The 72,089-nt window shown below is 47.0% G+C and overlaps 1 protein-coding gene and 3 pseudogenes across 1 annotated transcript; 2 read left to right on the forward strand and 2 right to left on the reverse strand.

Annotated features, from left to right (window-relative positions):
- Positions 1 to 15,171: 15,171 nt before the first annotated feature.
- ORNANAV1R3207 (vomeronasal 1 receptor ornAnaV1R3207) lies at positions 15,172 to 23,856 on the reverse strand. Its single transcript, XM_029057290.2, has 3 exons — positions 23,757 to 23,856; positions 21,488 to 21,589; positions 15,172 to 16,517 (listed from the first exon to the last, which is right to left on the reverse strand). Exon 3 carries the CDS (start codon positions 16,485 to 16,487, stop codon positions 15,498 to 15,500), a length of 990 nt encoding a protein of 329 aa, XP_028913123.1. The 5' UTR covers positions 16,488 to 16,517; positions 21,488 to 21,589; positions 23,757 to 23,856; the 3' UTR covers positions 15,172 to 15,497.
- ORNANAV1R-PS3697 (vomeronasal 1 receptor ornAnaV1R-ps3697 pseudogene) lies at positions 35,734 to 36,644 on the reverse strand (annotated as a pseudogene).
- LOC114808968 lies at positions 54,326 to 55,987 on the forward strand (annotated as a pseudogene).
- Positions 55,988 to 64,482: 8,495 nt separating this feature from the next.
- LOC114808972 lies at positions 64,483 to 65,261 on the forward strand (annotated as a pseudogene).
- Positions 65,262 to 72,089: the final 6,828 nt, after the last annotated feature.

The raw sequence follows: 72,089 nt of genomic DNA on the forward strand, positions 1-72,089 counted from the left end.
CAAACAAAAACTCTTCACTATTGGCTTTGAAGTTCTCCATCACCTTGTCCCCTCCTACCTCACCTCCCTTCTCTCCTTCTACTTCCCAGCCTGCACACTCAACTCCTCTGGTGCTAACCTCCTCACTATGCCTCAATGTTGCCTGTCTCATCACTGACCCTTGGCTCATGTCCTTCCTCTGGCCTCGCTCCTCAAATATGCCAGACAATGACGCTCCCCGCTTCAAAGCCCTGTTGAAGGTACATCTGCTCCAGGAGGCCTTCTCAGACCAAGCCACATTTTTTCACAGCTCCCAGTCCCTCCTGTGTCACCCTGACTCTCTCACCTCTCTCTCTGCCCCACAGCACTTATATATATATGCATATATCTACAACTCAATTTATTTGTATTGATGCCTGTTTACTTGTACTGATGACTGTCAAACCCCTCTAGACTGTGAGCCCACTGTGGGCAGGGATTGTCTCTCTTTATTTGCTGTATTCTACTGTCCAAGCACTTAGTACAGTGCAGTGCACACAGTAAGTACTCAATAAATGCGATTGAATGAATGAATAAGGGTTAGGGAGAAGGTATCTCATCCCCATTCTGCATATGAACAAACCGAGGTTCAGAGAGGTTAACTGACTTAAACATGGTCACACAGCATACTAGTGGCAGAGTTGGATTAGATTCTTGATTCTAAGGTCCATGCTTTATGCACTACTCCATGCTTTCTTTTCAGTAAGGGAGGCAGCATTGTGTTTTGATTGTTTCCTCCTGTGAATCTCCTGTTAGTTCAGGGGCTATGCCTCCTATACACCCCAAGCACTTGTATAGAAACATTTTCTCATTTGTGGGCTATACTACTGATACTCCCCCTTAGCACTTATGTACATTTTCTCAGTTGAACCTTCAGTTATCCATTTTAATTATTCAGTTTGTAAATGCTGGCAGTGTACACTTCTGGTGGGCAGAAAATGCTTCACTTGCATGTTTTGTACTTCCTGATCACTAGTATGGTTGATTAATTCTAGTGGGTGCTTAATAAATATTACTATTACTACTATTACTACTATTATTACTTCTACTGCTACTGTTAGATGAGGCAGCCACTTGGTAGGCTCAATAATGAGGCTATTTTTTTAATGATATTTATTAAGTGCTTACTATATGCCAGGCACTGTACTAACAACTGAGGTAATAGTAATGATAATTTTATTTGTTAAGCACTTACTATATGCCAAGCACTATTATAAGCACTGGGGTAGATGCAAGGTTATCAGGTTAGATGCAGTCCCTGTCCCACATTGGGCTCAAAGTCTTAATCCCCATTTTACAGATGAGATAATTGAGGCATGGAAAAGTTAAGTGACTTGCCCAAGGTCACACAACGACAATTAGCAGAGTTGGGATTGGGACCCAGGCCTTTCCGACTCCCAGGCCTGAACTCTGTCCACTAGGCCATGCTGCTTCTAGTGGATAGAAGCTAATCAGGTTGGAAAAAGTCCATGTCCCACACAGAGCTCACAATCTTAATCCCCATTTTAGAGAGGCAATTGAGGTTCAGAAAAGTGAAGTGAGTTGCCCAAGGTCACACAGCAGAAAAGTAGCAGAGCTAGGATTAGAACCCAGGTCTTTCTAACTCCCAGGCCCGTGCTCTATCCATTCAACAACACTGCTTCTAATGTCTCAGTATCACTCTTTATTCTGGGTGAGTTACCAGGAAGTGCTGTGTAGATTTGGAGGGAAGAAAAAAATATTTCTGCCAAAAAAAAAAATTCCATAAGAAAACTCCTTTGCCTTATGATGATGATGATGGCATTTGTTAAGCGCTTACTCTGTGCCAAGCACTGTTCTGCAAATTTCATCTGTTTGGGAACTCGCCTATCCTGCTCCTTCAGAACTGAACCCCATATTCAGAGTGTCTTATGGTCAGTTCAAATGACACTTTGTTCATCTCACTATGCCCCTTACAAGTGGTGACATTGGTTCTCACGTACCCTCAATCCTCTTCCTCTCTGTTCTGTACATCCAGGACCTGAGGTGTCAGGTACAGCCATGGGTACCCACCTAACCCTAACCCTCTCATCATATTCTACCCGGTGACTCCTCTGCTGCCTGCCTGCTATCACTCCTCGACTCTGCCAACCTTCTGCTCCACCATACCTCGCCCACTCACCAACTTGGTCACAGCCTCGATATCATCTCCTACTGCTGCACTATCTCCTCCCTCACCAACTCTGAAATCCCTCTCTCAGACCATAACCTTCTCACCTGCCTCCTCTCTCACACTCTCTCCCCCTGCAAATCTGTACTAGTCCCCCACAGGGACCTCCGCTTTCTTGATCCCATCCATCTCTCCAAAAGTATCTCTCCCCACCTTGCCCCCTGTCCTCTCTTCCCACTCTTGATGATCAGGTTACCCCTCTCAACTCCACCCTCTCTACTCATCTCAACTCTCTCGCTCCCCTTTCCCCCCGCCGCTCTTGCTCCACTAACCCACAGCCCTGGGTCACTGCCTCTGTCCGCCTCCTACGCTCCTATGCTCGAGCTGCTGAGCACTGCTGGCGAAGGTCCAAGCACCAAGCCAACTTTATCCATTTCAAATATATCCTTTCCTGCCTTAACCCTGCCCTCTCCTCAGCCAGGCAAAACTTCTTTTCTTCCCTCATTGACACCATGCCTGTCACCCCCGTCAATTGTTCCGGACCTTCAATTCTCTCCTTAGGCCCCCTGTTCCTCCCCCTCCCCCATCCCTCACCCCCAACCATCTGGCCACCTACGAAAATCAACACAATCAGGTCTGAGCTCCCCAAAGTCACCCCTACCGCTTCTGCCTTCCCCCCCGCCCAACCCTCTCCCATACTTTCCCATCTTTCCCTGCAGTATCCTCAGAGGAAATCTCCTTCTTCGCAAGTGCCACCCTCTCCACCTGTGCCTTGGACCCCATTCCCGCTCACCTTATAAAAACCATCGCCCCTTCCCCCCTCCCCTCCTTAACTTCTATTTTTAACCGCTCCCTCTCCAATGGCTTCTTCCCCTCTGTCTTCAAACATGCCCATGTCCCCCCATCCTAAAAAGACCCTCTCTCGACCCCAGTTCCTCTTCCAGTTATCGTCCTATCTCCCTACTACCCTTCCTTTCCAAGTTCCTAGAAGGAGTGGTCTACACTCGCTGCCTAGAATTCCTTAACTCCCATTCTCTCCTGCACCCCCTCCAATCTGGCCTCCGTCACGTCCACTGTATCGAGACTTCTCTCTCAAAGGTCACCCATAACCTTCTTCTTGCCAAATCCAATGGCTCCTACTCTATCCTAATCCTCCTTGACCTCTCAGCTGCCTCTGACACTGTTGACCATCCCCTTCTCCTCCACACTTTATCTCACCTTGGCTTCACGGACTCCGTCCTCTCCTAGTTCTCATCTTATCTTTCTGGCCGTTCATTCTTGGTCTCCTTCGCAGGCTCCTCCTCCCCCTCCCATCCTCTAACTGTTGGTCTACACTCACTCCCTTGGTGAACTCATTCGCTCTCATGGCTTCAACTATCATCTCTATGCAGATGACACAAAAATCTACATCTCTGCCCTGTCCTTTCCCCCTCCCTTCCGGCTCGTATCTCCTCCTGCCTTCAGGACGTCTCTACCTGGATGTCTGCCTGCCACCTAAAACTCAACATGTTCAAAACTGAGCTCCTTATCTTCCCTCCCAAGCCCTATCCTCTTCCTGACTTGCCTATCAGTGTGGATGGTACGACCATCCTTCCCGTCTCTCAAGCCCGCAACCTCGGTGTCATCTTTGTCTCGGCTCTCTCATTCACCCCACACATCCAATCCGTCACCGAGACCTGCCGCTCTCACCTTTATAATATCGCCAAGATCCGCCCTTTCCTCTCCCCCTAAACGGCTATTTTACTGGTACAGGGTATCATAATATCCCGGCTGGATTATTGTGTCAGCCTTCTCTCTCATCTCCCTTCCTCCTGTCTCTCCCCACTCCAGTCTATTCTTCATTCCTTTGCTTGGCTCATCATCCTGCAGAAACGCCCTGGGCATGTCACTCCCCTTCTTAAAAACCTCCAGTGGTTGCCTATCCACCTCTGCACGAAACAGAAACTTCTCACTCTAGGCTACAAGGCTCTCCTTGACCTTGCCCCCTCCTACCTCTTCTTCCTTCTCTCTTTCTACTGCCCACCCCGCACGCTCCGCTCCTCTGCCGCCCACCTCCTCACCGTCCCCCGTTCTTGCCTATCCCGCCGTCGACCCGCGGGCCACGTCCTCCCGCTGTCCTGGAATGGCCTCCCTCCTCATCTCCGCCAAACTAATTCTCTTCCCCTCTTCAAAGTCCTACTTAGAGTTCACCTCCTCCAAAAGGCCTTCCCAGACTGTTTCCCCTTTTCCCTCTGCTTCCTCTTCTGCCCCTCTACCCAACTTTCACCTCCCCTCAGCTAAGACCCCTTTTCCCCCCTTTCCCTCTGCTCCTCCCCTTCTTCCTTCCCTTCCCCTCAGCACTGTGCTCATCCACTCATTTGTATATATTTTTTATTATCTAACTTATTTTGTTAATGAGATGTACATCACCTTGATTCTATTTAGTGCTACTGTTTTTATCTGTCTCTCCCGATTAGACTGTAAGCCCGTCAATGGGCAGGGATTGTCTCTACCTGTTTCCGAATTGTACATTCCAAGAGCTTAGTACAGTGCTCTGCACATAGTAAGCACTCAATAAATACTAGTGAATGAATGAAGATTCTAGATCTTGTCTCCCTCTCCGTTCCTCCAAGCAAGACCCCGAGCTGGAGACACAACCCACCCACTCTTGTTATGCCAGTGTCAAACAATCTCCACCCATACACCAAACCCTGCACAGAGAATCCTGTCTCATTGTGAACAATCCCCATTCAGATGCCCACTGAAACCCAGTGATAAAGAGAATGGCTTCCTCATACTCACCTGTCCTCATCACTTGTTCTGGCTGGGAGGGCAGCTCACAGTCAGGCAGTCTTTGGCAGAACAAGGTTGAGGCAGCATTTATCAGCGAGGCACTTTTCTTGTCTCTCCTCTCTCTTGGGGACTGACTGAAGCGTGTTTCAATGAATGAATCACTAAGCATTAATCCACTCTGACACTCTGACACTCCAAAAGGGAACATCTCTTCCCAGAGTCTAGTCCCCTCCCAGCTGCTAACAATCTGGGACTAGAGGCTTCCAGAGCTTTTTCCCACAGTGTGATCGTGTTAATTGACACGTTAGAGTTGCTCTGGAGAGACAGAGCCTCATTGGTACCAAACTGCACAATTTTGGGAAATGTTACAGTTCCTTGTCAGCTCTGCCAGAAGCCATCTAGGTACACACCCACTTTCAGTTTGGAGCATGAGTTTGGGAGTTAGAGGTTAGGTTCTAATGCTGGCTTGGCCAAGTATCAGTTGTTTGATTTTGGGCAAGTCACAACTTCTCTGTGCCTCAGTTATCTCATCTGTAAAATGAATGACTGTAAGCTCCACGTGGGACAACCTCATTTCCTTGTATCTACTCTGGCACTTAGAATAGTGCTGGGCATATAGTAAGTGCTTAACAAATACCATAATCATTATTATTAACATTATGGCTGGGGATATTCCTGCAGTCCCTTGCTTTCCCAGCCTTATGTCCTTTAATATTCATTCATTCAATCGTATTTATTACTGTGTGCAGAGCTTGGAAAGTGCTTGGAAAGTACTTGGAAAGTACAATTGGCAGAAATCTAAACACCAGACAATCCTGTTCACTTTAAATTTAATCTTTCTTGCCTTAACTCTGTCCTCTCCTCTTCCAGGCAAAACTATTTCTCTTCCTTTATTGGCACTCACGCTCATCACCCTGTCAGCTGTTCCAGATATTTAACTTCCTCCTCAGGCCCCCGTTCCTCCCCCTTCCCCATCCCTCACCACCATTGATCTGGACAGGAAAATCAACACCCTAAGGCCTGAGCTCCCCAAAGTCACCCCTCCCTCTTCTCCATCCCCCCGACTCTTTACCCCCCTCCTCTCTTTCGCATACTTCCCAGCAGTATCTTCAGGGGAGATCTCCTCCCTCCTCTCAAGTGCTACCCCCTCCATGTGTGCTACTGACCTCATTCCCTCTCACCTTATAAAAACGCTCACCCCATCCCTCCTCCCCTCCTGAACTTCCATCTTCAACAGCTCACTCTACAACAGCTTCTTCCCCCACTTTCAAACATGAACACATCTCCTCCATCCCCCCCACAAGTCCCCCCTTGACCTTATACCCCCTCCAATTATCACCCCATTTCCCTCCTACCCTTCCTTTCCAAACTCCTAGAGCTAGTCATCTATACTCACTGCCTCAAATTCCTCTCCTCCAACTCTCTCCTGGACCCCCTCCAACCTGGCTTCTGCCCCCTCCTCTTCACCAAAACTGTCCTCTCAGAGGTTACCTATGACCTCCTTCTTGCCAAATCCAATGGCTTCTACTCTATCCTAATCCTCCTCGACCTCTCATCTGCCTTTGACACTGTCAACCACCCCATTCTCCTCAACATGTTATCCAAACTCGGTTTCAAGGACTCCATACTCTCCTGGTTTTCCTCAACTCTCTGGTCACCCATACTCGGTCTCCTTCGTGGGCTCTTCCCCCCCATCCCATCGACTAACTGAAGGGGTTCCTCAAGGGTCAGTTCTTGGTCCCCTTCTGTTCTCCATCTAGTCTCACTCCCTTGGTGAACTCATTCGCTACCACGGCTTCAACTATCATCTCTATGTAGATGATACCCAAATCTACAACTCCTCCCTTGTTCTCTCTCCCTCCCTCCAGGCTCATATCTCCTCTTGCCTTCACGACATCTCCAACTGGATGTCTATCCACCACCTAAAACTCAACATATCCAAGACTGACTCCTTATCTTCCCTCCCAGGTCCTGACCTCTCAACTTTCCTGTCACTCTGGATAGCACTACCATCCTTCCTGTCTCACAAGCCCGCAACCTTGACTCTGCTCTCTCATTCACTCCATACAGGAAATTCGTCACCCAAACCTGAAATCCATCACCCAAACCTGCCGGTCTCACCTTCATAGCATCATTAAGACCCGCCTTTCATCTCCATCCAAACTGCTACCTTGTTAGTACAATCATTCATCATATCCCAACTGGATTACTCTGCTCCCCAGATTATCTTTCTACGGAAACATTCTGGGCATGTCACCCCGCTCCTCAAAAATCTCCAGTGGTTGCCTATCAACCTTTGCATGAACCAAAAACTCCTATTTGCTTCAAAGCTCTCCACCCTCAAAGCCCTCGACTATCTCATCTCCCTTCTCTCCTTCTACAGCCCAGCCCGCACACTCTGCTCCTCTGCCAGTAACCTCCTCACTGTGTCTCCTTCTTGCCTGTCCTGCCGTCGACCCCTGGCCCACATCCTATCTCTGGCCTGGAATGCCCCCTCTCCTCACATCAGCCAAACTAGCTCTCTTCCCCCCTTCAAAGCCCTACTGAGAGCTCTCCTTCTCCAGGAGGTCTTCCCAAACTGAGCCCTTTTTCTCTGCTCCTCTTCCCCTCCCCACTGCCTCTACTCCCTCCCTCTGCTCTTCCTCCCTCCCCGCCCCACAGCACTTGTGTATATATGTACATATTATTCTATTTGTTATTAATGATGTGCATATGTAATAATTCTATTTATTTATATTGATGCTGTTGATGCCTGTCTACTTGTTTTATGTCACCCCCTCTTCTAGACTGTGAGCCCGTTGTTGGGTAGGGATTGTCTCTATTTGTTGCCAAATTGTACTTTCCAAGCGCTTAGTACAGTGCTATGCACACAGTAAGCGCTCAATAAATATGATGGAATGAATGAATTAGAGACAATCCCTTCCCAACAACGGGCTCAGAGTCTAGAAAGGGGGAGACGGAAATCAAGACAAGTAAAAAGGCAATAATTATTATATTATTGTAATTATTATATTGTTATACAATTTAATAATAATTGTGGTATTTGTTAAACACTTACTATGAGCCAGACACTTTACTAAGCATTGGGGTGGATACCAGCAGATCAGGTTGGACACAGTCCTTGTCCCACGAGGTGCTCACAGTTTCCTTCACCATTTTACAGATGAGGTAGCTGAGGCACAGAGAGGTGAAGTGACTTGTCCAAGGCCATACAGCACAGATGTGGCAGAGCTGGGTTTAGGACCCATGACCTTCTGATTCCCAGGCCTGTGCTCCATCCACTACACCACCCTACTTCCCCAAGCTGAGTTTTGAGTTTTATTGTCATGATAGGTTGCCCCCTCCCTCTCATATTCCCCTCCATTCCCATTGTGATTAAACAATTTTGCAGCAAAGTGTGATTGGGGCTGTCAGTGTAGGAACCTGTATCCCTCATCTTCATCACCCTCCCTCTGCCTTCCAGCCCTTTGGGTTTACAAGTAATGGGCCATGGTCCAAACATATTCTAAAATCACATGCCTATACTTCTTTCTCCGATAATAAGTTTTTTTTCAGCCCTGTACACATGCCATGATGCCAATCTGTCTTTAAGAACAGGGATCTTCATGTTTGGTAAATTCCCCACAGATGGCCCATGTTCGAGGTGTCATTACGGAGCAATTCCTAGCATGCTCGGGTGAGGATGGATTTGGTTTTGCCCCAGGATCCCCTCCATTTCAGCCCCACCCTGGCTCCACACGGCGGTGTGGGTCGTGTTTGGGGAGGGAGAGTCAGGCCTCCACGTTGCCCCCGTGGTCCAAAGGGGCTCCGCAGGGCACAGAGAGGGTGGCTTCCACCTGAGGCCGTCGCCCCTCCATCCCGGCCCCGCTCCCCCATCCCTTTTCGCCTGAGCCGCCGCCGTTCCGAAGCGGCTCCGCGGGGTGTAACCGGGGTCTCCGTGTCCGCAGGCTGCACCTCCCACCCCCTACCAGTCCCGAGGCCCGGCTCCGCCGTCTGACCGGCTCCAGAGGCCCGGGACGGGAGACTGCTTCTCAAACCCCTTCCCCCTCCACATCAAGTGTCGCAGCGTGTCCCGCAGCCCCGGAGTGCAGCCCGCAGCGGCTCCGTAAGGCTTCGCCTCTGCAGGAAACCTATCATAGCGTGGGGTTGACCTGAGCGCCCCGTGTTTCCCCAAAGCCTTGGCATTTTAGGGGTGCCCTGTGCCCCTCCCCCCGGCCCACCCTCCGCTCTAAGATGGCGGATCGGGCCCTGAGGCGGAGATCAACGGACCGTTGGAGGCGGGACTAAGGATGACCAACAGGGACCATGGAGGCCACCTTCCCGCTCAACCGCCAACGAGAAGCCACGGAACCCGACGGACAGCGTGGGGACTCATTCATTCATTCATTCATTCATTCATTCATTCATTCATTCATTCATTCATTCATTCGTATTTCCTGAGCGTTTACTGTGTTCAGAGCACTGTACTAAGCACTTGGAAAGTACAACTCGTCAACAAATACAGACAATCCCTACCCAACAACGGGCTCACAGTCTAGAAGGGGCGGGGTGGGGGTGGGGGAAGGGGAGAGACACAAAACAAAACAATTAGGCATCAATAGCATCAATATAAATAAATAGAATTGTAGATATATACACATCATCAATAAATGGAATAATAAATATGCACATATATACATGAGTTCTGTGTAGAGGGGGAGGGGGTAGAGCAGAAGGAGGGAGTAGGGGCGATGGGGAGGGGAGGAGGAGCAGAGGAAAGGAGGGCTTAGTCTGTGAAGGCCTCCAGGAGGAGGTGAGCTCTAAGTAAATGTTACAGATTTTTGTCAGAGAAACCACTCTGATCTCGCAATCACATGAGAGGGTTTCGTGACCTTGGTGTAAGAAATGAACAGACTCAAGAGAGTTCGCCAAGAGAGCAGGAAAGGGAAGAAAGTGGCTGCAGCCCGTTCACCCCAGTGGGGTACTATTGACGAGCAGCCACGAGCCGTCCCAAACCCGGTACCTTTATTTGCAAGCATTTCCGCATTCCACTCGACTGCAGCTCTTCCAGTGGGCACCCCAAATCCCAACAAACCTCCTTGCATTGGCAGGAACTCCACTCTCCATTCAAAACCAGTTCTTAGTAGTGGTAATGTAATTGACACATCATTACCCAAAATTTAACTGATTGATCTTCCACAGGAAGGAGATTACATGGAGACAGGATGTCTAGCATTCATTCATTCAATAGTATTTATTGATACTATAAATACAATACGACTTGTATTGACAGATACAAGTCGGTAACAGATAACGCAGCTAGCACAATATGGGAAGGAGACAGATCAGAGACAGGATTGTAAATCGTCCAGTGCAGTAAATAAATACATGGCGGTATTTGTTAAGCGCTCAGGTTCTCCCATGTGGGGCTCACAGATTTAATCCCCATTTTACAGATGAGGTAACTGAGGGCTTTGGAGGGGGAAGAGAGCAGGTTTGGCAGGTGTGAGAAGGGAGGGCATTCCAGGCCAGCAGTAGGACATGGGCCAGCGGTCGAGTTATCGCCCTATCTCCCTGCTACCCTTACTTTCCAAACTCCTAGAACGAGTCGTCTACACTCGCTGCCTTGAATTCCTCAACTCCAACTTTCTCCTGGACCCCCTCCAATCTGGCTTCCGTCCTCTCCACTCTACAGAGACTGCTCTCTCAAAGGTCACCCATGACCTCCTTCTTGCCAAAGCCAATGGGTCCTATTCTATCCTAATCCTCCTCGATCTCTCAGTTGCCTTTGACATTGTAGACCATCCCCTTCTTTTCCACACCTTATCTCACCTTGGCTTCACGGACTCCGTCCTCTCCTGGTTCTCCTATCTTTCTGGCTGTTCATTCTTGGTCTCCTTCACGGGCTCCTCCTCCCCCTGCCATCCTCTAACTGTATGGATTCCTCAAGGGTCAGTTCTTGGCCCTCTTCTGTTCTCCATCTACACTGACTCCCTTGGTGAACTCATTCGCTCCCACGGCTTCAACTATCATCTCTATGCAGATGTCACACAAATCTACATCTCCTCCTCTGTTCTCTCCCCCTCGCTTCAGGCTCTTATCTCCTCCTGCCTCCAGGATGTCTCCACCTGGATGTCTGCCTACCACCTAAAACTCAAAATGTCCAAAACTGAGCTCCTTATCTTTCCTCCCAAACCCTGTCCTCTTCTTCACTTCCCTGTCACTGTGGACAGTATGACCATCCTTCCTGTCTCTCAAGCCCACAACCTTGGTGTCATCCTTGACTCAGCTCTCTCGTTCACCCCACACATCCAATCCGTCACCAATGCCTGCTGGTCTCATCTTTACAATATCGCCAAGATCTGCCCATTCCTCTCCATCCAAACGGTAATCTTACTGGTACAAGATCTCATTATATCCCGGCTGGATTATTGTGTCACCCTTCTCTCGGATCTCCCTTCCTCCTGTCTCTCCACACTCCAGTCTATTCTTCATTCTGCTGCCCGGATCATCTTCCTGCAGAAACGCTCTGGGCATGTCACTCCCCTCCGTAAAAACCTCCAGTGGTTGCCGATCAACCTCCACACGAAACTCTGGGCTTCAAATCTCTCCCTCAACTTGCCCCCTCCTACCTCACCTCCTTTCTCTCTTTTTACTGCCCACCCCGCACCTTCTGCTCCTCTGCTGCTCACCTCCTCACCGTCCCCCGTTCATGCCTATCCCACCGTTGACCTCTGGCCCACATCCTACCGCTGCCTGGAATGCCCTCCCTCCTCACTTCCACCAAACTAACTCTCTTCCCCTCTTCAAAGCCCTACTGAGAGCTCACCTCCTCCAAGAGGCCTTCCCAGACTGAGCTACCCCTTTTCTCTCTGCTCCCTCTGCTCCCCCCGCTGCCCTCTGCTCCCTCCCCCTTCCCCCCTTCACCTCCCCTCAGCTAAGCCCCCTTTACCTCTGCTCCTCCCCCCTCCTTTCCCCTCCCCTCAGCACTGTGCTCATTTGAATATATTTTTATCACTCTATTTATTTTGTTAAGCAGGTGTACATCCCCTTGATTCTATTTGTCATGATTATGTTGTCTTGTTTTCGTCCGTCTGTCTCCCCCGATTAGACTGTAAACCCATTACTGGGCAGGGATTGTCTCTGTTGCCGAATTGTATATTCCAAGCGCTTAGTACAGTGCTCTGCACATAGTAAGCGCTCAATGAGTACTCTTGAATGAATGAATGAAAGGAGGAGTCACAGTGAGGAGGTTACTGGCAGAGAAGCAGAGTGTGAGGACTGGGCTGTAGAAGGAGAAAAGTGAGGTGAGTTAGGAGGGGGCTAGGTGGTAGAACGCTCTGAAGTCAATTGTGAGGAGTTTTGGGTTCATGTGAAGGTTGACAGGCAACCACTGGAGATTTTTGAGGAGGGGGCTGACATGTCCAGCACGTTTCTTTAGGAAGATAATCCGGGGAGCACAGTGAAGTATAAACTGAAGTGGGAAGAGAGTACGTTGGGAGGTCAGAAAGGATGCTGATGCAGTACTTCAGTTGGCATATAATGAGTGATTGTACTGACAAGGTAGCAGTTTGGATGGAGTGGAAAGGGAGGATCTTGGCAATGTTGTTAAAGTGAGACTGGCAGGTTTGGGTGACGGATTTCCTGTGTGAGGTGAATGAGAGAGCAGAGTCAAGAATGACACCACGGTTGAGGACTTGTGAGACGGGAAGGATGGTAGTGCTATCCACAGTGACAGGAAAGTCAGGGAGAGGACAGAGTTTAGGAGGGAAGATAAGGAGCTCAGTCTTGGACATGTTGAGTTTTAGGTGGTGGGCGGACATCCAGGTGGAGACATTCTGAAGGCAGGAGGAGATACGAGCCTGGATGGAGGAAGAGACAACAGGAGAGGAGATGTAGATGATAGCTGAAGCCGTGGGAGCTAATGAGTTCACTAAGGGAGTGTGTATAGATGGAGAACAGAAGAGGACTGAGGACTGACTCTTGAGGAACCCCTACAGCTAGCAGATAGGAGAGGGAGGGAGAGCCTGCAAAAGAGGATGAACAGGCAGAGAGATAAGAAAATCAGAAAAGGACAGAGTCTGTGAAGCCTAGGTTGGATATTGTATTAGAAGAAAGGGATTCTCTAATCTAATGAGGGTTCATTTCCATGGGAGCATCTTTGGGACGGTCAAGGAGAACTGATGTGGCAGTCAGCGATGTGATTATCCAAGGAAAGGATGTGTTGAAACCCTGCCCATGTAACAGGCTCACGCTCAGTATGCAGTCTGCTCGTTTCATGCATTGGATGCTCTATGGTGAACCTTCCAGGAGGGTGTGGAATTAAAGGTGCTTGATTTGAGCGAGTTCTGGCCTCTGTGGTCTCTATGCTACATCTCAGCGAGAGTTGTAGCAATGTACATAGATGTTGGGAGGCTAAGCATGGGCAGTGAATGAAGGGAGAAAATCAGGGTGACACAGAAGGTAAATGCAGAATAGGAAATGAGGGCTTTATCAGGGAATGCCTTTTGGAGGAGGTGTGTCTTCAATAAAGGTTTAAGGGGTTTGAGAGAGAGTAGTTGTCGGAGATTCATTCATTCATTCAATCTTATTTATTGAGCACTTACCGTGTGCAGAGCACTCTACTAAGTGCTTGGAAAGTACAATTCAGCAACAAATAGAGAAAATCCCTACCCACAAATGGGCCCACAGCCTAGAAGGGAATTTAGCATTTAAGAAAGTACAATATAACAATAAGCATGCACATTCCCTGCCCACAACGAGTTTATAGTCTGGAGTCAGAGACTGACATTAATATAAATAAATTGCAGATATGTGCATAAGTGCTGTAGGGCTGGAAGGGGGATGAATAAAGGGAGCTAGTCGTAGCATGAAGTGGGGGAGCATTCCAGGTGAGCGACAGGGTGTGGGCAAAAGGTTGGAGGTTAGATAGATGAGCTCGAGGTACAGTGAGTCAGTTAGCAGAGTGTGTGGGCTGAGCTGATGTAGGAGAATAGGGAGGTGAGGAAGGAGGGGACAAGGTGATTGGCTGCTTTAAAGCTGATGGTAGGGAGTCTTTGTGTGATGCAGGCATGGATGGGCAGCCACTCGAGGTTCTTGAGGAGTGGAGAAACATGGACTGAACGTTTTGCTAGAAAAATGATCTGGGCAGCAGAATGACGTATGGACTGGAGTGGGGAGAGACAAGGCTTGGAGGTCATTAAGCAGACTGATGCAGGATAGGAAAAGGGTTTGGATCAAGGTGGTAGCAGTTGCTTTCCCTCTTTTCGTCACCCACCCTTTTGGAGAATTCATCGTGGTCTAGATGCAGACTTTCTTCCTCTCCAAATTCTGTGGCTCGGTAGGTTAAAACACTGGGCTAGGTACTAGAAATCCCAAGTCTGACCTCTGGTGAGACATTTTCTTCCCCACCTTGCACATCTCCACTTTGACCCCTCTTCCCAGTCCTGTTCATCATCTGGTTCATACTGGGAACTGAAGTTCCTACAGTTCTTGTCTCTGCAGTCTGGGACATTGGTCTAGTCAAATCTGTCCATTGTCCTTGTTAATTTCCGTCCTTCTCTTTTTTCTTCTTTGCCTCCATCTTTTCCTGCCTTCACCTCTACCTCTCTCATCTTTTCCCTCCCACTCCCTCCTTCTGCCCCTCTTTGCCAAATATGGGCTTTCAAAGGATCATGAAATCTGGAGTGTGACCAACAACCCCGCTAGACTCTTAGCTCACTGAGAGCAGGGAATGTCTGCTTATTGTTATAATGTACTCTCCCAAGTGCTTAATAAAGTGGCCTGCATATCCAAGTGCTCAATAAATACGATTGATAGAATGAATGAATAAATGAATGAACGGTGTGTGTTTTGACCATCAGGGACACAGTCTTTGAGGTAAGCACCCTCTTAGGGGCCAGGCAAGGCAGGTTGACATCAAAGAAACTCCCATCCACCTCAGAAACAGGACAATCCCTGCTTCTTGCCACCTTTTGACTAATATGGATGAACAATGTGGCCAAGGGGAAAAAGCATGGAGCTGGAGGCCAAAAGGATCTGGGTTCTAATCCCAGATCCACCACTTGTCTGTGGTGTAACTTTAGGCAAGTCACTTAACTTCTATGTGCCTCAGTTATCTCATCTGTAAAATGGGAAATAAGACTGTGGGACATGTGGGACATGGACTGTGCCCAATCTGATTAGCTTGTATCTATCCCACTGCTTAGTACAGTGCCTGGCACATAATAAGTGCTTAACAAATAACCTAGATTATCTTCCCCCACCCCACTTCATTCTTCTTTCTCCCTCTCATTTTCTTTCAGTAAATTCTCTCAGTTTTTCATTTCAAATCTTTGGCCCATTTTATGACTCGGAGCGTCTTTTGGCTGATAAATCTGGCAATTTAAATCTGGCAATTCTCAGGTATGGAGCTATTCTTAAGGAACAGGATCAAACTCAAATCCCTTTACTGGCTGACCTAGCATTGGGATGTACTAATGAAATGCAGAGGTCGGTACACCACCAGTCCTCTAGGCTTGAGGACTGGCTCCTTCAGGGAGTTTAGTCTCTGACCACATGGGAGCTCTTTATCTTTCCACTTTGCAGATCCCTGACACTCTCACTTCGGGACACAAGGAAGAACTGTGGGAGAACAGGCAACTGCCTTGGGATCCTCTGAAAGATCCATGTTGAAAATAGGAGATTGCTTTTTCCATAATGTTCTTATTCTCCTATCACTGTGAATCACCAGGAATGGACTGATGGCTGAGAAGGTTGGTAACCAAACCACATGGCTCTTCACTAGCAGAGGAGAATTTTCTTTCCTGTTAAGTAAAATACTCAACATGATGGACTGTCGCCCATATAGGAGGACATAAAGAGCTACCAGGGCAATGACTCTCTTGGCTGCTCTGACCTCAGGCATCACTCTGGGGGAGTGGTTGGGTCCATGAAGGTTCTGGACTCGCTGGTGGTGTCTGTGCAGGACAAACACCATGTAGCCACTGGCCCCAATCATAAGGCCCACAAAGAACAGATCTCGGAGAGACAGCACAACCACAATTCCCAGGGCAGTTTCTGCATTTAGAGAAGCTAATGAACAATATTTAAGATCGTACCTGCCTGGACCTCTGGTGCTGTTTTGGGGACCTCTTATGTGGATCGGTGTGCTTACATCAATCAGGAAACCGAGGATCCACAGGAAAATACAGGAGGGTGGGATGTACTTAGGTAACTGAATTTTAAGTCTTGCCCACTGGGAAGTGCTGGGGCTTATAGTGACAGCTTGGAAGACACTCAGGAGACATATGGTGCAGATGGATAGATTCCGGGCTACACGGAACAGGTAAATGATAATTTTACACCCTAAGTCACCTAGAAAATTTTTCAGTCCCCAAGTTGACATAGTCTCTGGAATTCCATAAGTGAGAAGGATTATGGTGTTAGCCAAGACCAAGTGGGCATGGATCATGTCTGAAGAGCTGAGCTTGTGGTTGGCAGACACCGTGTGGATATAAAACAGGAGGCGGAATCCATTCACTGAGATCCCAATACCAACCTGCAGGAGAATTACAATCACCAAGGAGATCTCACTGGGGTCCATTAGCATGGATCCTCAGTCCAATTCAGAGGAAGTCTTCTGCAGAGTATAATGGGAAGAGAGAGAGAAAGAAAAGGTTGAGAAAAGAGAGCTCCCTAATTTTCATTGAGACATAACATATGCACATGAAAGCACATACATTTATCAAGTTATAAGTAGGAAAATATTAACATACTCTGTGTCTTGGCAGTTCTGAATACTCACTAGAAGGTAATGGAGCATATCAAAGTGCATCTCCGGTTGTTTGAGTAAGCATTTACTGTATGTCAAGTACTTGTATGCATTCGAGATAATCACAGCAGACATAGCTCCTGCTTCACTCTTTCTACTCACATATCCAATCTGTCACCAAATCCTGTCGGTCTCATCTTCACAACATCGCCAAGATCCGCCTTTTCCTCTCCATCCAAACTGCTACCAAGTTAGTACAGTCACTCATCCTATTCCGCCTAGATGACTGCATCAGCCTCCTTTCTGACCTCCCAACCTCTTGCCTCTCTCCGCTTGAGTGCATACTTCACTCCGTTGCCTGGATTATCTTTCTATAGGTAATCCTCCTCAAAAATCTCCAGTGGTCGGCCTATCCACTTTCACATCAAACAAACTCCTCACTATTGATGATTATGGTATTTATTAAGCATTTACTATGTGCCAAGCACTGTTCTAAGTGCTGGGGTAGATACGAGGTAAGTAGGTTGTCCCATGTGAGGCTCAAAGTCTTAATCCCCATTTTACAGATGAGGTAACTGAGGCACAGAGATGTTAAGTGACTTGCCCAAAGTCACACAGCTGATAAATGGTCAAGCATGGATTAGAACCCACAACCTCTGACTCCCAAGCCTGGGCTCTTTTCACTAAGCCACTCTGCTTCTCTGCTCGCTATTGGCTCTAAAGCTCCCCATCACCATGCCCCCTCCTATCTCATTTCCTTTCTTTCCTTCTACATCCCAGGCCACACACTCTGGTGCTAAACTCCTCCCTGTGCCTCTACCTTGCCTTTCTTGCCTCCAATCCCTGGCCCACATCCTTCCTCTGGCCTGGAACACTTTCCCTCCTCAAATCCAGCAAAAAATTACTTTCCCCTCCTTCAAAGCCCTATTGAAGGCACACCTCTTCCAGGAGGCCTTCCCACACTAAGCCTCACTTTTTCTCACCTCCCAGTCCCTTCTTCGACACCTTGACTCCCTCCCCTTCCCCCCGATCCACAGCACTTATGTATATATGTATATATCTATAATTCTATTTATATTGATGCCTGTTTACTCATAATGATGTCTGTCAACACCTCTAATCCGTGAGCCCGTTGTGGGGAGGGATTGATTGAGGAGAGGCAGCATGGCTCAGTGGAAAGAGCACGGGCTTTGGAGTCAGGGGTCATGAGTTCGAAACTCAGCTCTGCCACTTGTCAGCTGTGTGACTGTGGGCAACTCACTTAACTTTTCTGTGCCTCAGTTACCTCATCCGTAAAATGGGGATGAAAACTGTGAGCCTCACATGGGACAACCTGTGTCTACCCCAGCACTTAGAATGGTGCTCTGCACATAAAAGCGCTTAACAAATACCAAAATTATTATTATTATTGTCTCCCTTATTTGCTGTACTGTACTTTCTAAGCGCTTAGTACAGTGATCTGCACACAGAAAGCATGCAATAAATATTACTGAATGAATAAAGGTTAGGGAGAAAGTATTTTATCCCCATTCTGCATATGAACAAACTGAGGTTCAGAGAGGTTAACTGACTATCACAGAGGTTAACTGATTTAACAGTGGTCACAGAGCAGATCAGTGGCAGAATTGGATTAGATTACTGATTCCAAGGTCCTTACTATGTCCACCATTCCATGCTTTCTTCTCAGTAAGGGAGGCAGTATTGTATTGATTGTTTCCTCCAGTTTATCTCCTGATAGTTTGTGGGCTATGTTACCTAGACTCACCCTTAACACTTGTATTTATGCATTTTCTAATTTGTGGACTATGCTACTGATACTCCCCCTTAGCAGTTATGTATATATATTTTCTCACTTGAACCTTCAACGATTTATTTTTATTCCTCAGTTTGTAAACACTTTTATGGCTCCCTCTCCATTAGAGTGTAAGCTCCTGGTCAGCAGACAATGTGCCACTTGCATGTTCTGTACTTCCCAAGAACTACTACAGTGTATTAAACCTAGTGGGTGTTCAATAAATACTACTATTCATTCATTCAATAGTATTTATTGAGCGCTTACTATGTGCAGAGCACTGTACTAAGCGCTTGGAATGAACAAGTCGGCAACAGATAGAGACGGTCCCTGCCTTTTGACGGGCTTACAGTCTAATCGGGGGAGACGGACAGACGAGAACAATGGCGATAAATAGAGTCAAGGGGAAGAACATCTCGTAAAAACAATGGCAACTAAATAGAATCGAGGCGATGTACATTTCACTAACAAAATAAATAGGGTAATGAAAATACAGTTGAGCAGAAAAGTACAGTGCTGAGGGGATGGGAAGGGAGAGGGGGAGGAGCAGAGGGAAATGGGGGGGAAAGAGGGATAAGCTGCAGAGAAGCAGCGTGGCTCAGTGGAAAGAACACGGGCTTTGGAGGCAGAATTCATGGGTTCGAATCCCGGCTCGGCCACTTGTCAGCTGTGTGACTTTGGGCAAGTCACTTAACTTCTCTGGGCCTCAGTTACCTCATCTGTAAAATGGGGATTAAGACTGTGAGCCCCACGTGGGACAACCTGATTCCCCTGTGTCTACCCCAGCGCTTAGAACAGTGCTCGGCACATAGTAAGCGCTTAACAAATACCAACATTATTAGAGAGGTGAAGGGGGGGTGGTAGAGGGAGTAGAGGGAGAAGAGGAGCTCAGTCTGGCAAGGTATCTTGGTGGAGGTGAGTTTTAAGTAGGGTTCTGAAGAGGGGAAGAGAATCAGTTTGGCGGAGGTGAGGAGGGAGGGCGTTCCGGGACCGCGGGAGGACGCGTCCCGGGGGTCGACGGCGGGATAGGCGAGACTGAGGGACGGCGAGGAGGTGGGCGGCAGAGGAGCGGAGCGTGCGGGGTGGGCGGTAGAAAGAGAGAAGGGAGGAGAGGTAGGAAGGGGCAAGGTGATGGAGAGCCTTGAAGCCTAGAGTGAGGAGTTTTTGTTTGGAGCGGAGGTCGATAGGCAACCACTGGAGGTGTTTAAGAAGGGGAGTGACATGCCCAGATCGTTTCTGCAGGAAGATGAGCCGGGCAGCGGAGTGAAGAATAGACTGGAGCGGGGCGAGAGAGGAGGAAGGGAGATCAGAGAGAAGGCCGACACAGTAGTCTGGCCGGGATATAACGAGAGCCCGTAGCAGTAAGGTAGCCGTTTGGGTGGAGAGGAAAGGGCGGATCTCGGCGATATCGTAAAGGTGAAACCGGCAGGTCTCGGTAACGGATAGGATGTGTGGGGTGAACGAGAGAGACGAGTCAAGGAGGACACCGAGATCGCGGGCCCGAGAGACGGGAAGCACGGTCGTGCCACCCACGGTGACAGGGAAGTCTGGGAGAGGACCGGGCTTGGGAGGGAAGACGAGGAGCTCAGTCTTGCTCATGTTGAGTTTTAGGTGGCGGGCCGACAACCAGGTGGAGACATCCTGGAGGCAGGAGGAGATGCGAGCCTAAAGGGAGGGGGAGAGAACGGGGCGGAGATGTAGATCTGCGTGTCATCTGCGTAGAGATGGTAGTCAAAGCCGTGAGAGCGAATGAGTTCACCAAGGGAGTGAGTGTAAATGGAGAACAGAAGAGAGCCAAAAACTGACCCTTGAGGAACTCCAACAGTTACAGGATGGGAGGGGGAGGAGGCGCCAGCGAAGGAGACCGAGAATGACCGGCCAGAGAGGTAAGAGGAGAACTTACTACTATTATTACTTCTACTGCTACTGTTAGATGAGGCAGCCACTTGGTAGGCTCAATAATGAGGCTATTTTTTAATGATATTTGTTAAGTGCTTATATGCCAGGCATGGTACTTACAACTGGGGTAATAGTAATGATATTTGTATTTGTTAAGCACTTACTGTTTGCCAAGCACTGTTCTAAGCACTGCAGTAGATACAAGGTAATCAGGTTGGGTGCAGTCCCTGTCCCACATGGGGTACACAGTCTTAATCCACATTTTAAAGATGAGATAATTGAGGCATAGAGAAGTTAAGTGAATTGCTCGAGGTCACACAACAGGCAAGTAGCAGAGTTGGGATTGGAACCCAGGTCTTTCTTCCTCCCAGGCCTGTGCTCTATCCACTAGGCCATGCTGTTTCTAGTGGATACAAGCTATAATCAGGTTGGACACAGTCCATGTCCCATGCGGGGCTCACAACCTTAATTCCCATTTTAGAGAGGTAACTGAGGCACAGAAAAGTGAAGTGAGTTGCCCAAGGTCACATGGCAGACAAGTAGCAGAGCCAGGAATAGAACTCAGTTCTTTCTGACTCCCAGGCCCATGCTCTATCCATTAGACCACACTGCTTCTAATATCTTAGTGTCACTGTTTATTCTGGGTGAGTTACCAGGAAGTGCTGGGCAGACTTGGAGGGAAGAAAAAAATATTTCTGCCAAAAAAAATTCAGTAAGAAAACTCACTTGTCTTATGCAAATTTCATCTGTTTGGGAACACTTCCACCCTGCTCCTTCAGAACTGAACCCCATATTCGCAGTGTCTTATGGTCAGTTCAAATGACATTATGTACACTTTGTTAACTCACTATGCCCCTAACAGGTGGTGACATCGGTTCTCACATACCCGCAATCATCTTCCTATCTGTTTTGTACATCCAGGACCTGAGGTGCCTCTCACATCACATTCTAGCTTCTCCTCTCCATTCCTCCAAGCCAGCCTCCGAGCTGGGGACACAACCCACACACTCGTGTTATGCCAGTGTCAAACAATCTCCACCCACATACTAAACACTGCACAGAGATTCCTGTCTCACGGTGAATAATCCCCATTGAGATGCCCAACCCTGAAACCCAATGACAGAGTGAATGACTTCCTACTACTCACCTGTCCTCGTCACTTCTGCTGGCTGGGAGGGCCGCTCACAATCAGGCAGTCTTTGGCAGAACAAGGTTGAGGCAGCATTTATCAGCTGGACCTTTCTTGGCTCTAGGGGAGTAATTAGAGTGTGCTTCAACAAATGAATTTCTAAGCATTAATCCACTCTGACATTCCAAAAGGGAACATCTCTTCCCAGACTCCCCTCCTGGCTGCTAACGAGCTGGGACTAAATGCTTTCATAGCCTTTTACCACAACATGATCATGTTAATTGGCATGTAAGAGACGTCCTGGAGAGAAAGGGCATCATTGGTGCCAAACTGCACAACTTTTGTAAAGGTTCCATTTCCTTTTCAGCTCTGCCAGGAGCCATCTAGCTACACTTCCACTCTCAGCTTCACATTGACTGGAGACACTCCTATGGCCCAGTCCCTTGCCAGCACCTTTCCCAGCTATATGTCCCTTAATAAGAATTATGGTATTTGTTACGTGTGTCAGGCACACTGTAAATGCTAGGGTGGATACAAAGAAACTGGGTAGGACAGAGTCCCTGCCCGACAAGGGACTCAGATTATTTCCCCATTTTATAGATGAGCTAACTGAGGCACAGAGAAGTGAAGTGACTTGCCCAAGACCACGCAGCAGACAAGTGGCAGAGCAGGATTTAGAACCCATGACCTACTGATTCCCAGCCCTGTGCCCTGGAGAAGCAGAGTGGCTCAGTGGAAAGAGCACGGGCTTTGGAGTCAGGGCTCATGAGTTCGAATCCCAGCTCTGCCACTTGTCGGCTGTGTGACTGTGGGCAAGTCACTTAACTTCTCTGTGCCTCAGTTCCCTCATCTGTAAAATGGGGATTAAGACTGTGAGCCCCACGTGGGACAACCTGATTCCCCTATGTCTACCCCAGCGCTTAGAACAGTGCTCGGCACATAGTAAGCGCTTAACAAATACCAACATTATTATCCACTACCACATGCTGCTTCCCCAACCTGAGTTTTGAGACTTATTGTCATGGGTTGCACTCTCCCTCACATTCCCCTCCTGATTAAAGAAGTTTGCAGCAATGATGTGACTGTGGCTGTCAGTGTAAGAACCTGTATCCCTCATCTTCATCACACCTTCTCTGCCTTCCAGCCTTCTGGATATAGTTGTAATGTGCCACAGACCAAAATTATTCTAATATTACATGACTATATTTCTTTCTCCAATAATTAAAAGTTTTTTCATCCCTGTAAACATACATAGAGCCAATCTGTCTTTTAAGAATAGGGATCTTCATGTTTGGCAAAGTCTCCCAAGATGGCCCATGTTAGAGGTGGCTTTACATTGCAATAACTAGCATGTGAAGATGGATGTGGTTGTGGCACAGGATCCCTCCATTTCAGCCTCTCCCAGCAATCCCCTTCCAGGCCATCTCCCTCAGATTCAGCTTGGGCCCAGGGTTTGAAAGCAGATAAACCACTTCCCTTCCTATCAATAAATCATATATATTGAGCACTGTTTGCAGAGCACTATACTAAGCACTTGGGTGAATGTAATATAACAGAATTGGTGGACACATTCCCTGCTGACAACGAGCTTACAGTCCAGAGGAGCAGACATATTTATACTAATATAAATAAATTGCAGATGTGAATGTTACCCTTGCCCTCCTCAGGCTTGGGCGCCAGGGCAGAGAGGTGACCCTCCCTCCGGCCCCCCAACACAAAGCTCCATGCTTAGAGCTTTTGCTGTTCCTAACAAGGAGTTCCGTGCATAAAGACTTTGCTGCCAAAGGAATTTTCCCTCCTTTGGCTCCAAAGGACGGTTTGGGTCGTGTTTGGGAGCCTCGTTGTTGTCCTCGAGGGTCAGGGTGGCTCCTCGGCGCACAGCGGGGGGGCTCCCACGTGCTGCCATCGCCCTTCCCTCCCCCCACACCGTCCTATTTTGCCCGAAGAGCCCGCTGAGGGCCTCAGTCGTTGCCCCTTCAAGGAGCCTCCGCGGGGTATAGCCTGGGTCTCCGTGCCCGCAGGCTGCACCTCCCACCCCCTACCAGTCTCGAGGCCCGGCTCTGTCGTCTGACCGGCTCCAAAGGCCTGGGAAGGGAGTCTGCTTCCCACACCCCTGCCCCCTCCACATCAAGTGTCGCAGCGTGTCCCCCAGCCCCGGAGTGCAGCCCGCAGGGGCTCCTGAAGCCTTTGCCGCTGCAGGAAACCTATCAGAGTGTGGGGTTGACCCGAGCGCCCCGTGTTTCCCCAACACTTTAGTATTTTGGGTGTGCTCCCGGCTCCTCCTCACCCACTCCTCCGCTCTAAGTGGCGGATCGGGCCACGAGGTGGAGATCAAAGGACCGTTGGAGGCGGGACTAAGGATGACCAACAGGGACCATGGAGAAGGCGGGAGGCCATCTTCCCGCTCAACCGCCAACGACAAGCCACGGAACCCGACTGACAGCATGGGGACTAATGAGGATTCGCTCCCGGAGGAGCAAATTCGGGAGGGCCAAGGGGATCTGATGGGGCAGCCAGGGGCGCGATTAGTCAATCGAAACGTTGTGTTAAAACCCCGCCCCTGTACTAGTCTTGCGCTCAGTACGCAGTCTGCGGTACTGGACGCTCTGCGGTGAACGCGCTAAGAAGGGCGTGGAATTAAAGGTGCCTGACTTGAGCGAGCTCTGGCCTCTGTGTTCTCTATGCTACACCTCCAAGGGAATGGTAGCAATGCAAAGAAGAGCTGTGGGGCTAAACGTGAGCGGTGAATGAAGGGAGAAAATCAGGGCGACGCAGAAGGAAGGGGGAGAAGAGGAAATTCATTCGTTCATTCATTCAATAGTATTTATTGAGCGCTTACTATATATAGAGCTCTGTACTAAACACTTGGAATGAACAATTCGGCAACAGATAGAGACTATCCCTGCCCAATGACGGCTTACAGCTAATCAGGGGAGGCAGAAGGACAAAAACAAGATAACTTAATGGCAATAAATAGAATCAAGGGGATGTACAACTCATTAACAAAATAAATAGGGTAATAAAAATATATACAAATGAGCACAGCGCTGAGGGGAAGGGAAAGGGGGAGGAGCAGAGAGAAAGGGGACTCAGCTGAGGGGAGGTGAAGGGGGGAAGGGGGAAGGAGCAGAGGGCGGAGGGGGAGCAGAGAGGGAACAGAGGGAGCAGAGGGAAAAGGGAAGCACAGTCTGGGAAGGCCTCTTGGATGAGGTGAGCTCTCAGTTGGGCTTTGAAGAGGGGGAGAGAGTTAGTTTGGCGGAGGTGAGGAGGGAGGGCATTCTGGGACAGCGGTAGGACGTGGCCCAGGGGGTCGACGGCGGGACAGGCTTGAGCAGGGGACAGTGAGGAGGTGAGTGGCAGAGGAGCGGAGCGTGTGGGCTGGGCAGTAGAAAGAGAGGAGAAGTAGGAGGGGGCAAGGTGATGGAAAGTCTTGAAGCCAAGAGTGAGGAGTTTTTGTTTCGTGTGGACATTGATAGGCAACCACTGGAGGTTTTTAAGGAGGGGAGTGACATGCCCAGAGCGTTTCTGCAGGAAGATGATCCGGGCAGAGGAATGAAGAATAGACTGGAGTGGAGAGAGACAGGAGGAAGGGAGATCAGAGAGGAGGCTGACATTATAATCCAGTTGGGATATTACGAGAGCTTGTACCAGTGCAATAGCAGTTTGGATGGAGAGGAAAGGGTGGATCTTGGTGATATTGTGTAGATGAGACCGGCAAGTATTGGTGACAGATCAGATGTGTGGGATGAATGAGAGAGCAGCGTCAAGGATGACACCAAAATTGCTGGCCTGTGAGACGGGAAGGATGGTTGTGCCGTCCACAGGGACAGGGAAGTCAGGGAAAGGACAGGGTTTGGGAAGGAAGATAAGCAACTCAGTTTTAGACAAGTTGAGTTTTAGGTGGTAGGCGGACATCCAGGTGGAGATGTCCTGAAGGCAGGAGTAGATACGAGCCTGGAGGGAGGGGGAAAGAACAGGGGAGGAGATTTAGATTTGGGTGTCATCTGCACAGAGGTGATAGTTGAAGCCGTGGGAGTGCATGAGTTCACCAAGGGAGTGAGTGTAGATGGAGAACAGAAGAGGGCCAAGAACTGACCTTTGAGGAAGCCCTACAGTTAGAAGATGGGAGGGGTAGGAGGAGCCCATGAAGGAGGAGAATGAACAACCAGAGAGAGAAGAGGAGAACCAGGAGAGGAGGGAGTCCGTGAAGCCAAGGTGAGCTAAGGTGTGGAGGAGAGGAGGATGGTCGACAGTGTCAAAGGCAGATTAAGATAGAGTAGGAGCCATTGAATTTGGCAAGAATAAGGTCATGGGTGACCTTAGAGAGAGAGGTAGAGTGGAAGGGACGGAAGCCAGATTGGAGGGGGTCCAGGAGAGAGTTGGAGTTGAGGAATTCAGGGCAGCGAATTTTGATGACTCATTCTAGGAATTTGGAAAGGAAGGGTAGGAGGGAGATAGGGCGATAACTGGAGGGGAAGTGGGGTGAAGAGAGGGTGTTTTTAGAATGGGGGAGACATGGGCATGCTTGAAGGCAGAGGGGAAGGAGCTATTGGAGAGTGAGTGGTTAAAGATAGAAGTTAAGGAGGGAAGGGGCGATGGTTTTTATAAGGTGAGTGGGAATGGGGTCCAAAGGACAGGTGGATGGGGTGGCACTTGCGAGGAGGGAGAAGATCTCTGAAAATACTGCAGGAAAGGAAGGGAAAGTAGGAGAGAGGGTTGGGAGGATGGGGGAAGCAGAAAGGGGAGGGGTGACTTTGGGGAGCTCAGACCTGATTGTGTTAATTTTCGTGATGAAGTAGGTAGCCAGATCGTTGGGGGTGAGGGATGGGGGAGGGGGAGGAACAAGGGCCCTGAGGAGAGAATTAAAAGTCTGGAACAATTGGCAGCGGTGATGGGCATGGGCGTCAATGAGGGAAGAAATGAGGGCTTTGTTGGGGAAGGCCTCTTGGAAGAGGTGTGCCTTCAATAAAGGTTTACAGGAGGGTTGGTGGAGAGTAACTGGGTACTAAATTGCTCTCATAATATCGGGGCTGGCTTATTCTGTCAGCCTTCTCTCTGACTTTGCTTCCTCCTGTCTCTCCCCACTCCAGTCTATTCTTCATTCTGCTGCCCGGATCATCTTCCTGCAGAAACGCTCTGGGCATGTCACTCCCCTCCTTAAAAACCTCCAGTGGTTGCCTATCAACCTCCGCACAAAACAAAAACTCCTCACTCTGGGTTTCAAGACTCCCCATCACCTTGCCCCCTCCTATCTCACCTCCCTTCTCTATTTCTACTGCCCACCCCACATGCTCCGCTCCTCTGCATCTCACCTCCTCACCATTCCCCGTTCACACCTGTCCCGCCGTCGACCCCTGGGCCACCTCCAACCGCTGTCCTGGAATGTCCTCCCTTCTCACCTCCACCAAACTCACTCTCTTCCCCTCTTCAAAGCCCTACTGAGAGCTCACCTCCTCCAAGAGGCCTTCCCAGACTGAACTACCCCTTTTCCCTCTGCTTCCTTTCTGCTCCCCCCCCACCTTCTGCTCCCTGCCCCTTCCCTCCTTCAGCTCCCCTCAGCTAAGCCCCCTTTCCCTCTGCTCCTCCCCTCTCCCTTCCCCTCCCTTCAGCACTGTGCTCATTTGTATATATTTTTATTACCCTATTTATTTTGTTAATGAGGTATACATTCCCTTGATTCTATTTATCGTGATTATGTTGTCTTGTTTTTGTCTGTCTGTCTCCCCCGATTAGACTGTGAGCCCATCATTGGTCAGGGATTGTCTCTATCTGTTGCTGAATTGACCATTCCAAGCGCTTAGTACAGTGCTCTGCACATAGTAAGCAGTCAATAAATACTAATGAATGAATGAATAAATTAATTCAATCGTATTTATTGATTGCTTACCGTATGCAGAGCACTGTACTAAGCTCTTGGGAGAGTACAATATAACAGTAAGCAGACATATTCCATGCCCACAAAGAGTTTACAGTCTAGAGGGGGAGACAGACATTAATATAAATAAATAAAATATAGATATGAACATAGTGCTGTGGAACTGCAGGGAGGGGCGAGTAAGTCATGGCATGAAGAGGGAGAACATTCCAGGCCAGCACCAGGACTTGGGCGAGAGGTTGGTGGTGAGATAGATGAGATCAAGGAACAGTGAGTACATACAGTGAGTAAGTTGACAGGATTGAAGTGTGCGGACTGAGCTGTGCTAGGAGAGTAGGGAGGTGAGGTAGGAGGGGGAAAGGTGATTGGCTTGCTTTAAAGTCCATGGTAAGGAGTTTTTGTTTAATGCTGAGGTGGATGGGCAGCCCCTAGAAGTTTTCAAGGCGTGGAGAAACACGAACTGAACGTTTTTGTAGAAAAATGATCCGGGCGGCAGAGTCAAGTATGGACTGGAGTGGGGAGAGACAAGGCAGGCAGGTCAGTAAGCAGGCTAATACAGTAATCAAGACAGGATGGAATAAGGGATTGAATCAGGGAGTGGATCAAGGTGGTAACGGTTGCTTTCCCCTTTTCTTCACCCACCCACTTGGAGAATTCATCATGGTATGGATGCAGACTTTCTTCCACCCCTACATTCTTTGGCTCAGCAGATCAAAACACTGGACTAGAGACTAGAAATCCTGGGTTTGACTTCTGGTGGGACATTTTCTTCCCCACCTTGCACATCTTGAGCCCTCTGCCAGGTCCTGTTCATCATCTGGTTCATACTGGAAACTGAAGGTCCTATAGTTCCTGGTCCTCTGCACTCTGGGACATTGGTCATATCTACTGTCCAATGTCTCTGTTGATCACCCTCCTTCCCTTTTACCTTCTTTGCCTCCATCTTTTCCTATCTTCACTTCCACCTCCCTCATCTCTTCCCTCTCTCCTTCACTCCCACTCCCTCCTTCTGCCCCTGTTTGCCAAATATGAGCTTTCAAAGGATCATGAAGTCCAGGGTGTGATCACAACCCCTCTAGATTCTAAGCTCATTGTGGGCAGGAAATGTGTCTGTTTATTGTAAAAGTAGCATGGCCTAGTGCAATGAGCATGGGCCTGAAATTCAGACGTTCATGAGTTCTAATGTTGCTCTGCCAGTTTCTGCTGTGTGACCTTGAGCAAGTTACTTAACTTCTCTGTGCCTCAGTTATCTCATCTGTAAAACAGGGCTTAAGATTGTGAGCCCTATGTGGGACAGGGACTGTGTCCAACCTGATTTGCTTGTATCCACCCCAGCGCTTAGTAAAGTGCCGGGCACATAGTAAGTGCTTAACAAATACTATTATCATTATTTTTAATAGTGTATTGCACTGTCCCTGAGTACAGACTGAGAAGAGAGCTCTGCATACAGTAAGCACTCAATAAATACAATCAAATGAATGAATGAGTGTATCAATTTTGTGTCCTCAGTCTATCTCCTATTTATAGACCCACATGTTGTGATCTGGGACATTTCTGATTTCTGTGAAAATACAAACTGAATTTAATCATCCACAAGATGTCATCACCAAATGGTCCCTTGAGCAGGTGTGAAGTGCTTACACTAGGAAGCAAGGAATCCCAATGCCAATAAGGATGGGATTTGAATCTATGTGTGCCATGTACAGGATTATCAAGCCATCATCCTAACCATTCCCCACCCTATCCACCCTAATGAGACATGCTATTTGTCTTTACAATGTCACTGCTTATGACCCTTCCCCCCTTTCCCCGCTCCATAGCACTGTTTATAAATAAATTTTATTTATTTATATTGATACCTCTTTACTTGTTCTGATGTCTGTCCCCCCGCCCTCCCACCCCTGATAGTAAGAAATTGTCTCTCTTTACTGCTGTATTGTACTTTCCAAGTGCTTAGTTTAATGCTCTGCACACAGTAAGCACTGAATAAATGCAAATTCATGCATGCATGCATGAATGAATGAAAGAATGGCAGTGCCAAGAAGAGGCCTCAAGGCCCATTGTCTTGCTGTGGCTTGCACTCTGGATAGAGGATCAGAGAAGACAGAGCAGTACACATTATAAGTTTACATTCTGTAGGAGTAGAAGGAGACAATGTAGCATAGGGTTTCCCAGGCAAGGAGTTGGATGTTGTCAAGCCACATGCCTGGCTCAGTCCTGGTTCCTGCAGAGAACAGCTCTCTGCAGGTCAATTTGGGATGGGAAAATTAGATAAAAGGGGGGATTTAAAACAGATCATGTGGAGGTCAGTTTAAGAGTTCTAAGGTGTCGAAAGGGCACCCATGTAGAAATAACTTAGAAGAAGAAGGTGTGCAGCTTGTCAAACAATGGCTTGCTAGCTTCCAACTCCATAACAAACATTTCTGTTGTTTGGATTCTTCCATTACCCCTCCAGTCCCCTTATCTAATTGGCTCCCTGAAGCAGGATCTGATTGGTTGAAAAATCTGTATATAGGGATTTTGCCATGATCTGATTAGGGAATCTGTATATAGGGCATTTGCCATGATCTGATTAGGGGACAATCTAAGTTCTCAGTCTCTGTTGTGTATCAGATATATGTCCACCACCCTGAACATTATCTTCTGCCCATTTAAAGGGCCACTTGACCTCAACATCCCTGTGATAGTTACCTAGGCTAGCCCCACCCTCGGACAAAGTAGGAAGAAGAAACTGTGGAAGTTACTAAAAGAGGAAGATGGGAAAAGAAGGCCAGGGAACAATTAGTTGTGGGAATAGACCCCTCAGCCATTTTGGAACAGAAAGTCTTGGGACGAGATCATAGAGGTTCAGTTGGCAAGATAAATATCCACCACCTTACCCCCTCCTACCTCACCTCTCTTCTCTCCGTCTACAGCCCACCCCGCACACTCCGCTCCTCTGCCACTAACCTCCTCACTGTGCCTTGTTGTCACTTGTCCCGCCATCAACCCCGGCCCACATCCTACCTCTGACCTGGAATGTCCTTCCTCCTCACATCCACCAAACTAGCTCTCTTCACCTCTTCAAAGCTCTATTGAGGGCTCACCTAATCCAGAAGGTCTTCCCAGATTAAGCCCTTCCTTTCCCTCTTCTCCTCCCTTCTCCATTGTCCCTACTCTCTCCCTCTACTCTACCCCTTCCTCTCCCCACAGTACTTGTGTATATTTGTACACATTTATTACTCTATTTTATTAATAATGTGTATGTATGATTTTATTGATCGATTTTGGTAGTATTGATGCCTGTCTACTTGTTTTGTTTTGTTTAGTTTGTCTCCCCTTTCTAGACTGTGAGCCCGTTTTGGGGTAGGGATTGTCTCTATATGTTGCTGAATTGTACTTTCCAAACACTTAGTACATTGCTCTGCAAACAGTAAGCACTCAGTAAGTATGATTGAATGAATAAATATTCTCCTTGTTGGATTCCAGAATTCAAGATTCTAGAGGAGGGGAAAAAAGGTATAGATTTGCAGGAATTCTAGCTTGGCATCCATAAATACAGAGGGAAGAATTCAGAGAAGGTAAATTTATCACTCTGTCTTGCAACCATGTTCCCTGAGGGAATTGGCTATAGTGAAATGGGTCTGGAAGAGACCAGTTCATGTTTGCTTGCAGTCATCCCCTAAACCAACCACACCACAATAATGAATGAGTAAATACCCAACAAAACTGGTTGGTAGAGACATCAGATCCAGAGGACTCTGATTTAGCCCTGGGGGCCATGTTGGAGGCAGAGACAAGGGGGTGTTAAAGCAACAAAGGTAAGTGTTCCTCCTCGACCTCTCAGCTGCCTTGGCACTGTCGACCATGTCCTTCTCCTCAACACTTTATTTAAACTTGACTTCACAGATTCCATCCTCTCCTGATTCTCCTCATCTCTCTGGCTGTTCATTCTCAGTCTCCTTCGCAGGCTCCTCCTCCCACTCCCATCCACTAACTGTAGGAGTTCCTCAAGGGTCAGTTCTTGTCCCCTTTCTATTCTCCATCTATACTCACTCCCTTGGTGAACTCATTCATTCCTTTGGCTTCAACTATCATCTCTACACGGACACCCAAATCTACAACTTGTCCCCTCTTCTCTCCCCGTTCCTCTAGGCACGTATCTCCTCCTGCCTTCAGAACATCTCCACCTGGATGTTTGCCCGCCTCCTAAAACTCAACATGTCCAAGACTGAGCTTCTTATCTTCCCTCCCAAAACCTGTCCTCTTTCTAACTTTCCTGTCTCTGTGGACGGCAGTTCCATCCTTCCCATCTCACAGGCCCGCATCCTTGGTGTCATCCTTGACTCTGCTCTCTCATTCACTCCACACATCCAATCTGTCACCAAAACCTGCCTGTCTCACCTGCACAATATCACCAAGATCCGCCCTTTCCTCTCCATCCAAACTGCTACCTTACTGGTACAAGCTCTCATAATATCCCGACTGGATCATTGCATCAGCCTTCTCTCTGATCTCCCTTCCTCCTGTCTCTCCCTGCTCCAGTCTATTCTTCATTCTGCTGCCCGGATCATCTTTCTTCAGAATCCCTCTGGGCATGTCACTCCCCTCCTCAAAAACCTCCAGTGGTTGCCTATCAACCTTCGCATGAAACAAAAACTCCTCACTCTTGACTTCGAAGCTCTCCATCACCTGTCCCCCTCCTACCTCACTTCCCTTCTCTCTTTCTACAACCCACCCCATACACTCCGCTCCTCTGCCGCTAACCTCCTCACAGTCCCTTGTTCTCACCTATCCCACTGTGGACACCTGGCCCATGTCCTACTGCTGTGCTGGAATGCCTCCCTCCCCATAACTGCCAAACTAACTTTCTTCCCCTCTTCAAAGCCCTACTGAGAGCCCACCTCCTCCAGGAGGCCTTCCCAGACTGTCTTCCCTTTCCCTCTGCTCTTCCTCCCCTCCCCATTCCCCCTACTCCTTCCCTCTACTCTACCCCTTCCCCTCCCCACAGCGCTTGTGTATATTTGTGTCTATTATTTATTACTCTATTTTATTAATGATGTGTATATATCTATGATTCTATTTGTCTTGATGATATTGATGCCAGACTACTTGTTTTGTTTTGTTTTGTTTTGTTTTGTTTTGTTTTGTTGTCTGTCTCCCGTTTCAACTGTGAGCCGGTTGTTGGGCAGAGATTGTCTTTATCTGTTGCCGAATTGTACGTTCCTAGTACTTAGTCCAGTGCTCCGCACAAAGTAAATGCTCAATAAATAGGATTAAATGAATGAATGAAGTGTGCTGCTCTTCCTGATTGTTCTTCCTATAGCTTCTCCCCATTTCATCCTCTATCTCTCCCTCTTCTTCCTTCCAGACCTATACTATTTCTTCCTCCCCTGTTTCCTCACTGTATGAACAGTTGCCCTGGACTCCTTTTCCCTATGCCCCAGCCTCCTTATCCCTATGCCCCAGTTTATGGTTCTGCCTCAAATTTCGGGTCTGGGTCCTCCTTCAAGAGCAGAGAGGGATAGACCCATAAGATGCATTCTTACAAATGGGGTGATGCCAGGAAATGAGGAGCCCTTTCTCTAAAATTAAAACCCCGACCAATTTTTTTTTCTGATCTCATGTCTTTAACCAATGGCTAATGGTCTCTGTTTCACTCTTAATATCTCTGAAGATGCAGGGCATGGCAGACCCAAATACAGGCAGCAGACACTGTTTTACTTTGAGACTTTTCCTGGAGTAAGACATTTTGATCCTGGGGAGGAGGAACCTTACTTTTTCATAGGAAAAGAGATGTGTCACTTTAACTCAGCCTCAGTGGATTGTTTAAAGAAAACCTGGGGAGAGTAGATTATAGCAAATGCTCTTGCTGGGACCCACTACACCATGCTGAGAAGGGATTCAGGACTGTGGGACAGGGACTCTGCCTAACCTGATTAGTTTGTATCTACCCCAGAACATTTCATTCTACCTTATCTTACCCTTAATTGGTGAGGACTGGCAGGGGCAATGGGGGTAGAGGTGGAGCAGCAGGTTGGCAGTGTGTAATCAACCCCATTTCCCTGGGTTGGCACTCAGGCTATCTCAACTGGGAAGCCTGGCAGTAGTGGCCAGCGTAGCAGTGAACCAGCTGGCCAACTATATGGTTCCCAGCCAACTGGCCTAGGATTCTGTGCATCTAACATCCTTAAACCTCACTGCAGATGTCAGCAGAGGTAGACCAGCTTTCTGATTGCATGGGACTCTCCCCGCCCTGCTTGGTTTCTCAAACAGGAAGTGCAGGACAGAGGTGGGCCAGTAGGTCAGCTGCAGGGGTCTAACCTAGTTGTCCTGGGACTCAAGATGCCTGTCCAGGAATTTCAGCAGCAATCAGCAATGGCCAGAGGTGCAGTAGCAGGTCAACTACAAGGGCAGTTCTATTATTAGGCCTAGGCGGCTGTCATGAGCCTTAGGGAGTTTCACTGGGAGAGGCCTGGAAGGATTTAACTGGACAGGGATGGACTGAAAGTCAGGCAGCCTCTCCATCCCTCCAGGCTGGCACTAAAGTTATCCCCTCTCTGAAAGTCTGGCAGCAGTGACGGTGAAAGCTGCGGCGGGTTGGTTCACTGGTGTTTCTCACAATGATTGGCGATGTCATAGCTCTACACTTTCAGAGCGAGCTCCACTGGACTTATCCTGGGATCTTGCCATCAGGGAGGGAAAATCAGGCCATAGTGGAACAGCCAGGAACAGGCCAGAGAGCCGGAAGAGGGCATGAGATGTATTAGCAGCCAGCTCTGAGTCAGCATGGGGGATAGCTGTTTCAGGTTTGTTTGCTCAGTGACTCACAGCTACAGGCCCCCTGTCTCTCCTAGGGTGCTGGGCAAGCAGATCCCAGCTTCCAGCTCCAGACCCCTCAAATCAAGCATTTCCTGCCAACCCACAGCTACCTGGAAATTAAATACATGAAAAACAAATGTCAAGCCTTATCATAAATGACTCCACTTCATGGGGCTAAGGGTCGGGCCAGTGGTTACCCATCTATCTCCACATCAAACAGAAATTCCTCATCACTGGCTTTAAAGAAGTCCATCACTTTTCCCCTTTCTACCTCACCTTGCTATTCTCCTACTACAACCCAGGCCGCACACTTTGCTCCTCTAATGCTAACCTTCTCAATGTATCTTGATCTCATCAATCTGGCCGCAGACCTCTTGTCCATGTTCTGCCTCTGGCCTGAAATACCTTCCCTCCTCATATCTGACAGACAATTACTCTTCCCACCTTCAAAGCTTCATTGAAGATACATCTCCTCCAAGAGGTCTTCCCTGACTAAACCCTCTTTTCCTCTTCCCCCATTCCCTTCTGCATCACCATGACTTGCTCCCTTTATTCACCCTCCACCTTCCCAGCCCCACAGAACTTACATATATATTTGAAATCATTTATATTAATATCTCTTTCTCACCCCCTGGAATATAAAGTCATTGTGGGCAGGGAATGTGTCTGTTTATTGTTATATTGTACTTTGTCAAAAGCTTAATACAATCCACTGCACACAGTAAGTGTTCAATAAATATAATTGACTGAATGATTGCCTGATTGCTAGGAGAGGATGAGGAAGTGGATGTTCTTGGACACAAATGGCTGCCACACATGTGATAGAGGGAAGGGTGACTTGGATCCTGTGTGGGGATTATATTGCTGAAGTCTCATAGAAGCAGCATGACGTAATGAAAAGCACAAGGGCCTGGGAGCCAGAGGACCTGGCTCCTAATCCTGGTTCTGACATATACCTGCTGTGTGACGTGGGGTAAATCACCTAACTTCTTTGTGCCTCAGTAATCTCATCTGTAAAAAGGGGATTAAGAATGTGACTCTTATGTGGGACAAGGACTGTGTCCAATCCAACTACCTTCTATCTACCCCATCACTTAGTTCAGCACCTGGCACAAAGTAAGCTATTAACAAATATCATAAAAAGTAATAAAAAAAGATGTGTTATAGCTTAAATGCTCGGAAAAGTGGCCATCTTGGAATAGTCAACAGATAATTTGTCATTTTCCTCCCATTCCACCCTGAGGTAGGAATTTATATCATCTACCATTCGAAGCTTTTTGTGCTAAGGGAACCTGTCTACTAACTCATTTTTATTGTACTCTCCCAAGTGCTTGGTACAGTGCTCTGCACACAATAAGCACTCAATAATATGATGGATTAATTGAAGCTAGCCTTGTTCTATGGTACCAGAAAAAGATATCACCCTTCCTGCCATTGCAATTACCTTCAGTTTGCCCTGTACAGTATAGGATCCATAACTTCAGTAAGTATCTACCCTAACCAAATCAGGGGAAATCACTGAGAGAGCAAGTGGCTTGTTTGGGACCCTAAGAGGGGAAATCTATGTTGGAAACAGGAGATTCCCTTTTCTAGAACATTCTCATTCTTCTGTCACTATGAATCACTAGGCATGGACTTATGGCTGTGAAGGTTTGTGCAAAAACTATGTGGCTATTTAGCAGGAGAGGTGACTTTTCTTTCACATTAATTATAATATTCAGCGTGACTGACTGTCGCCCATAGAGAAGGATGAAAAGAGTCACCAGGGCAATGACTTTCTTGGCTGCTATGACTTCAGGCATCACTCTGGGGGAGTTGCTGGGTCTGTGAAGGTGCTGGACTCGCCAGTGGTGTCTGTGCAGGACAAACACCATGTAGCCACTGGCTGTACTCCAAAGCCCTACAAAGTCCAGATCCCGAAGAGAAAGTGCAACAGCATATACCAAGGTGGTGATTGTACTGAGGCTAACCCTCGAGCAGTATTTATAATCCACTAGGCTCTGAAGACTGCTGCTGTACTGGGGACATGTCATGTTCATCACTCTATAAAGCTCTACTAGCATATTGAGGATCCAGGAGAAGGTACAGGAGGGGAGGATACACTTGTGTAATTTGACTTTGGCTTCTGCCCACCTGGCAGTGTCAGGACTGATAGTGATGGGTTGGAAGACACTCAGGAGGCAGGTGGTGCTGTTGACAAGGCCCTAGCCCACTCAAAAAAGTAAAAGAGGATTTTGCATCCAACATTGTTCAGGAAATTTCTCAGACCACATACTGAGATGGTCTCTGGAATTCCAAGTGCGAGAAGTGTTACGGTATTGGCCAGAGCTAGGTGGGAAAGAATTGAGCCTGAGGAGCTGAACTTGTGACTGGTCGAGAACATATGGGTATAGAACAGGAGGAGGAATCCATTCACTAAGACTCCAGTGCTGATCTGTAACAGAAACAAGATCCCAAAAGAGATCTCAGTGGCATCTGTTATCTTGAATTTTCTTTTAGACCCAGAGAAGGCCACCTGCAGAGCAACCTGGCTGGGAGAAAGAAAATAGAGACAGCGGAAGAGAGTACGTTAAGAAAATGTTCATTGAAACATTAATCCACTAGTGTAAATGTATTTCATTTACACATTGACACAATTAAAAACATTCCAGGTTTTTAAACCATTCTGATAGAGACACTATCATTTTGTTCCAATTTCCAAGAAAGAACTGGTAAACATTAAATTAGGGCTCAGTAGTGAAGGTGGTATTGCCCTGGGATCACTTCTTCAAATGAGCATCTTCATCTGCCAAGGATCAGGCAACTGTTGCTACCCTTTGACTGATACTGTAAATCCGAGCTCTCCTGTGGTGGGCTTCTTTGGTGAAATGTATGTCATGGTTTCATCACTCTTTATTAGCACAGTTAAACCAAACAGTGCAAGGATCATTGTTATGCTTTTTCCTGAGCAATTTGCAACCAATCAATCAATGGGATTTGAGTGCTTACTGTGTGTAGTGCACTATACTAAGCGGTTGGGAGAGTACAATCCAACATAGTTGGTAGGCACATTCCTTAACTACAGTAAGCTTACAATCTAGATATGAGCTGATAAAAGGTACACATCTACAAAAAAAATTCATTTGAAAAATCACACTTGCTTTGCATAGATTTCAGGCCAGATTGGGACTATATTCCACCAGTCCTTTCAACAATTTACTATGTGATCCGAGGTTCTTATGGTACAATCCAAACTGCACTCTGCATTGGGCCCTGTTCAGTGGTAAATCTTTCTTCTCCCTATAGAAAGTCATACTAGCAATATCACCCCAAAGCTCCTATCTTCCCACTGGCTCAAACCTATGATAGGGTCATGAAGCAAAAAGGGCAGTTGTCTATACAATCATTTGACGGATCATATAGAGTTTGATGGATCATTTCATGGTCAGGGGTTAGTATTCTGTGTGTGACTGTTGTTCTCAGAGAAAGACTCGAGTACAGGCATGAAAAATAGCATTTAGGGATTTAACCCCTGTGGCTTGGCCTCAATTAAGAAATCCAGTTGCGTAACTGGTCTGGGAGGCTTCTCTGGGGGAACTGACTTGCTTGGTATACTGTAATTTATCATGGGAAAATCAGTAGCATTCCAGTTCTCATGGAAGCCATGATGAATGTCTATTATTCCTGAAAGATTCAGGAGTTGAGGGGTAATGTTGAGAAGGGTGGGATCTCATTGAAACTCAGGGGCAGGACTGAGTGAGGAGATGAATTGATTAAAACCTCCTTGGGTCCTCTCTCCATCAGCACTCAATGGTGTTGGGAAAGTGAACAAAAGATTCATACAGCCAGGGACTGGGACGGGATAAAAGGATGGAATCTGAGGCTGAGTTATATGAGCAGTGCCATATGAAGTCACACCCACGGTCATTCCAGCCTACAATTCTATTTACAACAACTGCTCCAAACATAATTGGAAGAACTCTATGACTTCTTTTTCAACATCCAACCCCAATCTACTATCCCCAGTTTTACCCTATAAGAATCCAATATGGACGAAGGGATCAACGCCTGAGACTGAGTTGAGAGAGTCAGTTCTCCACTATGGAAATTTTCCATCCTTCTCTTTGAGTTGAAAGGTGTTTCTCTACAGGAAAAATCCCCCCCCTTCCCCCAAAATTGACACCCGTGGTTGGGTTTGTCCACGCTGTGCACTTGGAGAGACATGGAGGATGAAGACAAGACCTCCAGCCACTGAACAGTGACAGAGACAGTAATAGAAAACATCCTAAGCATGTTTGGCATGCACCCTAAGTATGCCATAACCATGGTTGGGACTTTGGGGTTAAAGAAAATATCCTTGAACTATAGATTGGTGAGGATAATTCTACCAAACTCACACCTCTCTTCACTGCTCTCTTAAAGAAGAGCCCAGATCTGAGGTGGGAGAGAGTCACATAACCTGAGAAATGGGGTTGGGGGTGACAGTCAACTGATGCTGTGCTGCAAGACCCACAGTAAGGGAAGGGGCTCAGAAAGAATGGAGAGGAGGGTATGGTAGAAAGGGATAAGAGATAGGATGAAGAGGGAGTCCCCTCTTGGGTTTGCACCTGGGGAGTTTCCAGTACTCTACTAGTCTAAGCTACAGGAGGGAGAGTCAAGCAGAGGCCTATCCATTCAATTCCTAGCTTGGGCAGTGACTAACAAGTCGAAGGCAAATGTCACCCATTCTGGGCAGCAGTGGCATGGGAGAGAGTCAAGGGCCGAGACGCCGGTTTACTGTGTGGAAGATGGCAGTGGTAAACCACTTCCATATTTTTACCAAGAAAACTCTACGGGTACACTACCAGAATGATTGCAGATGGAGAGTGGGGCATTCTGGAAGAGATGTGTCCGTGGTGTTGCTACAGGTCGGAAACGACTCAGCGGCATAAGACAAGATAAGAGAAGAAGAGGGAATGGAGACTGGAGGAGAGATGGCTACAGTCAGATAAGGAAGGGAATTTACCTTTGCTGCTCTGCTCCCTGTTAACTTCTCTCCCTCCAACAAGACCTCAGAGACAGAAGCTTGGTTCTTTATGGCCCTGCTGATCCTGTTTCCAGAACCTGTCCTGCTTCTATGAGAAATGGGATCTCTACAATGGCACTGGTGGCAGGAGATTGCATGAGAGGGAACAAGAAGCAGCTTCTTCTGGGCCATTCTCATTGTCGCTCCATTACCCCAGGAGACTTTTCTGCAGAAGAAGGAAGCTGTGAATCTTTAGGTACAGGAAAATTGTTGATAAGCATGAGAGACCAAGAAGGAAGTTATTAGGTTCCTTGGATGCCCAGCAACAGTTAGAATACCCATAATATCCTAAGCATTGCACACAGTAATGCCCGTTTTCTTCCAAATTCCAGCTCCAAATTTCCTATTTATTCAGCTACTCACTTCTGCCTTTTAAATTTTAACCTTGATTTCCTCAGATTCCAGAAAAACAAGTTAATAAGGTATAGTGGTTAGAGCACAGGCCTGGGAGTCAGAAGGTCATGGATTCTAATCCTGGCTCTTCCACTTGTCTGCTGTGTCACCTTGGGCAAGTCACTTGTTTCTCTGTGTCTCAGTTACCTCATCTGTAACATGGGAGTTGAGACTGTGAGCCCCACGAGGGACAGGGACTGCGTTCAACCCAATTTGCTTGTCCACCATAGCACTTAGTATAGTATCTGCCACATAGTTAAGTGCTTAACAAATACCACAATTATTATTATCAGAGAAGTAGCATGGCCCAGTGGATAGAGCACGGGCCTGGGAGTCAGAAGGTCATGGGTTCTAATCCCAGCTCTGCCACTTACATGCTGTGTGACCTTGGGCAAGTCACTTCACTTCTCTGACCCTCAGTTATCTTGTCTGTAAAATGGGGATGGAGACTGTGAGCTCCACAAGGGACAGGGACTGTGTCCAACCTGATTTGCTTGTAGCCAACCCACTGCTTAGTACAGTGCCTGGCACAGAGTAAGCTCTTAGCAAATACCATTATTTATTTTTATTTATTTTATTTTTAAAGCCTGGAGCTCAAAATCCACCCTTTGCTCTCCATGCAAACTACTACCACGTTGATAAAATCACTCCTCTATCGCTTCTGGATTACTGCATCAGCCTCTTTGCTGACCTGCCTGCTTCCTGCCTTTCCCCACTCCAGTCCATACTTAACTCTGCTGTCTGGATCATTTTTCTAGAAAAATGTTCAGAACATGTTTCCCCACTTCTCAATAACCTCCAGTGTTTGCTCATCCACCTCCTCATCAAACAAAAACTGCTCACCATTGTTTTTAAAGCACTTATTCACCTTGCGCCCGTGGCTCAGTGGCAAGAGCCCTGGCTTGGGAGTCAGAGGTCACAGTTTCTAATCCTGGCTCCGCCACTTTCCAGCTGTGTGACTTTGGGCAAGTCGCTTCACTTCTCTGTGCCTCAGTTCCCTCATCTGTAAAATGAGGATGAAGACTGTGAGCCCCACGTGAGACAACCCCATCACCTTGTATCCCCCAGCGCTTAGAACCATGCTTTGCACATAGTAAGCACTTAAATAGCACTATTTATTTATTTATTTATTTATTTATTTATTTATTTATTTATTTATTTACCTCACTTCACTTCTCTCCTACTACAACCCAGCCCACACACTTCACTCCTCTAATCCTGATCTTCTCACCGTGTCTCGATCTCGCTTATCTCACAGCCAAACACTAGCCCTTGTCTATTTCTGGCCTGGAATGGCACCCTCCCTGCCCCCCTCAAATCAAACAGACAATTATTCTCCCTATCTTCAAAGTGTTTTTTGGATTTTTTGGGTTATTGAAGGCACAACTCTTCCAAGAGGATTTCCCAAACTAAGCCCCCCTTCCACTTCTCCTTCTCCCTTATCCATTGCACTGATTAGATCCCTTTGTTCTTCCCCCTTCCTAGCCCCATTCATTCATTTGTTCAATCGTATTTATTGAGCGCTTACTGTGTGCAGAGCACTGTACTAAGCTCTTGGAAAGTACAATTCCACAACAAATAGAGACAATCCCTACTCAACGATGGGCTCACAGTCTAGAAGGGGAGACAGACAGCAAAACAAAACAAGTAGGCAGGAATCAATAGCATCAAAATAGATAGTTTATAAAATATAAATTTATAATATAATATATATGAATTAAATTATAAATAGTTGAATAATAGATAAATATACATTATTAGTAAAATAATAAATATGTACAAATATACAAAAGTGCTATGGGGAGAGGAAAGCGGTAGAGCAGAGGGAGGGAGTAGGGGCATTGGGAGGGGAGGATGAGCAGAGGAAAAGGGGGGCTCAGTCTGAGAAGGCCTCCTGCCGAAAGTAAGCTCTCAGTAGGGCTTTGAAGAAGCGAAGAGAGCTAGTATGGCGGATGTGAGGAGGGAGGGCATTCCAGGTCAGAGGTAACATGTGGGCCTGGGGTCGACAGCAGGACAAGCAAGAACAAGGTACAGTGAAGAGATAAGCAGTAAAGGAGCAGAGTGAGGGGGCTGGACTATAGAAGGAGAGAAGGGAGGTGAGGTAGGAAGGAGCAAGGTGATGGGGAACTTTGAAGCCAAGAGTGAGGAGTTTTTGCTTCATGTGAAGATTGATAGGCAAACACTGGAGATTTTTGAGAAGGGGGGTGACATGCCCAGAGCATTTCTGTAGAAAGATAATCTGGGCAGCAGAGTGAAATGTAAATTGAAGCGGGGAAAGACAGGAGGATGGGGGAATCAGAAAGGGGGCTGATATAGTAATCCAGTCAGGATATAATGAGAGATTATACTAACAGGTAGCAGTTTGGATGGAGAGGAATGGGGGGTTCTTGGCAATGTTGTGAAGGTTAGACTGGCAGGTTTGGGTGACAGATTGGATGTGTGGGTTGAATGAGAGAGCAGAGTCAAGGATAACACCAAGGTTGTGGGCTTGTGAGATGGAAAGGATGATATTGCTGTCCACAGTGATGGGAAAGTCAGGGAGAGGACAAGGTTTGGGAAGGAGGATAAGGAGCTCAGTCTTGGGCATGTTGAGTTTTAGGTGGCGGGTGGACTTCCAGTTGGAGATGTCCTGAAGGCAGGGGCAGATATGAGCCTGGAGGGAAAGAGAGAGAACAGGGGAAGAGAAGTAGATTTAGGTGTCATCTGTGTAGAGATGATAATTGAAGCCGTGGGAGTGAATGAGTTCACCAAGGGAGTGAGTATAGTTGGAGAACAGAAGGAGACCTAGAACTTGAGGACTCCCTACAGTTAGGGGATGGGAGGGGGATGAGAAGCCCACTAAGGAGACTGAGAATGATCAGCCAGAGAAATGAGGAGAACCATGAGAGGGCAGAGTCCATGAAGCCAAGGTTGGATAATGTGTTGAGGCAAAGGGCCCAGTTGACAGTGTCAAAGGCAGCTGAGCGGTCGAGGAGGATTGGGATAGAGTAAGAGCCATTGGATTTGGCGAGAAGGAAGCCATTGGTGACCTTTGAGAGGCAGTTTTGGTGGAGTGGAGGGGACGGAAGCCAGACTGGAGGAGGTCCAGGAGAGAGTTGGAGTTGAGGAATTCGAGGCAGCGAGTGTATATGACTCACTCTAGGAGTTTGGAAAGGAAGGGTAGGAGGGAAATGGGGCGATAACTGGAGTGGGCAGTGGGGTCAAGGGAGGGTTTTTTTTTAGTTTGGGGGAGACATGGGTGCGTTTGAAGGTAAAGGGGAAGAAGTTGTTGGAGAGTGAGCAGTTGAAAATGGAAGTTAAGGAGGGGAGGAGGAAAGGGGTGAGAAGCTTTGCAAGGGAAAATGGGGTCTGAAGCACAGGTGGAGAGGGAGGCACTTCAGAGGAGGGAGGAGATCTCCTCTGAAGATACTGTTGGGAAGGATGGGAAAGTAGAGGAGGGGTTGAGAGTGGGGCAGGTGGAGAAGGGGGAGGGGTGACTTTGGGGAACTCAGACCTGATGGTGTTAATTTTCCTAATGAAGTAGGTGTCCAGATCGTTGGGGGTGAGGGACGGAGGAGGGGGAGAAACAGGGGGCCTGAGGAGGGAGTTAAATGTCCAGAGCAGCTGACGGTGGTGATGGTCATGGGTGTCAATAAGGGAAGAAAAATAGTTTTTTCTTTCAGTAGGATTTAGTAAGATTTGAGTACGATTTAATCCTCATTTTACTGATGAGGAAACTGAGGCACAAAGAAATTAAGCGATTTGCCCAAGGTCACACAGCAGACAAATGATGGACTAGTGCTTGAGAAGCAATGTGGTCTAGTGAAAAGAGCATGGGCCTAAGAGTCATAAGATCTAGATACCAATTTATTTGCTGTGAGACCTAAGGCAAGTCACTTCACTTCTCTGTGCCTCAGTTACCTCATCTGTAAAATGGGTATTAAGACTCTGAGCCCTATGTGAGACAGGGACTATGTTTAACCTGATTATCTCATATCTACCCCAGTGCGTAGTATGGTGTCTTGCAAATAATAAGCACTTAATGAATATTAAAAAAAATTAGCAACTAGGCCCTCTGACTCCCAGGTCTGTGCTCTTTCTACTAGGCCACGCTACTTCCCAATTAAATACAATTGATGGATTGATTGATTGATTTATAGATTAAATACTATAAAGATTTAATGAGGCACAGTCTCAAGCATTGTGGTAGAGTAGTGGACTGTCAGGAGGCCACTGCAGTGGACAGACCAGCCTGGCCAGTAGCAATCGTTAGAGAAAATGCTTTTCTTGTGTAAAGGCTTCACGGAGGTTAGGATGCTAAGAGTCTTGTTCCAAAGTAGATATCAGAAAAAATTGCTAGTCCAATCAAACATGACCCCTCAATTTCAACTTCATCATGGGCAAGCCTAATTTTTGATCTGTTCCCATTAAAGATCCATCTAAATCTACAGTTTATTTTCCAACTCTTCCCATACACTTCAGTCATGTTTGTCCTTATTCAGAAGTAGCATTAATTTAATCAACCAAAATAGTAAAATGGTCCTTAATTTTACTTATTTTTCATACCCCTACATAGTTGGAGCACCAGTGTCTTGCCATCCTTTCTGCCAGGTGATATGAGGTGAATACTACAAGTAGATTAAGGTAGATGGAACTACCTCTAACATGCATGTGGTGAATCTAGATTTCCCAGCAACAGAGATACTTAGATAGTATTGATTGATTGATTGACTGATTGAGAACTTGCAGTAAATTTTCCTAGTTTAGAGAAAGATATATTAAATAAGTATTGAGCATTAGGAGTCCTCGAAAAGGCCTCAGAAAGAACCTAAAAGTTCTTACACCTAGTTTCCAGTGCTGTGGCCTACACCTCACATCTGGCATCTCTTCTTGTCATTGGTGCCACTTTCTCAGCCACCATTCCCCAACCTTATTGCATCAGATTTGAGAGCTGCTAACCTCTTCCTCCACCTCATCTCAACAGGCAGACATGCCCTCCAATCAGTTTCTATCTGGAGGAACCAATCAGAGAAAGAAGTCTGTAACTGACTTGTAAAGCAATGATGGAATTCAACCAAAGAAGGTAGCTTGGAAACTATGATTTCTTTTCGTAAGTCTTCCTTTAGTGGACTTCTATACCCTTTTTAGCTGTTCACGCTATATGTGTACATTTTAGGTTAGTTTGAATCCCTATTAAGTAGTGAATTCATCCAGGAAACGTTGCTTTTTGTTGTTGTTGTATTATCCCAAGCATCTGGCCCCATGATAGGGGCACAGGAGACTCAGGTAATACTATTCAGTGAATGACTGACAGTAAATTATTTAGGACAGTTACCCAGGACCCCAGGAGCTCCTTCTCCAGTTGTTCAATGGGAAGAGGGCTTATGTTTATGCTTCAGCGGGAAACAGATCGGAGTAGTTCTCCTCCCCAATTAATCCTTCCTGAGATACAGCAGCAGAGCCTTTCTCTGCCTCTTCAGCAACCACTGACTCTCTCCAACCCTCCATACCCTCTTCAGCCGGCTCAACCACCCTAGAAGGGAGAGGTTTGGGCAGGTGTGGGGCTCTTCTCAGCCTGGCTTCCAGTGGATCAATAGGTGTTTCATTCATTGATGATGTCAGAGTTACCATGGTCTTCCCCACAGGTATCATTAGGACTAGAGAGGGGTTATAGAATGATAGCTACAGGCCCAGGCTGGTATCTCGATACAGAAGCCTTCTGTCACATCATCAGTAGCCCAGAGAGGGTATGGTGTGCGCCCTCTGTGGCAGTGAAGCCCTATTTTCACTGGACAAGTATGGCTGATAAGTTTGCACTTTATTTCCCAACTTTCTGTTATCTTCTGTGGGCAGTTTCCACTTTTACCAAGGCTGATTAACTGGCGAGAGTCAGAAAGCAAGTGGACTACAGTACAAGAGTACTGGGGGGGAAGAGAAAGGCAGGAAGAAAAAAATCTATCAATCTCAGGAGCTCAAAGGAGAGTCAGAGCGCTCTGATCAAGCTTGTTTCACTCATTTTTTCTTCATGTTCTGCTTCATTTTCCATTGTGTACATGTGTGTTTCTGTTTGCATGCTCAATTAATAAAGAATAAACTATTCCAGGGCATTGTGTTTTTATTTAAAAACAGCAGCAGAGGAATGATATGAACTGAAATTGATTCAATCCTATAGCCTTTGAAGATAATTGCACCAGAGTAGGCATAGTTTTTGCTGTAAAGACAGTATGCGAAATTGAGTAAGGAAATGAGTGAGTCTATAATCGAGCTGGGCTTTGACTTCCACTCCCATTCTTTTTCCCCTAGATCATGCTGCTTCCCTAAATAATAACATAAACATTTTTCATAAATTCAACATCTGATTATTTGCAGCGAGGGTGATCTCTAACCAATCTATAAAAAAAATTAAGTGCCTAGATTTGTGGTTTGCTTCTGTAGGTTCACTTGGGAAGGACTATCACTTCATCTGAAGTGAAACTGTCATATTGATATTTTCTGAAACCCAGGTAACCCCACCCACTGCAGTGGTGTGAAGTTGCAGAGCAGGTAGGACAGTACTTTTATGGAACTTGGGTGAGTAGGAGAAGCAGAAATGAAATACTCTTTTCCCTTAGGCTCCACAATTTTGCAACTGTCCCAAATTAAATGAAAAGAGCGCAAAATCCAGTCAGTGTTGGCAGTGAACTGGAATGGGCCCAGATTTTGTGCTGGTAAAAGAAAAAGTTGGTTGTCCTGGACAACATTGTTGTCTGTCGTCTTGGGGGTGAGAGGGTGACCTCTGTGGCAGCACTGCTTCTCCACCCACGTGAGCCTACTTGGGAAGGGGTTGAAACCCACTGTTCTGCCCTTAGGCCCTGTTGCCTCTTAGTGGCCGGCAGTCGAAGCCCTGAATCTCTTATTTTTACTGAGACCCAAAGCCCTAGGCCTTTGTACCTTGGGTTCCCTCCGCCGCTCTCGCTCCACTAACCCACAGCCCTGGATCACCTCCTCCGTCCGCCTCCTACGCTCCTATGCTCGAGCTTCTGAGCGCTGCTGGCGAAAGTCCAAGCACCAAGGCGACCTCACACACTTCAAATTTATCCTTTCCTGCCTTAACTCTGCCCTCTCCTCCGCCAGGCAAAGCTTCTTCTCCTCCCTCATCGACACCCATGCCCGTCACCCCCGCCGATTGTTCCGGACCTTTAACTCTCTCCTTAGGCCCCCTGTTCCTCCCCCTCCCCCATCTCTCACCCCTAATGATTTGGCCACCTATTTCCTCACGAAAATCAACACGATCAGGTCTGAGCTCCCCAAAGTCACCCCTCCGCCTCTCCCCTCCCCCCCAACAACCCCCTCCCCTACTTTCCCATCCTTCCCTGCAGTATCCTCAGAGGAGATCTCCTCCCTCCTCGCAAGTGCCACCCCCTCCACCTGCGCCTCGGACCCCATTCCCTCTCACCTTCTTAAAACCATCGCCCCTGCTCTCCTCCCTTCCTTAACTTCTATTTTTAACCACTCAATCTCCAAGGGCTCCTTCCTCTCTGCCTTCAAACATGCCCACGTCTCCCCCATCCTAAAAAAACCCGCTCTTGACCCCACTTCCCCCTCCAGTTATCATCCTATCTCCCTACTACCCTTCCTTTCCAAAATCTTAGAACGAGTCGTCTACAATCGATGCCTAGAATTCCTTAACTCCCATTCTCTCCTAGACCCCCTCCAATCTGGCTTCCGTCCCCTCCACTCTACCGAGACTGCTCTCTCTAAGGTCACCCATGACCTCCTTCTTGCCAAATCCAATGGCTCCTACTCCATTCTGATCCTCCTTGACCTCTCTGCTGCCTTTGACACTGTCGACCATCCCCTCCTCCTCCATACCTTATCTCACCTTGGCTTCACGGACTCTGTCCTCTCCTGGTTCTCCTCTTACCTCTCTGGCCGATCATTCTCGGTCTCCTACGCTGGAGCCTCCTCCCCCTCCCATCCTTTAACTGTTGGAGTTCCTCAAGGGTCAGTTCTTGGCCCTCTTCTGTTCTCCATTTACACTCACTCCCTCGGTGAACTCATCCGCTCTCACGGCTTTGACTACCATCTCTATGCAGATGACACGTAGATCTACATCCCCGCCCCTGTCCTCTCCCCCTCCCTTCAGGCTCGCATCTCCTCCTGCCTCCGGGACGTCTCCACCTGGATGTTGGCCCGCCACCTAAAACTCAACATGAGCAAGACTGAGCTCCTCATCTTCCCTCCCAAGCCCGGTCCTCTCCCAGACTTCTCCATCACCGTGGATGGCACGACCATCCTTCCCGTCCCGCAGGCCCGCAATCTCGGTGTCATCCTTGACTCGTCCCTCTCGTTCACCCCACACATCCTATCCGTTACCAAGACCTGCCGGTTTCACCTCTACAATATCGCCAAGATCCGCCCTTTCCTCTCCACCCAAACGGCTACCTTACTATTACGGGCTCTCGTTATATCCCGGCTAGACTACTGTGTCAGCCTTCTCTCTGACCTCCCTTCCTCCTCTCTCGCCCCGCTCCGGTCTATTCTTCACTCCGCTGCCCGGCTCATCTTCCTGCAGAAACGATCTGGGCATGTTACTCCCCTTCTTAAACAACTCCAGTGGTTGCCTATCGACCTCCGCTCCAAACAAAAACTCCTCACTCTAGGCTTCAAGGCTCTCCATCACCTTGCCCCTTCCTACCTCTCCTCCCTTCTCTCTTTCTACCGCCCACCCCGCACGCTCCGCTCCTCTGCCGCCCACCTCCTCGCCGTCCCTCGGTCTCGCCTATCCCGCCGTCGACCCCTGGGTCACGTCCTCCCGCGGTCCTGGAATGCCCTCCCTCCTCACCTCCGCCAAACTGATTCTCTTTCCCTCTTCAAAACCTTACTTAAAAATCACCTCCTCCAAGAGGCCTTCCCAGACTGAGCTCCTCTTCCCCCTCTACTCCCTCTGCCATCCCCCCTTTACCTCTCCGCAGCTAAAGCCTCATTTTCCCCTTTTCCCTCTGCTCCTCCACCTCTCCCTTCCCATCCCCACAGCACTGTACTCGTCCGCTCAACTGTATATATTTTCGTTACCCTATTTATTTTGTTAATGAATTGTACATCGCCTTGATTCTATTTAGTTGCCATTGTTTTTACGAGATGTTCTTCCCCTTGACGCTGTTTAGTGCCATTGTTCTTGTCTGTCCGTCTCCCCCGATTAGACTGTAAACCCGTCAAACGGCAGGGACTGTCTCTATCTGTTGCCGACTTGTTCATCCCAAGCGCTTAGTACAGTGCTCTGCACATAGTAAGCGCTCAATAAATACTATTGAATGAATGAATGAATGAATGTCTGTAGGAGTGAAGCTTGAAGTGGATCGAAGGTGGTGGCGCTACTTCTTGCCCTCTGCTGGCAGGATGTGTCCCTCTGAGCTGGGAACCTGTGGTGGTGAACCGGGCCCTCCTCTGGCAGAAGGCTGATCCCATGTCTGCTTCTCCTGCTTTCTCCCATCCCCTCGTAGCCCTCTTGCCACCATTCACCTTTGTCCACAGTATTATGGTGAAAAAGAATTTTACTTTCATCCCTGTCCATCAGACTATATTCATAATTGTCAGAGATATCCATTTCTCCTCCTCCCATAGCTCACTCTCTCAGGCTGAAAAAAAGGGGCTCTCAAATAAAAAATAGAATTGATTTTCACTGTGATGCTGAAAATTGATTCATTAAATCGTATTTATTGAATGCTTACTGTATACAGAGCACTGTACTAATTGCTTGGGAGAGTGCTTGGAGAAGCAGCATGGTGCATTGGATAGAACATGGGTCCAGGATTCAGAAAGTCAGGGGTTCTAATCCCAGCTCTGCCACTTGTCTGCTGTGTGACCCTGGGCAAGTCACTTCACTTCTTTGGGCCTCAGTTACCTCATCTGTAAAATGGGGATTGAGACCTTGAGCCCCATATGGGACAGGGACTGTGTCCAACCTGATTTGCTTGTATCCACTCCAGCGCTTAGTGTGACTGGCACATAGTAAGCATTTATCAAATACCATAATTATTATTATTGTAATTATTGTTACAATATAACAATAAGCAGACACACTCCCTGCCCACAACAAGCTTACAGTCTAGAGAATTGTTGTTTAGCAGATTATTCCTATTGGAGAGTTGCTGATAATTATGGGACATCTGTAGCTGTTCAGGCAACTGAAAATCTGAGGTGTGGAGGGCCATATTAACTAATGTTTGGGCACAGGGATGGACGGTCTAGTGAGACCTCCTTCTCATGATCCTTGCTTCAGCTGATGTCATTTACAGTGCTGCATGATGATTTCATTACACCACTGCATTACAGTCACAGTGGCAGCTAAGAAGGAAGAGAACTATGACAGTTGTGTTGGGCAGTCTTCGTAGTCCTCTCCTCCCTGTTCTCTTCACATTCACCCTGTGGCTTGCTCTTCTTAGAGCAAGACTACACCTCCACTCAGGCACCGTTGACTCTGCATTTTGTGTCAGCATTTTAGGTGGTGAGACTGGAGTAGAGAGGACAGTGGGAAAACCTACCCTCACCCAGTCCTCTCAGCTAAGGCCAGGGGCCAAACTGCCTTTGGTCTTGGGGAGAGTCCTCAGGGGGGAGCAAGAGTCAGGTGGATCCCTGCTCTGACCATGTGGCATTTCCCGACACACATCTCCCCCGTCATTCTCCATTCTTTGCCCTTTGGCTTGCTCTTCCACATTCTTTCATTCATTTATTCAATCGTATTTACTGAGCACTTACTGTGTGCAGAGCACTGTACTAAATGCTTGAAAAGTACAATTCAGTAATGAAGAGAGACAATCCCTGCCCCCACCGGGGCTTACAGTCTAGAAGGGGGAAGACAGACATCTAAACAAGTAAACAGGCATCAATATGAATAAATAGAATTATAGATATATCCATATATACATAAGTGCTGTGGAGCAGGGAGGGGCAAACAGCAAAGGGTGTGAGTTGAGGTGATGTCGAGGGGAGGGGGAACTGAGGAAAAGGGGGGCTCAGTCTGGGAAGGCCCTTTGGAGGATGTGAGCCTTCTGTAAGGCTTTGAAGTTGGGGAGAGTGATTGTTTGGCAGATTTGAGGTGGGATGGCATTCAGGCCAGGGGTAGGATGTGCGCCAGCTGTCAGTGGTGGGACAGGCAAGAACGAGGCACAGTGAGAAGGTTAGCACTATAGGAGCGGAGTGTGTGGGCTGGTATGTAGAAGGAGAGAAGGGAAGTGAGGTAAGGGGTGCAAGGTGATGAAGAGCTTTGAAGCCAATAGTGAGGAGTTTTTGTTTGATATGAAGGATGATAGGAAACCACTGGAGAGTAAAGGATGGAACAGAGCAGAAGGATGGGAGGGAGTAGGGGGAATGGGGAGGGGAGAAGAGGCAGACTCCTACTCCCTACTCCCCCTACTCCCTTCCTCTGCTTCTTCCTATCCTTCTGCACACACACATGTCCAGAATATTTATGTAGAATGTGAATTTGGTTATGGCGTGGGAAGATGGGGGAGAAAGTGGGGTGGTGGTGAGTCTCCCTGCCAGTGCCAGTCATCCAGACACCCCAGTGAATACACACTGACATGCACCTCCACTGGCATGCAGAGATATTTGACTTTCCATTTCACATAATTTCCAAACTTCTTCTTAATTCCAAACTCTTTTCCTCTCTCTCTTCATTGTCTGTGGGTGTCGATGGTCATAGATTTTTCCTCCAAATAATACCTTGAATTTATAGACCATTTTAATATTTTTATATAGGGAGGAAGCCTGAATTAGAGGAAAGTACATAGGACTAGAAGTCAGAAGCTTTAGCTTATAAACCCAGCTATACTACTAGCCTTTAGTATGACCTTGGCCAAGTTGCTTAATTATTCTGGACCTCAGTAGACTTTGCAGTAGTAGTAACATTTATTGAACATCCACTGGATACAATTGCACATGCTAAGCACTTGGGAAGTTCAAAACACACAAAAGATAAGTTCTTTGTCTACAAAAAGTGTACACTAATGGAAAACACCAACAAAATGGTATTTGCAGAGGGGTCAAGATAAGCAGTTGGATGGGTATAGGTAAGTTCATAAATGCTGATAGTAATTGTATTTGTTAAATCCTTACTGCATAGGAAACACCTTATTAAGCACTAGGATAGGTACAAGATAATCAGGTTTGACAGACTTCAAGCCTCATGTGGGACAAGGACGAAGTGGGAGGAAGAACAGGGATTGAATTCCCATTTTAGAGATGAGGAAACTGAGGAACAGAGAAGTTAAGTGACTTGTCCAAGACCACATAGCAGACAAGTGACAAAGCTGGGATTAGAACCCAGGTCCTCTGACTCTAAGGCCCCTGCTCTTTCTATTAGGCCACATTACTTCCCTAAGTACTAGAAATGACCGATAGATTTGTATGATTGGGAGGCTGGAAGGGGAAAGCTTTTAGAAAGGTTGTGGGAATGGAGAACTATGTTCAGCCATATCAGCAGAAAGGCCATGACAGACTAGGGGAGCATTGCGAGTGAGGGGACAAAGGAGGAGGGTCTAGATGTTAGCAGGGAATCACCAACTCTGTTATAGTGTACTCTCTGAAGCTCTCAGTACAGTGCTCGGAACACACTAAGCATTCAATAAATACCACTGATTGATGGAAGTCCATTGAAAAGATTGGAATGCAGGTTGGAAAAAGTGGGTGAAGAAGAAATATGTTAGGTGAGATGAGTTGATGGAAAGCTTAAAAACCAATTGTGAGGAGCCTTTGCTTTTGATATGGTGGCACATAGGAACCCAGTAGTGGATTTTATGGAGCAGAGAATTTTGAGTCAAGCAGTGATGATGATGATGGTATTTGTTAAGTGCTTACTATGTGCCAGGCACTATACTATACAAGCAAATCGGGTTGGACATAGTCCCCATCCTACATGGGGCTCACAGTATCAATCCCCATTTTAAAGATGAGAGAAATGAGGCCCAGAGAAATGAAGTGACTAGCCCAAAGTTACACAGCAGACAAGTGGCAGAGCTTGGATTTGAATACACGACTGTTGTGAGCAGGCAACATGTCTAACAACTGCGTTGTATTTTTTTAATGATAACTGTTAATCCTTTACTATGTGCCAAGCATTGTACTAAATGCTGGGTTAGACACAAGATTATCAGGATGGGTCACGTCCCAAGCAGCGTAGTTTAGAAAAAGCACGGGCTTGGGAGACAGAGGATTCTGGGTTCTAATCCAGGCTCTGCCACTTGTCTGCTGTATGGCCTCGGGCAAGCCACTTAACTTCTCTGTGACTCAGTTAACTCATCTGTAAAATGGGGATTGAGACTGTGAGCCCCTCATGAGACAACCTGATTATCTTGCATCTACCTTAGCACTTAGAACAGGGCTTGGCACATAGTAAGTGCTTAACAAACGCCATCATATGGGGCTCACAGTATTAATCCCCATTTTATAATAAGTAGTAGGTATGGCACTCATTAAGCATTTGCTATGTGCCAAGCACTGTTCTAAGCACTAGGGTAGATACTTTCTTGATGAACTCATTTGCTCCCATGGCTTCAACTATCATCTCTATGCAGATGACATCCAAATCTACATCTCCTTCCCTGTTCTCTCCCCCTCCTTCCAGGCTCATATCTCCTCCTGCCTTCAGAACATCTCCACCTGGATGTCCGCCTGCCACCTAAAACTCAACATGTCCAAGATGGAGCTCCTTATCTTCTCTCCCAAACCTTGTCCTCTCCCTGACTTTCCCATCACTGTGGGTGGTACTTCCATCCTTCCCATCTCCCATCTCATCTTCCTTCTTTAGGAGGGAAGATGAAAAGTTGGATTTTAGACATGTTGAGCATGAGGAGCTTTTGTGACACACAATTGGAGAGAAGAGATGACGTGGAGGTGAAGATTAGCTGAGATTTCAGGGCTGCATAGGTAGACTTGGGAATCTTCTGCATAGAGGTGGTAGTTGAAGCCATGTGAGCAGAGCATTCCAATAGAGAGTCTATGAGGAATGGGCCCCTAACAGCAGCTTTACTGTGCACCTTCAGTTATGGGGTCTCCTCATCTGTAAATGCTGCATAATACACTTGCTCTCTTATCTCTTGGATTAGGAGCCCCTTGTGGGATGCCGATAAGGTCTCCCAGAGGAATCAATAGATGAGCCTCAGCCCAAGACTCCAGAACCAAGAACCTGCTCAGAGGAACTGATTAAAATGCCAGTGGGTTATGCAGTGGTACTCTTGTTCTCCAGTCTGCCACTCATAATTCCACATTAGAGATGTGGTAGGCCTGGCTCAGCTGGGCTAGGAGGTAGATCGCGGGGTGATGGAGCTATAAGCAGGATGGAAGAACCAGTGCTAATTAATGAAGATCATGCAGCTTAAAAAATTGGATGAAAGTTTCACCAAGTAACCAGAAGAAGTGTTTGATGTTCTGGAGAAACTAGGAGAAGGGTCTTGTGGCAGTGTGTTCAAAGCTATTCATAAAGAAACTGGTCAAACTGTAGCAATCAAGAAAGGTTCTGTGGAGTCTGACCTAAAGAAGATTATCAAAGAATTATCCATAATGCAACAATGTGACTGCCCTCAGGTGGTCAAGTACTATGGCAGCACGGAGTAATATGGTGGTGGCTGTCTGTCAGATATCATCTGATTATAAAATCAAATTCTGACAGAAGATGAAGTAGCTGCAATACTACAATCAACACTTAAAGGACTGGAATATCTATATTTTATGAGAAAAATGCATCACAATACCAAGGCTGGAAACATCTTGTTAAATCCTGAAGGACATGAAAAGCACTCCAACTCTGGGGAAGCTGGCCTGCTCACCAATACAATGGCAAAACAAAACAGAAATACTCGAGAAAATTAGGTTCGAGTGTATGTCAGACATCTGGTCACTGGGAATTACTGACTAGATATGATTGAAGGGAAGCCCCCATATGCTGATATACATCTGATAAGGGCAGTTTTCATGATTCCTACAAACCCTCCTTGCACATTCTGAAAACCAAAGGTCTGGTCAGACAACTTCACCTATCTTGTGAAGCTGGGTCTTTGAACATCCCGGGGCAGAGAACCTGAACTACTCAACTCCTACAGTATTCATTTAGCAAGAATACTAAAGGACTGTCAGTGTTTCAGATCTTGATTAATTAAGAAATGAATGTGAAACTGAAATGCCAGGAAGTCCAGCAACATGAGTGGATGAGAATGATGACGAAAACTCTCAGAGGATGACAAGACTGATTCAGGTATGATGGTCCAGGCAGTGGGAGATGAGTTGGACTCAGTTCACGCTGCCAGCATATTGAGTGTTAACAACCAACGCCATGATAGAGCATGGCTCCACATTGCCATCCAAGCTGGGGATAATGGTGATCAACACTGAGGAAGAGGAGGAAGAAGGGATGGGACTATGAAAAGAAGGGATGAGACTCTCTGACCTGCAAAACCATCATACCCTAAGTATTTTGAACACAAGGAAAAATAAAATCAGATCAACATCTTTGGAAAAAATATACGTGGCCCAATTAAGAATACCACAGATTGGAAAAGATAAGGGTAAGGACCATGAATTTATGAAGAGTTGAAGTGTGGACCAACTCCCGGGGAAGTCCTCTACCCACAACTCCCAGTTGGAACAGGATATTAAAGAGATCTGCCAGAAGTATCAGTCCAAGCACCAGCTCAACTTGGATGCCACTGAAACCAAGAAGTGACAGCACCAGAACTTCTGGTGACTTCTGGCTAAAAGTGGATTAAGCTTCCTTTCCTCCCGGACTGACAGCTTCTGGATATTGGCTTTGTCTTGGGTCTTGATTCCCACTGAAATGTGTTTGCAAAGGAAATGGACACCACATTGCTCATGGGATTTTCCTTAGCATCTTGATAAACTCACGAACGGGAAGTAGTGTAGAGGTCTGATCGAGGACCAGGGCTCCATTTTGGAGCCTCACTGTGTAAAATAACTAATGTCAGCATTTTCAAACAAATACATGATTTTTAACCTGAGGAGCAGGTGAGATTAGTTCACTGATAGTTGGGAAAGTTGGGATAGTTTTCTTCAGAAGCAGCATGGTCTAGTTCAAAAGACCATGGGCCTGAGAGTCAGAGGATATGGGTTTTAATCCTAGCTCTGCCACTGCCTGCTATGTGGCCTTGGACAAGTCATTTAACTTCTCTGTACCTCAGTTTCCTCATGGCTAAAACGGTGCTTCAATCCCTGTTCTTTCTTCTCCTTAGACTGTGAGCCCCATATGAGACAGGGACTGTATCCAACCTGATTATCTTGTACCTACCCTAGTGCTTTACATAGTCCTTGGCACAACCTAACATGTACTATCACTATCACTGGAGCATGGAGTGCAATGATCAATTAGGACTGAAGCACTTTAAAAAGTGCATGTGTGGTCTTTGCCCACATTAGCCATCTTTTAGAAACAGTGTGAAAAGCTATATATCTCCTAATACCCAGAACAGTGTATTTTCCACTAGGTTCACCCACTGTAGAGCAGGGATTGAATTGAGTCGACTGTCTTGTATCTATCCTAACATTTGGAATATGGTAAACACTAAGTAAATATCACAGTTTTCATGGTTATTTCTACCAAAATCTCAAACCAATCAACTGGAAAGCTGTACCCAACCAGCAATTAGAAATCAGGGATGCAGAGGGCTAGGTTAGGGTAAGTTTTGGGAGGAACACTGTATTATGAAGCAGAATTTAAAACTGTATCACTGAAACAATAGTAGGGAAGCTACCATGTTTCTATCACTGAAATGTACCAGGGTTCCAAGATGCCACCACCATCACCATCTTCCAGATGACAATACAGACAACTGCATGAAAGAATGATCTTGACATATCACTGCTCTACTTTACTGAAAAGATGTCTTGTCAGAGTTCTTCAGAATCTGCTTCATAGTAATGTTGTCAACTTCACTGCCTGGGAATCAGAGCAGCCAAGTCACATATTAAAAACAGGAAGAGTACCAGGAATGCTTACATGTCAGAGGGACAAGCTTGCTAGCAGTCACTAGCCCAGTTTGGACAAACACACACGAAAACAAGACACTTTGATAGTTCATTTGATGTAAGAAAAAAGGTAAAGCATTTTACTAAGAGAAGAACGGTTCATGAGGTAAAATCAGAGAGCAAATAATACTTAAGATGACCCCAGATGACGACAGAAACAAGATGAGAACAAAAGAGCATAAATTAAAACCTAGCCATAAAAAAATCCAGAAAGTAGCAAGATTATGTGGGGAACCTGGACTGATTCCTGTCTAAAGTTTGGGGAACTAAAATTAAGTTCACAAGGTGGTGGTAACATTAAATGCGTAATCTCAGGATGTCTTAGCTAGGAAATATTACCCAAAAACTCAAGGTTTAGGATGGCTCAGAGTTCTGCAGTGTGGTTTAGTGGAAAGAGCACAGGCTTGGGAGTCAGAGGTCATGGGTTCTAATCTAGATCTACCATTTGTTAGCTGTGTGATTTTGGGCAAGTAAAATGAGGATTAAGACTGTGAGCCCCACGTGGGACAACGTGATAACCTTGTATCTAACCCAGTGCTTAGAATAGTGCTTGGCACATAGTATGCACTTAATAAATGATAATGTTGGTATTAGTTAGTATTTGTTAAGCGCTTACTATGTGCAGAGCACTGTTCTAAGTGCTGGGGTAGCCACAAAGGAATCAGGTGTCCCACGTGGGGCTCACAGTCTTAATCCCTATTTTACAGATGAGGTAACTGAGGCACCGAGAAGTTGAGTGATTTGCCCAAAGTCACACAGCTGACAAGTGGCAGATCTGGGATTCGAACCCATGATCTCTGACTCCAAAGCCCATACTCTTTCCACTGAGCCACGCTGCTTCTCATTATTACCATAATATTACTGGACCAGGAAAGACCTTTTATTGAAGTGATTGGCCTGAAAAACCCAGGTGAACATCTCAACAGATCACTAGCTTCTATTCTGAGAACATGCTATTCAAAGCCTGCTCTAGCCATTGGACAGGGGATCCTGGGTGGAGGGTGGAGCAGGGAATGGGCCTGGGGAGCAAGGAGCAATCATTTGATCAATCAGTGGTATTTATTGAGCACTTCCTATGTTCAGAGCATTTTACTAAACGCTTGGAAGAGGTAAGAGGGAGCTGCAATTATGCTGGCCTGGCATGCTGAGTTTAAATGCAGGTCCTGCAGGCAGGCCTATAGCAACCTCATCCCTGGGACCACTTATCATTCAGTGTGAAAACTTTCAAAATCTTTACACTGGTTTATGTAGTGGAATGGGTTTATACCACTGGATATCAGGCCCTGTACTAAGCACTTGAGAAAGTACATAAAAAGTATGAGAGATAATCTGTGCCTTGGAGGAGTTTACACTTCAGCTTAAACAACTCAAAATTGGAGCAAAGAGTGGAAGAACAGAATTTTAGACTATTTTTGGCTGGAAACACAAAAGAAAATGTTGCTGATTTCTAGGCCATGCCAAAAGGAGCACTGTGAAAACTCAGCTCTTGACTGTGAGCAAGACTGAGCTGACTGAAACCTCTGGGCCATGCATCCATTCATTCATTCAATAGTATTTATTGAGCACTTACTATGTGCAGAGCACTGTACTAAGCGCTTGGATTGTACAATTTGGCAACAGATGTAAACAATCCATGCCCATTGACAGGCTTATAGTCTAATCGGGGGGACGGACAGACAAAAGCAATAGCAATAAATAGAATCAAGGGGATGTACATCTCATTAACAAAATAAATAGGGTAATAAAAATACATACAAATGAGCAGATGAGCACAGTGCTGAGGGGAGGGGAAGGGAGAGGGGGAGGAACTGAGGGAAAGAGGGGGAGAGAGGGCTTAGCTGAGGGGAGGTAAAGGGTGGGGAAAGAGGCTGCAGATGGAGCAGAGGGAAAAGGGGAAGCTCAGTCTGGGAAAGCCTCTTGGAGGAGGTGAGCTCTCACTAGGGTTTTGAAGAGGACAAGAGAGTTGGTTTGGCAGAGGTGAGGAGGGAGGACATTCCAGGACAGCGGGAGGACATGGGCCAGGGGTCGACGGTGGGATAGGTGAGAATGGGGGACAGTGAGGAGGTGGGTGGCATAGTAGCGGAGCCTACGGGGTGGACAGTAGAAAGAGAGAAGGGAAGAGAGGTATGTGGGGGCAAGGTGATGGAGAGCCTTGAAGCCTAGAGTGACAAGTTTTTGTTTCGTGCAGAGGTTGATAGGCAACCACTGGAGGTTTTTAAGAAGGGGAGTGACATGCCCAGAGCATTTCTGCAGGAACATCAGCCGGGCAGCGGAGTGAAGAATTGACTGGAGCGGGGTTAGAGAGGAGGAAGGGAGATCAGAGAGAAGGCTGACACAGTAATCTAGCCGGGATATTTTCTTGGCGATATTGTAAAGGTGAGACCGATGGGCATTGGTGACGGATTGGATGTGTGGGGTGAATGAGAGAGCTGAGTCAAAGATGACACCAAGATTGTGGGCTTGAGAGATGGGGAGGATGGTCCTACCATCCTCAGTGATAGGGAAGTCATGAAGAGGCCATCCAGGTGGAGACGTCTTGGAGGCAGGAGGAGATACGAGCCTGAAGGGACGGGGAGAGGACAGGGGTAGAGATGTAAATTTGTGTGTCATCTGCATAGAGATGATAGTTGAAGCCGTGCGAGCGAATGAGTTCACCAAGGGAGTGAGCATAGATGGAGAACAGAAGAGGGCCAAGAACTGACTCTTGAGGAACCCCACAGTTAGAGGATGGGAGGGGGAGGAGGAGCCTGCGAAGGAGACTGAGAATGAACGGCCAGGTTGATAAGAGGAGAACCAGGAGAGGACAGAGTCCGTGAAGCCAAGGAGAGATAAGGTGTGGAGGAGAAGGGGATGATCTACAGTGTCAATGGCAGCTGAGAGGTCAAGGAGGATTAAGATAGAGTAGGAGCCATTGGATTTCCCAGACTGAGCTCCTCTTCCCCCTCTACTCCCTCTGCCATCCCCCCTTTACCTCTCCGCAGCTAAAGCCTCATTTTCCCCTTTTCCCTCTGCTCCTCCACCTCTCCCTTCCCATCCCCACAGCACTGTACCCGTCCGCTCAACTGTATATATTTTCGTTACCCTATTTATTTTGTTAATGAATTGTACATCGCCTTGATTCTATTTAGTTGCCATTGTTTTTTATGAGATGTTCTTCCCCTTGACGCTGTTTAGTGCCATTGTTCTTGTCCGTCCGTCTCCCCCGATTAGACTGTAAGCCCGTCAAACGGCAGGGACTGTCTCTATCTGTTGCCGACTTGTTCATCCCAAGCGCTTAGTACAGTGCTCTGCACATAGTAAGCGCTCAATAAATACTATTGAATGAATGAATGGATTTGGCAAGAAGGAGGTCATGGGTGACCTTTGAGAGAGCAGTCTCGGTAGAGTGGAGGGGACAGAAGCCAAGTTGGAGGGGATTCAGGAGAGAATTGGAGTTAAGGAATTCTAGGCAGCGAGTGTAGATGACTTGTTCTAGGACCTTGGAAAGGAAAGGTAGGAGGGAGATAGGAGCCATAATTGGAAGGGGAAGTGGGGGCAAGAGAGGGTTTTTTTAACCATGATTCATATGCCATTTGGTGCACTGTCATGGCTCCTATGTCTGCAAAAAGGAAGACTTGCAAAATGGGGACATAGGATGAGGTGAAAGAATATGTTCTTGGCATTGACAGGAGAGGTGAGAAGGGGCTGGCATTTGTCTGTACCACAACAGTCTTCACCATCAGTCATGAACCTTATGGAATGGTCGTTCCCAAAAATCCACTTGTTGTTTCAACTTCAGAGAGGGATAACCAATCAAACACCAACTGTCAAGGTCATATTTAGCAAACATTCTTTTTCATCTCTATTAAGTAGCTTTAACTTTTTTATTTTAAAATTGTTTTCAAGGCCTGCAAGATGTGGACATGATGAAGCTCTGTGTTTATAGGGGCTTCTCTGGCAGGTAATTAGCACTGCAGCCCAATGGGGAAAGCTGTAGCATGTCTACTCTTAGATTGTTAGGCAGCAGGGACTGGGGACTGGGAATTTATAGAGATGTCTCAGTCAGAGTGTCACAGGAGATTAATGCTCAGTGAGCCTTTCATTCATATTCTCACCTACGCAGAAACATGCACACAAATCACCACCCAAGGGAAAGAAGAGGTGAGAAAAGCAGCTAATAAATGGTTCCTCAATCCTGGTGTGCCAGAGATTGGCTTTACTGCTTTCTTGACTGTCAGGGGTCATGGCCACAGGTGAGTGGGACAAAGCCCCCTCTCTATATCAGGTGCACCTCAGGGCTGGGAGTATGAAAAGGAAATATTCAGGATCTGGGGACTGACTTTGGGGTGAGGTTGGAAATTGCATGACACTGTGATAGCTGCAGTTAAACAGAGGATTGTGTCTGTAGATTATGAGTTGGCTTGGAGGAGTCCAGGTGGACAGGGCTCCTAGGATGAAATGGGATTTTGTGTTAGATGTACATGCTCCAGCACTGTGCTCAATCAATTAATTAGTCACACTGATTGAACACCTACTCTGTGCAGATCACTGAACCTGGTGGGCACAGTTAATTAAGACACAGTCCTTAGCCTAAGGTGTTTACAATCTAGAGGGGGAAATATATGCTGAAATCAAGTAAAGGTAGGAGAAGCAACAGACAGGAACATAAAGGGTGAAGACTCAAGTGCATAGGGGACTTGGAAGTGTTGAAAAGGCAGTAGGGAGGGAAAAATGGAGAGATGAGAAATCAATCAGGGAAGATTAGCTAAAAGAGATGTGATTAAAAAGACAGATATTCATGTAAATTAACTAAATAAATGAATAAATAAAATATGGAAGCAGCATGGTGTGAAACCAGCATGATGTAGGGGATAGAACACAAGCCTGGGAGTCAGGACATCATCGGTTCTAATCCCAGCTCTGCCACCTGTCTGCTGTGTGACCTTGGGCAAATCGCTTCAGTTTTCTGGGCCTCAGTTACCTCATCTGTATATGGGGTTGAGACTGTGAGTCCTACATAGGACAGGGACTGTGTCTAACCCAATTTGCTTGTACCTATCCCAGCATTTGGTAGAGTGCCTGGTACATAGTAGGTGCTTAATAAATATCATAGGTCTTCTTCTTATTATTATATGTAAGCTGTAAGGGGAGTGGGGTGATTAAGAGAGAAAATCATGGTGAAGCAGAAGGAAGTGAGAAAAGAGAAAATGAGGGCTTAGTCAGGGAAGGCCTCCTGAAGGAGATGTACCTTCAATAAGCCTTTGAAGGTGGGGAGAGTAATTGTTTGTCGGCTATGAAAAGGAAGAATGTTTCAAGTCAGAATCAAAATGAGAGCAAGAGGTTGATGGCAAGATAGATGAGATTGAAGTGCAGTGATTAGGTTGGCATTAAAGGATCAAAGTGTGCAAACTGAACCGTATTAGGAGAGTAGCAAAGTGAAGTAGGAGGGGGCAAGGAGATTGAGTAGCAAGGTGATTGAGTACTTTAAAGCCGATGGTAAGGAGTTTTTGTTTGATGCAGAGGTGGACGGTCAATTATTGGAGATTTTTGAAGAGTGGGTAAATATGGACTAAATGTTATTGTAGAAATATGATTGGGGCAGCAGAGTGAAGTTTAGACTGGAGTGGGGAGAGACAGAGGTGGGGAGGTCAGCAAGGACATTGATAGTGTAATCAAGGATATGTACTTGGAATGATGTGGTAGCAGTGTGGATGGAGAGGAAAGGACAGATTTTAGCTATGTTGTGAAGTTTGAACGGACAGGATTTAGTGATATATTGAATATAATAATAGTAATAATGATGATGGTATTTGTTAAGCACTTACTATGTGCCAAACACTGCTCCAAGCTCTAGGGTAGGTACAAGGTTGTCCCAGGTTGGGTTCACAGTCTTAATCCCCATTTTACAGATGAGGTAACTGAGCACAGAGAAGTTAAGTGACTTGCCCAAGGTCACACAGTAGAAACGTGGCAGAGATGAGATTAGAACCCACTTCATCTTACTTCCAAACCCGTGCTTTTGCCACTAGGTCATGCTGCTTCTCTTATGTGTATTGATTTAGAGAGAGGAGTCAGTGATAACACCAAGGTTATGGATTTGTGAGACAGGAAGGATGGTGGTGCTGCCTACAGTGATGGGAAAGTCAGAGGGAGGATAGGACTTGGGCGGAAAGATAACGAACTCTGTTTCAGATATGCTAAGTTTGAGGTGAAGTCAGGACATCCAAGTAGAGATGTCTTGAAGGCAGGTAGGAAAAGCAGGACTGCAGAGAGGGAGAGAGATCAGGGTTGGAGATTTAGATTTGGAAATCATCTGCTTAGAGGTGGCAGTTGAAGCTATTGGAGCGAATGAGTTCAGCAAGGGAGTTGGTGTAGATGAGAATAGAAGGGAACCCGAAACTGAACCTTGAGGGACACCTATGGTTGGGGGTGGGTGGCAGAGAAGGAGTCCAGGAAAGAGACTGAGAATGAGCGGCCAGAGAGATAGGAGGAGAACCAGAGGGGACAGTGTCAGTGAAGCTGAGGATGAATAATGTTTACAGGAGAACGGGGTGATTGACAGTGTTGAAGGATGCTAAGAGGTCAAAGAGGATTAGATTGGAGTAGAAGCCCTTGGATTTGACAAGAAGGAGATCATTGGTGACCTTTGAGAAGGCAGCTTCTGTGGAGTGAAGAGGATGAAGGGGCACAAGTGTTTTGATAAGGTCCAAAAGGATGGAGTAAGATGTGCAAGTGGCGGGGGTGAATTTGGAAAGGTGGAAGGTATAAACAGTACTGTTTGGATTGTTCCAGACTCTGAGCAAAGAGGACATTTTGAGAAAAAAAGGGTGAAAATGGTTTCAATCATGAACTGAAAATCTACATAAAACAACTGTTTTTTTTTCCTTGAAATATATATTCATTTAGTAGAAAACAGTCTTTTCCCTTTAGTTCTTCCAAAGCAAAACCTTTCACTGCCCTAGGATTCCCTGATAGTTGTTCCAAAATAAAATCTAAGTTGCTTATGACACTGATAAATCTAAGATGCTTATGACACTGATCCCACCATTGGGAATAGGAGTCCAGATCATTACAGCATCTGTAAAATATCCACAGGCTCTTAAGCAGACAATGGACTAGAGCAGAGAGAACCTGGCACAGCAGCAGGGTGCCTCAGTGGCTCCTCTGCTATACTGAGTGCCCAGGGAGAGACATCACCCAGCTTCCCCAGTGTAAGGGTAGCTCTGATAGGACCCACAGAAGTAAGGTAACAGAAAACTTTCAATAATTTGTACTTATTGAGGGTTCTCTGAGTGCAAAGCATTGTGCTAAGCACTTGGGAGAGTACAACAGAAATGAGGGAGAGTGACAGCAGGACAAGTACACTTTCAAAACATTTAGAATGATCAGAAACCTGTGATTATTGGGTTCCAGAACAGTGAAGAACTTGAAAATGGCTAATGATCATCAGGTTGTGTGATATTTGGTGTTATCATTGCTTTTTATGTTGTTTTAGTTGCTATTATTTTATTTTTTCTTATATGTTTGGTGCCAACTCCTCTCCCTACTCTTCTTAAACTGTGGTCTCTTTAAATAGCTAGAACTATATGTCACTTATCAACCTTGATTTTTGCTCTAGTATTTGGAATAGTGCTCTGCACCCAGTAGCAACTTGGAGACACTATTGAATGATTGACAAGACAAATGAGGTATCCTAATACTATGCAGCCTCCATTGCCTAGTCTGACACTAATGCCTTCTGATCATCCTCGTGGAAATGAGATAAAATGATAGTGATTTTCACAGAAACATCAAGAAATAAGTGGAATTTTTTCATTCCTTTTCGAGCACACTGTCAGGTTGGTGTGGTACAGGTATATATTCTATGACCTAATAAAAGCTAGTGTTCTCTCTATAGATTGGTCTGGTTCTGACTGAGATTTTGTGTGAATGATTGAAAGTGACATATCTTTTGGGATCGTGTTTCTGTTACAGATCAGTGCTGGGCTCTCAGTGAATGCATACCTCCTCCTGTTTTACACCCGCCTGGTCTCCACCAGCCACAAGCTCAGCACCTCAGACTTCATTAATGCCCAACTGACCTTATCCAACACCATGTTCCTTCTCACAGGGGGAATACCAGATACCCTGTCAGCTTGGGGGTTGAGAAATCTCCTGGATGATATTGGGTGTAAAATCCTCATTTACTTTTACCAAGTGGCCCGGGGACTTTCTATCTGCACCACTTGCCTCCTGGGTGTCTTCACCATCAGCCCCGATACTTTTTGGTGGGCAAGGGTCAAAGCTAAGTTATCAACATGTGTCATCCACTCCTGCATCCTCTTCTGGATCTTCAATCTGATCATATATATTAGTGTACTGATGTGTGTGACAGGCCCCCAGAACAGTACTAGTGTTAAGATCACAATGGACCTTAAATATTGCACAGTTGTCCCCGTCAGTACAGTAACCATCCTGATAAAAGCCGTTGGATTGTCTGCCTGGGATCTGCTATTTGTGGGGCTCCTGAGTGGGGCTAGCAGTTATCTGGTGTTTGTCCTGTGCTGACGCCACAAACGAGTCCAGCATCCTCATGGACCGAGTCAGTTCCCAAGACAATGCCTGAGGTCAGAGCAGGCAAGAGGGTCATTGCTCTGGTGATTCTCTATCTTGTCCTTTATGGGCGACAGTCAATCATGTTCAGTGTTTTACTAAGCAAGAGGGAAAATTCTTCTCTCCATCTCCTCCACATCTTATCTCACCTTGGCTTCATGGACTCCGTCCTCTCCTGGTTCTCCTCTTACCTCTCTGGCCGTTCATTCTCGGTCTTCTTTGCAGGCTCCTCCTCCCCCTCCCATCCTCTAACTGTTGGGGTTCCTCAAGGGTCAGTTCTTGGCTGTCTTCTGTTCTCCCTATACACTCACTCCTTCAGTGAACTCATCCACTCTCACGGCTTCAACTATCATCTCTATGCAGATGACACACAGATCTACATCTCTGCCCTGTCCTCTCCCCCTCTCTTCAGGCTCGTATCTCCTCCTGCCTCCAAGACGTCTCTACCTGTATGTCTGCCTGCCACCTAAAACTCAACATGGCCAAAACTGAGCTCCTCATCTTCCCTCCCAAGCCCTGTTCTCTACCTGACTTCCCTATCATTGTGGATGGTACGACCATCTTTCCCGTCTCTCAGGCCCGCAACTTCGGTATCATCTTTGACTCGGCTCTCTCATTCACCCACACATCCAATCCGTCACCAAAACCTGCCGGTCTCACCTTTTTAATATCGCCAAGATCCGCCCTTTCCTCTCCACCCAAATGGCTATTTTACTGTTACAGGCTCTCATAATATCCCGGCTGGATTATTGTGTCAGCCTTCTCTCTGATCTCCCTTCCTCCTGTCTCTCCCCGCTCCAGTCTTTTCTTCATTACACTGCCCGGCTGATCTTCCGGCAGAAACGTTCTGGGCATGTCACTCCCCTTCTTAAAAGCCTCCAGTGGTTGCCTGTCAACCTCCGCACGAAACAAAAACTTGTCACTCTAGGCTTCAAGGCTCTCCATCACCTTGCCCCCTCCTACCTCTCCTCCCTTCTCTCTTTCTACTGCCCACCCCGTAGGCTCCGCTCCTGTGCCACCCACCTCCTCACCGTCCCCCGTTCTTGCCTATCCCACCGTCGACCCCTGGCCCTCATCCTCCCGCTGTCCTGGAATGTCCTCCCTCCTCACCTCTGCTAAACCAACTCTCTTCTCCTCTTCAAAACCCTAGTGAGAGCTCACCTCCTCCAAGAGGCCTTCCCAGACTGAGCTTCCCCTTTTCCCTCTGCTCCCTCTGCTGCCTCTCCGCCCCCCCTTCACCTCCCCTCAGCTAATCCCCTTTCCCCCTCTTTCCCTTTGCTCCTCCCCCTCCCCTCTCTCCTCCCCTCAGCACTGTACTCGTCTGCTCAACTGTATATATTTTCATCACCCTATTCATTTTGTTAATGATGTACATCACCTTGATTCTATTTATTGTATTGTTTTTGTCTGTCCATCTCCCCTGATTAGACTGTAAGCCCGTCAAAGGGCAGTACCTGTCTCTATCTTTTACCGATTTGTACATTCCAAGTGCTTAGTACAGTGCCCTGCACATAGTAAGCGCTCCATAAATACTATTGAATGAATGAATGAATGAATGAATGAATGAATGAGGTGGCGGAGCCCTGGAAGGGGAGAGGGGGAAGAGGAGTGGTGTTGGGACAGAAAGACTGGGATTGGGCGTGGGTGGGGAAGAGGTAAGGGGGGAGGGTGGGAGGGTGGGAGGAGAGGCTTTGGTGGGGTGGAGCGTAGGGGGGAGGGGGAAGAGGGTTGGCGCTGGTAAAGTGGGGTTCTAGGGCAGGGGAGGAGAGGAAGGGAGGAGGCAGAGGAGAGAGCGGGAAAGAGCTGGGCGAGAGAGGGGAAGGGGAAGGAGAGGATTGGGAGGGGCAGATGACGGAGTGGGGGGGTGGAAGAACATGGTGTGGCCAGAGACGATGGTGGCAGCATGTTAACAATAACATGCGAAAGCGGTAATATAGTAACACGATACAATAAAATATTATTAATAAGCGGGTGATGACCAGGGTCCGGTATTGACTTGACTAAGGGTCGATCTGAACAAAATCAAAGTCAAAAGGCTAGGGGCAAGGAGCGTGCTGGGGTCATTGTCCAAATGTCTCTGAGGTGGCAGAGGGAACTCTGAGGATATCCGATGTTGGTTCCGGCTGTAGGTGGCGATTAAGGTAAGGTAACACAGTGAGAACAAGGATATTGTTGCCCGGGGATGGGGGAGGGGAAGGGGGGACGGGGGAAATCAATCACCTCACAGGGGAGGAGGGAGTGAGGGCTTCCCAAAGGATGGCCGCTTCCGGTGGAGTGGGGGGAGGGCAGTTGGGGAGCACAATATCCCAAGGCCCGAGCAGGGGAGCACAATGTCCCACGACCCTGGGCTGTGGGGGTGCTGGGGAGAATAGAGTCCTGCGTCTCGGGTTTGCTATCAGGATGGGCTATGAGGGTCAGGGAAAGTTGTGGGGAGGTCTGGGAGCTATTCGTGGATCTGGTGGCTGTGGGGTCTGCGGTGGCGTGGGGGGCGGGAGATCCTCAGTGTCGGAGTCCTTGAGCGGGGGTGCAGAAGACCAGGTTGGGGAGCCGACCATAAGCCTGGGGGCAGGTCATTAAGGACTGATAGCACCGCTCCAAGGAAGCGGAGGTCCCGAGTCGACGTAGTGGCGATGACTGGAGGAGAAAGGTTTAGCCGTGAATAGGGACCAGCGGTTCAAGGCGCTGCTCCATAGGAGAGGCGGTCCCGGCGCAGATGAGTTGGCGATCGGCAGCCGAAGAGGTAGCCGGGAATAAGGGACAGGCGATCCACAGCGCAGATCCAAAGGAGCGGAGATCCCGAGTCCATGTGGTGGCGGATCCAGCTGGGAAGAAGGGGACTGGCAGTCCAAGGCTCCGTTCCAAGGGAGAGACGGTCCCGGCACAGATGAGTCAGCGATGGGCAGTCAAAGAGCTAGCCGGGAATAAGGGACGGGCAGTTCAAGGCACAGCTACAGAGGAGCGGAGATCCCGAGTCAATGTGGTGGCGGATTCAGCCGGGAATAAGGGGACCGGTGGATATGTGCAGAGCACTGTGTGAGGCACTCAGGAAAGTACAGTACATCAGAGATGGTAGACATGTTCCCTGTCCACAAGGAGCTTAAGAGTCTAGAGGGGGGAGAGAGGCATTAATAAAAACAAATTACAGATATGTACATAAGTGCTGTGGGGCTGTCTGCACCAGTTTCAGACATTTAACTCCCTCCTTGAAGACTCTGTCTCCCTGCCTCCCCAACTCTTTCCCCTAATAACCGTACTATCTATTTCAACAATAAAATTAAAACCATCAGGCATGAACTCATTAAATCTCCCCTGCACCTCTCCAGTTCCATCCTCCCTCCTGTCCCCTCAATGATTCTCCCATCCTTCCCAAGAGGAATATCTCTACCTCCTCTCAAAATTGCACCCTCCACCCATCTTATGACTTATGACTCCATCTCCCTTTCACCATTCCTTTCCAAATTCCTTGAGCAATTTGTTTACACCAGCTGCCTCCACTTCCTTTCCTCTAAATCTCTCTTTAACCCCCTGCAATCTGATTTTCACTCCCAGCACTCCGTGGAAACTGCCCTCTCCAAAGTCACCACTGAAGTCCTTCTTGACAAATCAAATGGCTCCTACTACTTCTTAATCCTCCTACACCTCTCAGCTGCCTTTGACACTGCAGACCATCCCTTTCTCCAGGATACACTAATATTGGCTTCTCTGACAATAGTCTTTCATGGTTCTTCTCATATATCCTCCTATCTCTCTGGCTGCTCCTTCTCAATTTCTTTCACCAGCTACTCCTTTGCTCCCACCCGCTAACCCTGGAAGTTCTTTTAGGTTCATTTCTGGGTGTCCTTCTACTCTCCATCTACACACACTTACTTCCATGCCTTCACCTACATCTCTATGTGGAAGTTTCCCATGAATACCTCTCCAGCCCCTACTTCTCTCCTCTGAATGCTAGCATTTCCTCCAACATTCAGGTCACTTCTACAGGGTTTCTGGCTGACAGTTCACAATTAACAATTCAGAACCCAAACTCTTCATCTTCTCATCTTTGGTGTACAATCTCTAACCTCACCAACTCTGAAATTTCACTCCCTGACCAGGACCTTCTGATTTGCATTCCTTCCCATACACCTCTTCTCTGCAAAGTCATCCTGTCCACAGTTGAGGTCTCTGATCTTTTGACCCCCTTCAAATGTTCTAAAGACATCTAGTCTCCTTATGGTCTGGTCTGCTCTACCTTCTCTTGACACACAAATCCACACCCTCTGCACATCCATCTGAACTGCACTCAGTTCTCTTGCTCCCCTCCTTATAATTATAATAATAACAATGGTATTTGTTAACCACTTACCTTGTGCCAGGCACTTTACTAGGTGCTAGGGTGGATACAAGCAAATTGGGTAGGACAAACTCTCTGTTGCAAGTGAGACTCACACTCTCTTCCTCTACTGATCATGTACAACCAACCTACAGCTTTGGGTCACCTCTACAGTACACTTCCCCTGGTCTTGGGCACAAGTTGCAGAATGCTGCTGGCAGAAAATTAGACACCAGGCTAACCATGTCCATCTAAAATTCATTCTCAGCTGTTTTAGTTCTGCCTTCTCATCCACTCTGCAGGAATACTTCTCTATCCTTATTGATTCCCATGCTCATTGCCTGTGACAGGTATTTCTGAATTTAACTCCCTCCTCAATTCTGATTCCCCCAGCCCACCAAACCTTGCCCCTAATGACTAGGTCATGGATTTTGTCGATAAAATTGAAAACATTAGACAACATCTTGCTAAAATCTCCTCTGCACTTCTCTTGTCCCTTCCTCCTCCAGCCCTCTCTTCTATTCTCCTATCCTTCCTAGCAGTATCTCAAGAGGAGATATTCTGCCTCATCTTTAAATCTACCCCTTCCACTGTGCTTCTGACTCCATCCCTTTTCACCTTATCAAAACAATTTTCTCATCCCTGACTTCCATCTTGATTCATTCACTACTCTAATGGCTCTTTCCCCTTCATTTCAAGCATACCTATGTATCCCCATCCTAATTAAAAACAAAAACAAAAACAAAACCCTCTCTTTACCCTATGGCTCCATCCAGTTGTCACCAATTGTTATTTTACCATTCCTCTTCTAATTTCTTAAGATAGATGTCTATGGTTGCTGTCCTACCTTTCTTACCTCCAACTCTTTCCTCGACCATTTGCTATTTGCCTTCCACCCCCTTCAAATCATGGAAACAGCCCTCTCTAAGGTCACCAATGACTTCCTATTGCTCAATCCAATGGCTTCTACTCCATGCTAATAGTCCGGGATCCCTCAGCTGCCTCTGATACTGTGGTTCACCCCCTCCTCCTGGAAACGTAATCCAATCTTGACTTCACTGACACTGTTTTCTCTCGTTCTCCTCCTATCTCTCTGGCCACTCCTTCTCAATCTCTTTTACAGGTTCCAACTCTGCTTCCCACCCTAATCATGGGAGGCCCACGAGGCTCAATTCTGGGTCCCCTTATATTTTCTATCTACACCCACTCTATTGGAGAACTCATTCGATTCCGCAGGTTCAATTACCATCTCTATGTGGAGGATTCCTAAAACTACCACTCCAGCCCTGATCACTTTCCTTGTCTGCAGTCTCACATTTCTTCCTGCCACCAGAGTATCTCTACTTGGATGTCTGTTAGCCTGATATAACTGACTCCACTTTAGAGAGGCTGCCATTTTAGAACCCCATAAGGGACAGGTAGGCATGGCCCCAGAAGCTTCATAAACTGCCTGTCTGTGTGGTTAAATGCTCTGTTTCTGTGGTTTCTGAGTTCCTCAAAAATGGGGGGCCCTCCCTGATAGTCAACCAATTAGAAGCTACTACAACTCTTGGATCTCAATGATCCACTCCCTTCCACCTAGTGTTTATCAGGTTCCTGTAGACTTGTAGTGAGGATGATCATGGATCACCCCATAGCTGAGAGTTCAACTCTCTTGGGTGCCCAGGAGACTCCGGTGACAAAATGCAAGCACTGCAGGGACTCCAGATCATTGTTTTCTGGTGTTTTTTGTGATTATTCCGATTCCCTTTCTGGCCTCCAGCAACCACTACTGCCGAGGCCTTGCAGGAAATACTGCTTTGTCCAGGAATTTTTTGGAAGTCTCATGCTCCCTCCTTCTAGAGCACAGCCTGACAACCTTTGTGGTGGGAATTAGGGACCTTAGCCTTCCCACCCCCGACGACTCCTCCCCGCCCCCAACACACAGACACACACACATTCTGCTGTTATTTTTGCAATAGTCTGCTTTCCAGGGGGTCCAACCTGGAGCAGTCCCCTATTACCACAAAGTCCTAGAGAATGGATTTCAGGGGCAGCAGCAGTAGCAGCAGCAGCCACCATGATATAAAATCAGAACAGGAGAGGGGCAGGCCAGGTAGTAACTTCACTGCTCTGCCAGCCTGCCTCAGGCTAAGTGGAGCACAGAAGCTGTAAGGGGATGAAGAAGCAATAAGGGAAGGTTGAGAAGCAGCCTGTCCTAGTGGCTAGAGCATGAGCCTCGGAGTCAGAGGACCTGGATTCTAATCTTGGCTTTCCAATTGTCTGCTGTGTGACCTTGGACAAGCCACTTAACTTTTCTGTGCCTCAGTTACCTCATCTATAAAATGGAGATTAAGACTGTGAGCCTCATGTGGATCATGGACTGTGCCTAACTTGACTACCTTGTATCTACTCCAGTGCTTAGAATACTCCAGTGCTTAGAATAATAGTGTTAATAAGCTCTTAACAAATCCCATAAAAAATAAGGGAAATGAATGGCTGTTTCTATGCCACAGTGCTTTTGTTTCAGATCTTCATTTGTTGTTCCTTTCCACTTTGCTAAGCATAGGGGACTGATCCTGGATAGGAGCAATTGGAGAATGTGGAAGTGATGCTGCTATTTCATGATGATGATAATATTTTAAGCATTTAC

This window comes from Ornithorhynchus anatinus, unplaced genomic scaffold, assembly GCF_004115215.2.
Source record: "Ornithorhynchus anatinus isolate Pmale09 unplaced genomic scaffold, mOrnAna1.pri.v4 scaffold_80_arrow_ctg1, whole genome shotgun sequence".
NCBI classification, from domain to species: Eukaryota; Metazoa; Chordata; class Mammalia; order Monotremata; family Ornithorhynchidae; genus Ornithorhynchus; species Ornithorhynchus anatinus.

What these genes read in the sequence shown, in the direction of transcription:
- ORNANAV1R3207 (XM_029057290.2), bottom strand. Translation starts at nt 16,487, where the DNA reads ATGCTAATGGACCCCAGTGAGATCTCCTTGGTGATTGTAATTCTCCTG.